The sequence below is a fragment of the Perca fluviatilis genome, chromosome 6, assembly GCF_010015445.1.
Source record: "Perca fluviatilis chromosome 6, GENO_Pfluv_1.0, whole genome shotgun sequence".
In the NCBI taxonomy this organism is placed as follows: Eukaryota; Metazoa; Chordata; class Actinopteri; order Perciformes; family Percidae; genus Perca; species Perca fluviatilis.
The window spans coordinates 34,836,474-34,908,562 of NC_053117.1; the positions used below are offsets into that span (position 1 = coordinate 34,836,474).

At 39.1% G+C, this 72,089-nt stretch overlaps 5 protein-coding genes across 6 annotated transcripts; 1 reads left to right on the forward strand and 4 right to left on the reverse strand.

Annotated features, from left to right (window-relative positions):
* Positions 1-2,716: 2,716 nt before the first annotated feature.
* Positions 2,717-7,829, reverse strand: ptrh1 (peptidyl-tRNA hydrolase 1 homolog). 2 transcript variants are annotated; one of them, XM_039804623.1, is made up of 6 exons: positions 7,617-7,828; positions 7,096-7,221; positions 5,578-5,797; positions 4,448-4,547; positions 3,882-3,927; positions 2,717-3,224 (listed from the first exon to the last, which is right to left on the reverse strand). In XM_039804623.1, the coding sequence occupies exons 2-6, from the start codon at positions 7,201-7,203 to the stop codon at positions 2,946-2,948; spliced, it is 753 nt and encodes a 250-aa protein (XP_039660557.1). In that variant the 5' UTR covers positions 7,204-7,221; positions 7,617-7,828; the 3' UTR covers positions 2,717-2,945. The 2 variants fall into 2 exon arrangements, with proteins under 2 accessions (XP_039660557.1, XP_039660555.1); XM_039804621.1 differs by having other exon boundaries at positions 7,096-7,829.
* An 823-nt stretch (positions 7,830-8,652) lies between these two features.
* LOC120560051 (natterin-3-like) lies at positions 8,653-11,710 on the reverse strand. Its single transcript, XM_039802157.1, has 3 exons — positions 11,641-11,710; positions 10,464-10,578; positions 8,653-9,836 (listed from the first exon to the last, which is right to left on the reverse strand). Exons 2-3 carry the CDS (start codon positions 10,576-10,578, stop codon positions 8,746-8,748), a joined length of 1,206 nt encoding a protein of 401 aa, XP_039658091.1. The 5' UTR covers positions 11,641-11,710; the 3' UTR covers positions 8,653-8,745.
* Positions 11,711-15,792: 4,082 nt separating this feature from the next.
* On the reverse strand, positions 15,793-19,360 carry LOC120561010 (natterin-3-like). The gene is made up of 3 exons (XM_039803961.1): positions 19,340-19,360; positions 17,266-17,359; positions 15,793-17,000 (listed from the first exon to the last, which is right to left on the reverse strand). Exons 2-3 carry the CDS (start codon positions 17,357-17,359, stop codon positions 15,916-15,918), a joined length of 1,179 nt encoding a protein of 392 aa, XP_039659895.1. The 5' UTR covers positions 19,340-19,360; the 3' UTR covers positions 15,793-15,915.
* A 10,116-nt stretch (positions 19,361-29,476) lies between these two features.
* LOC120561011 (natterin-3-like) lies at positions 29,477-34,563 on the reverse strand. Its single transcript, XM_039803963.1, is given in 3 exon segments — positions 29,477-30,828; positions 30,831-30,935; positions 34,489-34,563. Coding segments are annotated over 2 exon segments (987 nt in total). The 5' UTR covers positions 30,916-30,935; positions 34,489-34,563; the 3' UTR covers positions 29,477-29,926.
* Positions 34,564-49,064: 14,501 nt separating this feature from the next.
* On the forward strand, positions 49,065-59,156 carry LOC120561071 (natterin-3-like). Its single transcript, XM_039804035.1, has 3 exons — positions 49,065-49,100; positions 49,679-49,769; positions 57,720-59,156. Exons 1-3 carry the CDS (start codon positions 49,065-49,067, stop codon positions 58,868-58,870), a joined length of 1,278 nt encoding a protein of 425 aa, XP_039659969.1. The 3' UTR covers positions 58,871-59,156.
* The last annotated feature ends 12,933 nt before the right edge of the window (positions 59,157-72,089 follow it).

Below are 72,089 nucleotides of genomic sequence, written 5' to 3' on the forward strand. Positions count from 1 at the left end.
AGCGGAAAGTAACGGACATCTGGCCGAAAAGAGTAACATTCGGTGGAATTTCTGGCAGCACCTGAACAATCCAGATGTGGAACGTCGTGGATATAGACTGGGGGACCACTGATGTCTGCAGTAGAGCTACACTTCAAAGTCCTCAGTTGCAGGATAAGAGTCACTCTTGTCAACACTTCTGCCACCACATGCCTCTGCAACAGGTTGTCAAGGTAACAGGCCAGTAACTGTGGACAGGAATTGGTGTCAGGATGCAAGTGCCATATGGAACCATGAAACCAATGACATGAATGATGTACATAGTTTCAACAGACGAAAAGAGAAGAGTGGCCATTCAGACAGAAGGAGCTCCCATGTTATTGCATCACCACCAGATCGGGGAGTGCATTCTAAAGTTCACTTTCTCGTCTCTAACTCTGTCTGTCTGCTATTTGATGCTGGAGAGGTAGTATGCACTGGGGTTTGTTTGTTTAGTTGAAAACAGAAACAGACACTGGCTCACAGAGTTGTGCCGTAAAACCAAAAAACATGACAAAGTTGGTGGGAATTGTGTACCAATAAATGCTAACATTAGTTAATATAGCGTTAAACACAACAAACGTACAGCTGAAGCTAGTGCAGGTTATTTGGTCATAAACCAAAGTAGTGGACCAGTGGAGATTTTGACCTGATCATGGCGCTAAATGAAAGTTTCAGGGGATCAACGTTTTTACACTTCTTCCTCTCAGGATCATGAATGTTTGAACCAAATTTCATTGTAATCCATCCAATAGTTGTTGAGGAATTTCAGTCTGGATCAAAGTGGTCGACCGACTGTCATCGGCAACACTGGAGCCACACCGCCAGCATGGCCAACATATAGTGTCCCCAGTATCAGTGGAGTCAGTGGGCTCGCTTTGTGTTAATGCAGCGTTAGCACATCTGTGGGAAGACCCCCCAGCAGGCCACTGGTAGCCCAGCTACGCCTGGCCGTAGAGCATGGTGGAAGGTTGGGGGTCCCATTCCTGAATAAATTTAGGTTCTCCTCTAAAGACCCAGGTGTCCGGCCCCACTGCTGACCTCTGACCCCCGCAGAAGAAAAGTTATTGAAGCTGCTGGTAAAGCCTCCTAAAGCTGACCAGTGAGGAGGGGCTGGGAAAGTGGCCTGATGGAGGCAAAGGCTGGCTCAACGGGGTCACAGCAGAGAAAGACGGGCGGGTTTAAGGAGGGTGGGGGGTGTTCAGTGTGTGTGTTATAGCCCCCCCCCGTCCTCCATCCACAAGTGTGTCCCTGCAGCTATTGTGACTCTGAGCTACAGCAGGACAGAAGGCCTCAAACAAACCGGGTCTAAACAATGTTTGGCCCCTTTTGTTTCTCGCCTGCCTTTCTTCTTCAGCCCTCCATCGCAATCTACTGGCCTCCTTTGTATTGATTTCCCTCATTCAGCAGCTCGTCAGCCTCTTTCCGCTGTTTTATATGCTCTTTTCTGGCTTTTTTTGTCCGCAACCTCCCCCGCCGAACCCCTCCCTCTACCGGCATTCTCTGCAGTGTGAGAACGCAGTGCGCCTCTTGACTGGATGCAACTCATTAAAGACAACTAATTGATGAAGAGTGTAATTAGTGTGACAATCGGAAAAGGGGGGAAATCAATATGTTTTAAGCCAAAAGAGCCTCATCAAGGAGGACAAGATGGAAGAGAGCAGCGCGGGAGGAGAACCGTATGTTCGGCTGACAGCAGCGCGAGGAGGCTCGCTGTCACTTTTACGTACAAAAGAGGAGAAATTGAGCTTTAAGAAATGAGCTTTTAGGTTTTCTTCCAGTTCAATTCTTGACTCTCGACCTGTTAGAACTGCATCACTTGGGAGTCTATTAGCTTAAAATGCCCCCACAAAATATACACAGATGAGGCCTGATGCTGTTGCACTCCAGAGGAGCGTCTCATGACATTGGTTTGGCAGTGGTTTCCAACCTTTTTGGTCTGAGGAACCCCTACAGTCCTGTCAGATGAACACACGTACCTCTTCATCGATTCCCAATGTATGTTCTAAATGTTATTCCTTATCAAATATATAAAAGTGGATATTGTAATTTTTTCATACTTGTTGAACTGTCAATATTTAGGTTGGTTTGGTCATCATACTACTACTACTATTTCTTGGAGTGAAGCTGAATTTTTCAACAATTTATCCATTACTTTTAGCTATTGCAACTGATTAGTCAGTGCTTTTGGCTAACCATTTCAGTAGCTTGGTTAAGCTTTTGTGCTCGCTTGCTAACTAGTTTTCAATTAAGTTTTTTTCAAATCAGTTGAGCTGCTCCACAGTCTTTCCACATACCCCCTGGCAACAGCAGAAGTACCCCTTGGGGTACAAGTTCTCCACCAAGGATGCACAGTCCTCTCAATTTATTATTTTAAATCAGAATAAATGTTTAGAAATCATTTTTTCTGAGTTTGTGTGAGCTTTAAATGACACATGGGATAAATGTACCATTCATGTCCAGTATTTCATCAGAAAATCACAAAATGTTTAAAAAAAATTACACATCTTGCAATGTTAGAGATCCTTAATCGATTCTTGGCTCGAAAACATAACTTGTTGTTCTGCCTCTGTCAGATTGTTACACCACCTTTTGACTGAAATCTGTTGACAGGTTTTTGAGGTATTATTCGAACCCAAAAATCAGACAAACACAACCTCTTCTGTGGCAATAAGCAATACACATAATGAGTTACAGCTCTGCTTTAAGACGAGATCGTAGCATCCATTTATTTTGATCATTTGGACTATTTTTGTGGTCACACTCCTGTTGTAGGATAACCAAGAAGAAGGAGTCAATCGTTTTCAGTGGTGGTCCTGCTCTGTAGAAATATGTGTGTCCTTTAACTCACAGCAGAGAATAAATACATAAATAAAGATGCTCGCTCTGTAAATGTTCATGTTCATGTTTTTGAGGCACTTTGAGCTTCAGCATTTAGCAGCAGCAGAGATCTCAGCTGGGGAGGATGAGCGCTCCGTCTCCTTCCTCTTCTGTGCGGCTTGTCTGCCCCCTGCTGGCGAGGAGGGGGGCTGGGAGTCCTGTTGGGAGTCTTCCTGGGAGAGCTGGGAGAGGAGGAGGTCCACACTCTGGACCAGAACAGACTCCAGAACCTTCTTCTCCTCTGAGGAGAACCGGCCCAGAACGTGACGCTCCACCGGCGTTTTCCCCGTCGGCCGGCCGATGCCGACCCGAAGTCTGGGCATCACCTGCGAGAGAGACGAGAGGACGTGAGACAATCCTGCTGGTTTACACACTGCGCTTGAGTTTATACATTTAAAGACAAAAAGTTTTCTTTCTCTATTTTTTTTTTTTTAAGATTCATTTTTGGGTAATTTTGAGGTCTTTATTTTGACATGACAGCCTACACATGAAAGGGGAGAGAGGGTGAATGACATGCAGCAAAGGAACTGAACCCACGGCCGCAGCAACAAGGACTGAGCCTCTCTATATGGGCGCACGCTCTACCAGGTGAGCTACCCAGGCGCCCTTCTTTGTCTTACGTCTTTTTTAAATTTTTTTTCAGTGGCAAACGTTTCAGCATCACACGTAAAGTTTCTTCAGAAAGTTTGGCCCAATTTTTATTGTTCACGTTTGTTCACAGAGTGCATTTGTGATTGGCACCTCCACTTCTGCATGCATATATATACTTTTTCTAGTTGTAGTCTGCTATGAATGTGTTTTATTTTACAATGCATGTATACATAAATGTTGCTATGTATACTTAACGTCTTTGGCAAAAAGTTCCTTTTGGATAAATAAAGTTCTTGAAAGATGTTTTCTAATCAATAACCACTATTGGAAGAAGTGTCTGTGTTTCTCTTGTAAAACAATTCAAACCTGTATTGTTGTGAACAGTTACTTACATCAGTCTGAAGACAGTCCACACAGGAGCGGACTCCATTATGACCTCTGTGAACGAGAGGAATTTCAGTTGAAGTTCAATTTGTATTCTTACTGTAATTTTCAACACAGGTGAATTTTTTTTCCCCATACATCGACTCTTTTCCACAAAATATTACATCAAGTATCCTACAACTTTCTTATATTTGTAATCCCAATGTTTGTTTTTGCACAACTGAATCTTGTCAATTACTTCACATAATAAGAAAACAATACATTTAGGTAATTATTTCTTAGAGGGAAGGAGATCCACCAGCGTTCAGGTCCAGACCTTCAAACTGCAGCATGGAGAAGTATATAAAGATTATTTTTTGGGCATTTGTAGGCCTTTATTGACAGGACAGCTGAAGAAATGAAAGGGGAGAGAGAGGGGGGAATGACATACAGCAAAGGGCTGCAGGTCGGAGTCGAACCTGGGCCTGCTGCATCGAGGAGTAAACTTCTATATATGGGCGCCCGCTCTACCAACTGAGCTATCTGGGCACCCAGCATGGAGAAGTATTAAGTCAATGTGATGAATGAAACCCACCTGGCACTTCCTCCGTGTTTGATGACGATTTTCCCCAGAGGTTTGTCCAGTTCATCGTGGACCAGCACGATGTCTTCAGGCCTGATGCCGTATTTACCAGCTAGAGAGGACACACAGACACGTTCAACGATAATAAATATCCAAATATTAACTGTCTTTTTTCATTTGTTCATTTTGACAAAACACCAAAAAGTTCTTAGTTTTTAGAGCCTAAAATAAAGTTTTCTTCCAAAGTTGAGGAAAAGTTTCTCAAATAGACAAACACGAAACAGTCAAACAAAAGAAATTAAATTGACAGAGAAAAGCAGCTAGCGAAGACAATATTGGCCATTTCTGCTTGAGCACGGTGGCTCAGTGGTTAGCACTTCTGCCTCACAGCAAGAAGGTTCTGGGTTCAAACCCAGGTCGTCCCAGGCCTTTCTGTGTGGAGTTTGCATGTTCTCCCCGTGCTTGCGTGGGTTTCCTCCGGGTGCTCCGGTTTCTTCCCACCATAAAAACATGCATGCAACTAGGACTGCAGTTGAAAATTAGCCGTCTGGCTAACACTGGCGCATTTACAGAAATGTTGATTAATGTGCATTGTCCTAATATAAATAAATAAAATCTTCTTCCTTCACCTTTTTCAAAGTCAAATTCAAGCACGTTTTAAGCATTGTCAAGCTTTTCCAGCACGTAACAACTATGGTAAATGAAATATTTATATATAATACATACTGTACACTCAGTGGTCACTTTATTAGGTACACCTGTAAAATAAATGTAAATGCTATTACTGATTTCTTATTTAACACGTTTTCAGGAAACTCCTAATTCATTAGAAATCCCCCAGCCCCACACACTGATGCTGCATGTTGTAGATTTAATGAATTATTTATCCCACAGAGGCCATTTATTAAATGACAAAGAAAAGAGACGGACGGAGAGAGGAATCGGATTTGCTTATAGAGCACTTTGAACAAAACCAATTAGTGGCAGAGCTGCAGAGGGCATACAGCGAAGATAACGATGAGAGTCTGTTCCTGAGCTCACTTTCGTTCATAAATACTCACAATGTAAATAAAATAAACACACAAACATCACTACATATTGCATAACACGACAGAGACAGACAGACCGACAGACACACACACCTGCTTTGGCCACTGACACTCCGTTGACGTTCATCAGCAGCCTGGGACGGAGCAGCACCACATGTGTTTGTTGTACCTCGGACACGATGACCTCACCGGACACATGCTTGTCGCCACGCCAACGGTCCGCAACGCCGAGCCGGGCAGCGAGCGCGCCGAGCACTGCCATGCCGACGCTGTGTCTGGTACCTTCCATCCCTGGGTTACCCAGCCCCACCACCTGTCACACACACACAACATTGAAAGCTACCCTTTATGCTGTTTTTGTTATTTTGAAGATTTAAGTATGTTTTAACTAATACTAATCTAACTGATAATCTTTATATTGGGTTTGACATGGACAAAACATATGAATAGCAATAAAAAACAAGGTCTTCAGATACATATTAAGGTATTGCTTTAGATTTGGACTATCACATATCAAAAGGAAATGCCTAGAGAGCAGGCAAAACACTATTATTTCCTTCTGATGTTGTGTTTTCTGCCTGAATTTATTCATTTGTTTTATATTTTTATCTTCCCCATGATTGTCTCTCAATACAAAAGTATGGTTTATGTTTCCAAAGCCTGATATATCCTATTCCTCTGTGAGCTCCATTGTTAAATCAAGTTTAATCAGATGATTGACAATGACAAATGGAATATTGCTTCTACAATAACAATTCTTCCTCCGAAAAAAAGCCAAAGAAGGTTAAAGTCAGCTGACATAAACACACAACACATATACAGTCGCTGCCTTGTACTGATGGTACTGATCCACTGGCAGCAGCAGCAGCTCTGTTAACAGAAACACTATAGACTACATTGTATTAGACGCTTTGGCTGCTGACACACTGCTAACATTGTGTTCTGCCTCTACACACTGTGCTTGTATTTATTTTCCTTTGAACAGGACACAGTGGAAAAAGGCTAGGAGAGGTTAACACATTGGAGGTCAAATGACAAAGTACATTATAGATGATGAATATGACTAGTCATTAAAAATAAAACAGAAATGCCAGATGATTGTCCTTATGGTGCCACGATGACAATTTAACTTGGCTGTTTTGTGTTTGCTCTGTCTCTATCAAATCCATTTTTGTGGCTAAACTTGGACAAAATGTCATTAGACCAATCAGTCGAATTACACTGGTAGTACAACAAAAACAGGTAACAAGCCAAACTCCATTCTAAAATCTAGCAATTTAACGCAGCCTTGAAGCAGCGAGCTCAATATTTAATTTGATATCTAGCCTAGAATGCAGCACTTAGTTTGAATGAAATGTATACCGAATTTAAATGTCTTGTAAAATGTATATGAAAAAGTATATTACAGGAGGCATACTATGTCCAATAAGCAAGACAGTAGACCTACTACATGGTCAGATTTTTGAATGGTGTTTGGTGGGATTTACCAATCCAGTCAAATTGATTTGCGATTATTGGCTTAGTAAATCTATGGTAGTCAAAGTTAAACAACTATACACGTATCTACAGTGTAGTCGACAAAATGTAGATGATGGGAGGTTAAACACTTACTAGCTTTCGGCGGCCTTGAGTGTGTATTTCTGCTTCAATTCCCATCAATGGTGTAAAGAGCTCACTCAGCAACACTCGGTTTAGGACTCTTGTTAAAAGTCGTCGCATCGTGACAAAGTTCAACAGCTTCATAAAAAAGAAGTACAAATTACCACAAAATCTACTTAAAACGGTGACTTTTTTCATTCGGCCCATAAAAAAAGTCTGTCAGCACTTATCATTACGTCAAATTTCAGACGTTTTCACACTGATTTACCCATAGACAGTATATAGGATTTACCGCGAGGAAACGACATTTCCTATGAGAATACCCTGTATGTTCACTGTGATTTCTCAATGGGATTTAATATATCCTAACTTAATCTTTAGCTATATTTTTCTTTTACCTTGACTTCATTGGCTAAGTTATATACGTAACTCAAGAGAGAAATGCAAATCTAAGTTTTGACATTAATATCTCAACTGTGTGAACTTTAAGTTATCTTGCAGGTAAGGTTAATGTTAGCTTAACGTTACTGTACCTTGTTGGCTAACTCAATACAGCACAACACCAACAGACGCACTTAAGAACAACCACGAAATAGGTTCAAAACCCGTGAGGTTAACATATAAGCTAATAACATATATATCGAGAATGTATGCATTATTTTTTAAATATTCTCATGTCTTATTTGAGGTTACATAGCTGTCGGTCATGCCATGTCTCTTTCACAAAAGTCAACGAGTGTCAGAAAGACAACCGAGTGAACAGGGTTTTCCTTCTCTGATAGGCGACAGCGCCATCTAACTTGGTTACTGAAAATTACATATTAGAGTTATTCTCGATCAACAAATGTTATGTTTTCAGATGCTGTATTAACCAGAAAATACAGCGGTTGTGTATCAAATAGTGACACACTGGTGGTGGTCGGTGTCCTACCCATCACCATACACCTTCAACTAATTGGGAGTTCATTAGTGACAATGACATCACCTGCTGATTTTGAATCAGAAGAATGTAAAAATGATATCATCATCATGTTTTCATTAAAACCAACATTGTTTCAGTTTTTGCTCTTCTACGTTTATTTAATAACTTAAGTTTCTAGCTAATTGTCAGATTCATATAAAATATAAAAAATTCAATCAACAAATAAATTAGATATTATTCGCTTTCCAACGTTATAGTAACTTTGTGACCTAAACCATATCAATATAACCCACTTTTACCTCCACTACGACACTCTAAAGGTTTGCATGCTTTCTGAAATCTAAAGAACTTTGAGTGACCCAATAAAAAAAAAAAAAATGAGAATAATGAAAAAAAAAAAAACATGGATTTAACCAATGCTTTTTAATTATTTCTACAATAGTTTGGTTTACAATTCCCTGGCATATTTGTTATATTTTGTGATATTTTATTTCAATATGATTTATGAAATATTGATGCCCTATCTTTGTAACTGGACAAGAGGTAAGTGGAATAAATAATCTGAAAATTACTTTCAAAAGTCGAGTCAGTGACAATCGGTGGCCCACATATTTCATAGTTAAAGGAAAACACAAAAAAAACTCGTCAAAAGATTTGTCATTATATTTATTTGGAAAACAGAGTTTTTCTCAACTTTCTCAACATTTGCCTTTTGAGCTGTAGGTCCAACCGACTGGTAATCAGCCTTGGGTTGGGGAGCAGGGAACAGCGTCTGTCACCGGTTGACATCTCTCCACCACAGCGCTGATCTCGCCCACGCTCACGCCGTCGTACGTGCCTGTGATGTACGTCCAGTGGGTTTCTCCGTTGTGATTGGTCCTGCTCAGCCTGCCAGTGTAGGGGATGTCTGCCGTCATCTTCCTGCCGTCCATCCTCACGGTGCAGGAGTGGTTGGGTGGGACAACCAGCTCCACGGAGACGGAGTGACTGATGGACTCCACTATGCTGGTTCCCTCTGAGAAGGTCACCGTCTGCTCCTTGGTATAGTCCACGGTCCCCGGGCCAAGGATGGGCACTTTGGCCTTCATGGTGGAGATGGTGCCGTTGCGCGTCTCTCTGCCAATGTCCCAGGTCTTCGCTACCGAACTGGTCTTCTCCAGGCTCACAGTCTTTTCCACAGTTCTGCACTCCAGGTTGGTGACTTTGGTGAGCTTCAGGGCCTCCGGAGGATGGTGGAACAGCTCCATCTGGTCGATGAGATACTCCACGTGAGAGATGTGCTGGCTGTAGCTGTCTCTGTTGATAGCGAGAACCTGGTATTTCTTGTACCAGTACTCATCGCCCTCCCAGGGAAGGAAGAAGGCCTCGTGCTGGGTCACCACTTTGCCAAGACCGTACTTGTTTTTGCCCACATATATTTCTGAGTTGGGACAGGTTTTGATGGCGTAACTGGGGACTGACCCGTACGAATCTTCAACCCATTGCAGGAACTCAAAGTGGTCAACGTTGACCAGCATTTCAAACTTGGAGGACGCGTACTCTTTGTCAGCGTACGGGTACTGGCAGAAGCTCCCTTTGCTGGGAGTGTAGAAGCCGGCCTCGCAGTTGACTTTGCACACGTAGTCGGTGCGTTCGGTGTAGCCGTTGAAGATGGCCACGGCGCCGTTTGGGAGGGAGCCGTTCCATGTCACCCACTTGAGGTTGGCGTGCTCACCAAACATGGGTAAGGAATGTGAGGACGTCCCAGTTTCTGGGATCTCTCTGATTTGAGGAGGCTTGATGACTTCACGGGAGGGGACAACATCTTCCAGTGTAGGGTTAAGCCATGGCTCTGGAAAGACATATAGAAACTGGCACTAGGTTTTGATATAAAACTTTTTTTCAGGAGAGACTGAGAGAACTCAGAACATTTAGAGAAAACAGGATCAAAACAATTTTGACAATTAAAGTGAAAATCACCCTAATAAAATCTCGTCTTGATTAAAACCTGATACACTTGCTGTAAACCAACTCATACAGCTGTAACACAAGCAACATTGTTCACATACTGTACTTCCCTGTGCACTTTGTATCTAGGGGCAGATAAGGTTCAATCATTCCTGCCCATCACCATAATATCTTCTGTGAAAACTTCAGAATGTGCAATATTGATATACCGCTTTCATGCACTTTATTGCTTCTTGCAGGATGCACACAGCTGACAGATTGAGGCTATGCAAGATGTAAATAAAAGCAGATGTATCATGAGTCTAATTATGTTTTGGATCAACCATCATCTGATGGATATCGATCATAAATTGGCTTGTTGGTTCCGTAATATTATGTTTTTCATTTATGCTGATGGTCATTTTTAAGGACCAGACATCGGTGTTGTGAAAAGGTGCATAGCATATATTGCAGCTCTCTATTTGATGGTCTGCCCAGGTAAAACTATAGTATCATGGCGAAGGTGACTCACTGCTGGCTTGTTCTTGCCCATCCTGCAGCTGGGAGACATAGAGCAGCGGGTCAGACAGCATCGCTGGGCTGCAGAGCTGCAGCAGTGCCAAGACAACAGCGACACACCACCTCATCTGGACACATAGGGGAAACACAAGCCGCGTGTCAGCATCACTGGAAATTTAGCAGAAACTCATTAATCCTACAAAAGTACAAACTCTAGGTTATGGTTGAGGCTGGTCATGACCTCCTTTAGAAGCTGATCGACTCATTTCTCATTAATTAACCAACACGAATATTGGGGAAATGAATTAACAAAGGGAGCCAAGTTAAATAAAGATGGTTTCATGATTCTTTTAATCTGTTTCTTAATAATTTCTGGTTTGTAATGAAATGAAAAATGTACCCAAACTGTCAGAGTTTTCAGACACAAATCAGTCCATCTTGTACTTTACATGTTGTTATGCTGTCTGAATAGATGAAGGCTCAGTTAGAACAAGTATTGCAATGCAACAATTAATGAAGTTATTAGTTACAAGTGTTTAACTTTGGGAACCACACCTTGACCTGGAAATAATGAGCAACTTGTAGAGGATTGAGATGGCTCTTCTAACTTAATAATAAAACATGTCAGTCTGCATTTATGATTGGGGGGTGTCTTCCAATGTTGCATGCAATTTAGCCCCAATAATATTCAGGAATATTGTTAAAATGAGGATCATCTCAGTTACCAAAATGCTAAAACATTAAAGGAAATTAGTGAAAAGAAACAGTTCTAATAATGTACAACTTTGTAATACTATTAAACAAATGGTAGAAAGATTAAATGTTCTCACATACAGCATGAAAATAAAATGTATTGCTTCATGTAACTGAATAAAAAGCTGCCAGGTTTGGTGCCAACACAGATTTATAACTAAGGCAGCAGTATTATTAATTGGATGCCCCTTCATGTATTATTACTTCAAGAGAAGCCTTAATAAATTATTTCTGGATACCCTTTCTAGTAAAAAAAAAAGAAAAGAAATAGTAACAAAAACAGGAAAACAAATAACCACAGTGTTCTAAATTATTTAAAATTCAAATATTTGAGATCCATTTATTGATTGTCAATCAATGCCATGCACCGTAGGAGAATAATCAGACAGAATGCTGTTAATCAGCACTTCATTCAGATACAGAGAAGCAGCTTTTACCTCGACAGGTTCCTCGTGCAGTGACGCTGCCTGCAATATGTGCTGAGTTTTAAAACCTCCCTGCAGACTTATTGCCCGCAATAAACCGAAAGAGAGAGAGAGAAAGAGAAAGAGAGAGAGAGAGAGAGAGAGAGAGAGCTACAGCAAGTCCTTGCCCATTGACCCAGCGTTTGTTTTTTCTCTCCTGCTGCTCAGTTTGTGTTAGAGTCAAAGGAAAGACTCAGAGCAGAACCGAGAAATGAAATATTCCTCCAATATTTTAAAACTCTTATAAGGGAGATAAAAAGGCATGTTTGTTTTTTCACTGGGAGCTGACCAGTACAACCTCTGTCCTCTCTGTTTCACTGCCTTGCTCAAGGACACTGTAGAAACAAAGACAGCGAGAAGAAGACAAGCTTTCCCTGGAAGGTCTGGATTCAAAACAGAGACCTTCATGGCCTAATTCTTTATTCAGGTTTCATAATTTATTATGTCATTAGACCACTGAAGGGCTTAACATTAACATTTGAATATGTTTAATAGCATATCATTTGAATAAAACAATTCTACTGCAATAGCTACAGTTTATACAGTTTTTACATGCTTATGCTTTGAGTTGCTAGCCAGTGAAAACCATTTATGTCCAAATAATGATTTCCATGCTTTCAGATCATTTTAATAATCTAGCCTATGTTCCTTCATGGGTTAATAGAATTCTCCGTTTTCTTAGGCTCATTATAAAAACTTAAAGATTAAGTTAAAAAAAAAAAACATTAAAATGACTTCTAACTTCTAAAAATAATATTTTGGAAACAACACAAAAAAAACAGTTACAAGTTTGCACCTCGTGGCAGGAACTCTTACACATCTTTAGTGTTTCTGTTGTTTTTGTTAAGTCTAGCCTGTACGGTGTGTGTGGACTGTCTAGTACAAATAACCCTTATAATTTATAGGTTATTGCCTCTCTGAACACTTTTAGCTATGGAAATTGTTAATTTTGAGGCAACAAATTGAGGAGTCAGACTCCAGGTTCTACCTGTCAACCTGTCGGCCATGTGCGATTTATTTAAAGTCCCCATCCAGACACTTTTTAAAGTATTTAAAAATACTCTGCTATGCTTAATATTTTATTTAACATGGTCTTCCTACACAAAAAGTAAATGAAGCTGCACTTTCATATGGCTCTTTGTAGTTTTGCTTATTTAAAGCTAATGTACTTGCACTTACTACTTGTTGTCTGGAATTTGCACCTTCAGGGTTGAAAGGACTTAATTGGAAGTCACTTTGGATAAAAGCTTCAACTAAATGACATGTAATGTAAAAACAAAAAAACTCTGAAAAGGGACTGGATCTGGCCTCACGCCCTGCACACCATTGCTGCTTGCGCGAGGTTGAACGGTGAAAGAGCAGTTTGCATCAAGATGGCGAGAAACATCGTATTCAACCATGTTTGAGCCTCACGCTGGATGCAGACAGGAGGCACCGGCGCCTCGAGCGGGGATTCAACGTTACATCGCGTTTTCGCTCTCTTTACTGACAGTCCTGCACAGGAGTTTTATTTTGTTGCTTTGGCATATTAGAAAAGACAGCGATTGGCTTTTGAATTTGTGAGGTACAAACTGTAGCTTACATGGTATATGTTTAAACGTCCGATTTTAGGGAAGTGCACAGATATCTCCCCCTTCAGGAGAGGAATGTAAAAACACCTCTCTAGTGACAAACTTTGCACAGATACGAGTCAGTAAAGTCAAGGTCAGACATTGGTCTTATTTTTGTTGTGATACCGGGTTGTCTTGTTTCCCTGCACAACCAGAACGAGCAACAGATAGGTTAGGTCAAGGCCATCATTCTGACCTACTTTGTCCTCGGCTAGAAACATCTATCGGCAGCCATCAAGGAGTGTAAAAAGACAATTCATGCTGATAATGATAACAGGGTTCTTTATTGATCTGAAACAGCCCTCTCCCCTCCTCCTGCTATGAATTTACTGTTTGATTAGACTGTTAAAAGTGCTTCATAAATAAATTTGCCCGGGTTTAACGCCCGTATCTATGGGGCGATAGAGGATTGCATGATGTCCAAAGTGCTATGGCGCCATTTCTACATTGATGACAAGATACATTATGTTTAGATAAGCTTAGGATGGGAACATAGTGATTAGATCCCCTGTCATAGTGGTTCATTGATTAAGAAGGTCCTTGTTACGTAATGGCTCCAGCTGCCAAGATTAAACCAGACGATAAGTCGCTCAACCCGAACATTGTTCCGCACGTACAGCCCTATCATTGAGAATCGCTGATGTCATGGCCATCTCTGTGCGTCCTTGAGACAGAAAGTTATTATCAATTTATTTATTTGAGTCTGAATGAGGACTCTGTGTGAAGAAAGGCGGTGTAAAAGTCATTTACATACACAAAAATGCACTGTCACGGCCTTCAGCTGCTTCAGCATTCAGCTGACTGTGAACGTGTTTAATGCAACTTTATATTACGTTATTCAGATTCAGTGTATTATTCAGATGCATATTGTGCGTGACGAGCAGTGATGATGTTATTCTTCCTGACCATCGTATTTTGAGCTGATTGTATGGGAAACAAGGCAGGCTTTTCTCATATAGGAAAGTCTTTGTTTAATTTGCAGAGTCAAAGGTTTATAATTACTGTATTCAGTGTCAGAGCTGAACGTTTTATAATCCAAATTTGTGAATGGGAAGATAAACTTTTACTTCTTTATTAATTCACATGCAGAAGCATTGTGTCCAACCTGAAGTGAACCACAGAGACAAGCTGTAGAATACTATTAGTGCTGTACAAAATGAACTAGGGTCTACAGTCATGCAAGCAGTTCTGTGAAGCTGTGCTTTGAGCTTGCATGCTAACATCAGCATGCAAAAATGCTCATGACAATATGCTAACATAGGGATGTTAAGCAGGTTTAATGTCTACCAGAAAAAAAGCGGAGAAACTGCTTTCAGGTAATACGCTCCAAGACTGTGGAACACCAGCTGCATTAGAAATGCAAGGTCTGATGACACTTTTCAAACTCAACTGAATATCTACTTAATCAGGCTGGCCTTTAGTGTAGTTTGCTTTTAGCTTTTTCTACTGCCACTGTTACTACTTTAAGCTCTGTGTGGTGATGGCGCAGTAGATATGACACATGCCTTTGGTGTGGGAGACCTGGGTTTGATCCCCACAGCGATACATCAACCAATGTGTCCCTGAGCAAGACACTTAACCCATAGTTGCTCCAGAGGTGTGCAACCTATGACATATATAGCAATTGTAAGTCGCTTTGGATAAAAGCATCAGCTGAATGACATGTAATATATTTCTATAGTCCTTTATTCTATTGCTATGCACTTATAAGAGCAGAATAAATATGGCTATGTAATATGAACAGTGCATGAACAACATGTACAGATATGTGCAATGTAGTAGCAGTGACATTATAATAGTAGTAAGAATAATATAGATATATGTAGTGTATTAGCAGAATATATAATAAGAAAAACACAATAAATATGGATATTCTGTATGAACTATATTACAGATATCTACAGTATGTACAGCTATGTGCAGTGTGGTAACATTATAAGAGTAGTAAGAATAAGTGTATGTGCAGGATGAATAGTATAAAGGGCAGTAGAATATGGCTATTTATAGGTGTAATTACAGTATGTACATTTGTAAATAAATATATTTATTCTGCTCTTCTAACACTGCAATATATTTCTTGTCCTGCCTATGCACCACCTGTCTATACTTGAATATCACATTGCACTTTTCTGCTTTTTTGCACTTCTGGTTGGAAGCAAACTGCATTTCTTCATCTTTGTACTTGTACACTGCAAAATGACAATAAAGTTGAATCTAAATCTAAATCTAAAATGTGTCTTATGTATGTTGTTTTTTATAAATATGTATTAGGCCTTTTTAATGAATTACTACCACTGTACATTGTCACTAACAACTTTGACCTACTGTGAATCAATCCACCTTTTATTTCTTATTTCTTATGCATTTATTTGTTTACCATTTTCTTGTTTTAACGTTTTTGCTTAATCAACAACTAAAACTATGCAATGCTACTGGCAGATTCTTTTATTTTAAAAAGTATTTTCAACATGTAAAGTTTTCTTCTAGACACAGAAAGACACAAAATACATTTTCCATTTACCACACAGCATGTGCATGGCATATTTCTTTTTATTTTGACACATCATTTGCTTTCAATATCACAAATATCAGATGTTGTTTAAAAATATATCTTTTGTTTGAGTTTTCCATCAGTCTTTTAAGGACATGGCTTGGCGTCAGCTACCGGTTCACAGCGGTCCACCACGGCTCGGACTTCTCCGATCTGGACTCCGTCATATGTCCCCGAGATGGACGTCCACTGGGTCTCTCCATTGCGGTAGGTGCGGCTGAGGCGGGCTGTGTAGGGGATGTCGGCTTTGAGCTTGCGTCCCTCCATACGGACTCTGCAGGAGTGGTTTGGCGGGATGCTGAGCTCCACAGACACGGAGTGGCTGAGCGACTCCACCACTGTGGTTCCCCTGGAGAACTGCAGCGTCTTCTCTGCGCCTATCTCAATGCCCCCGGAGCCGATGAAGGGGATTTTAGCTGTGATGCTGCCAGTGACACCCAACATGGTGGATCGGCCGATGTTCCAGGTGGTCTCCACCTCTGTGGTCTTTGAGATGGTGACTGTCTTCACCACCGTCTGGCAGTCGTTGTTGGTGACACCGGAGATGCGCATGGTCTCAGGAGGATACTGGAAGATGGCGACATCATCGATGGCATACTTGACGTCAGTGATCTGCTGGCTGTAGGCATCTCTGTTGATGGCCAGGACCTGGTAACTTTTGTACCAATACTCATCGCCTTCCCAAGGCAGAAAGAAGGCCTTGAACTGAGGAACAACCTTCCCGAGGCCGTACTTGTTCTTCCCAACGTAGATGCCAACACCCGGGCAGGTCCCGACTGAATGCTGGGCCACTGAACCGTAGGAGCCGTCCTTCCACTCCAGGAACTCAAAGTTGTCCTTGTTGGCCAGGATCTCAAACTCGGGGGCGTAGTACTCTCTGTTTCCGTAGGGGTAGCGGCAGTAGGGGCCCAGGCTGGGGTTGTAGAAGCCGGCCTCACACTTGTACTTGCAGACATAGTCGGTGCGCTCGGTGTAGCCGTTGTAGATCGCAACGGCTCCGTTGGGCAAAGAGCCGCTCCAGGTCAGCCACTCCAAGTTGACGTTATCACCGAACATGTAGGAGGAAGGGAGATCCTGCTGCTGCTCCAGGTCAGCAGGATTTAGAGGACCCAACACCACATTGCCAGCTGGTTCAGGCACCACACCCTCCAGCTCTGGGTTCAGTAAGGAAACTGTGTAAAAAAAAGACAGATAGACAGACAGTTTACACATTGACCACACACACATGCTATAATAAGGAAAACTAATTAAACTGAAAATTAGCTTAGCAAGAGTCAGAGGACCCGACACCAGGGACCAGACCGTCTGGATCATTGGGAAAACATCTGCTTCAGAATTAATTTAGCCTGCTTGGTTAGGTATACAACAGCTGCAACCCAAAGCTACCATCTGCGTCTGTTTATGTCACAAGAAATATAGAATATATGAAATGTTTACCTTTCCTGTGCTGTGTACTCTTCTTCACAATGTCCTTCAGACTGGCTGAGGACAGAGCCAGCAGGGCCAGCAGCAAGAACACTGACTGCTTCATCTGGAGATGAAACACAAAAGGCTTTCAGTCATAAAGTTTTCAACTCAACATGTGAAATACATTTCTAAGTCATAATACATTAATACATTTCTGCTCAGAACATGTTGCCCTTTTAAAAAATGCCTTTGTCTTTCACAATGTTACACATTATCTACAACCTCTGACTTATCATCAGTACACATTGGTGTTAAACAACACAACAATCTAAAATAATAACTGTATCCCAAAAGGTTTAAAGGAGTTTTCGTGTGTGTGTGTTCATTTGGATTTTTTGTTCGAAATCCACCATGGACATTTATTTTGTAAGAAAAGCTGTCGGGAGGAATTACAACTTCAAGTAAGTATTGACACTTTTGACGCATGTACATTTTACTTATCTATATATATGTATAATTTTTATCTTGATTTGTTTTTATTATGTATATGTCTTTATTCTCATTTTAACTTTAACCCTTTTTAAGCAAAACCTTAGGAGCACGCTAAATTTTATTTCACTACATACTTTTATATGTGAAAGATAAACTTAGAATTATGTATGATAATAATAAAAATAAATAAATCATTTCAATAACTTAGTAGGAGTACCGTGTCGGTTTTTCCCCATGAAATGTTTACACTGTATTCATCATCAACTTATATTTTGATTACAATTTATTATTAATAATTAGATTTATACTGTAGTTTCAGTTCAATATAATTAAAACAATAACTTTATTTATTCATAGTGGGTCAATTAGGAAGTATGTAGATGGGTAAATATATATCTAGAGATTTTTTTTCTTTACTCAGAGATGGCAAAAGTACTCACTTCCTGTAGTCAGGTAGAAGTACAGATACGTGTGTTAAAAAATACTCTGGCAAAAGTAGAAGTACTGATTTAACTTCTTTACTCAAGTAAAAGTAACAGGCTTGGAAGTAAAAGTAGCCTTGCGAATGACAACCATTTTTTATACTAAGCTACCTGGACCACACAAATGTTATTAGAGTGCAAGCTGAGAAATGTCAGTGGACATGGAAAAAGGCTCTTTTTATGCCATTGCCTATATTTTAAATGGATGTCTGCCAATAGGCCTAAAACATAACATATATGATTATTGTGACAGAGACTGGGACTCCAGGTTAATAAGATTCTGACTGAGTAGTAAGATATGAATTCAATTGTGATTCAGTGAGAATTCACAGATCCAGTTTCTCTTTTTTAATCTTCCCTTTAACATTTAAAGGAATCTACATGTATGTGTGTGTGCTCAAATATGGCTTCTGGAAAGAAAATAAAGGATAAAATATGAATTACTAAACAGACATTAATTAAGAAGTTCCCCATACAGTTACGCAGCACATTCACCAGGAGTCATTCTTGATGCCTACTATCTCAAACATCTCTCAGAGATAAGGCCAAGGATGATTGGGAAAGTCTTGCTGCTTGTCTGCCAAATCTCTGGGATCTCCGTTTTCTTCATTTTCAACCATGTCGCCATCCATACTACTATGTGCTAACGTTACCGCCACAATGATTTGCCGCGAATGAATGCCGCCGAATCTGTCGAACCGTCTTGTAGTTGTGCGTCAAGTGCAACGTATATTCCCATTCAATTAGATTGAATTCGGTATTGATGACGCAAAACTGAAAACACTGAAACTATTTGAAACTAAAGTAGGCCTAACGAGCCAATTTCTTAAAATGTAAGAGATTCGTGTTAAAATGTAAGGAGTAAGTAAAAAGTCGGCACAAAAATAAATAGTAAAGTAAAAATATGTGAAAAATCTGAGTACAGTAACAAAGTATTTGTACTTCGTTACTTCCCATCTCTGTATTTACTTGACAAATCATTGCAACAATTAATTAACAAAAAATATTATATCATAAAAGAAAAGCGCTATAACCAATTTATACATGGATTAGTGGAGATTATTGCCACTTGATCATGATCATCAGTGATTGTCCTGAGTCTGATTGATAAGAAACTGAACAGCACTCACCCTTACAGTTGATCCCTACTGAGTCCACAGCCACTCGCCTCCAGGTTTATATGTGCTGGTTTATGGCTGAACTATAAAGCAGACTGTGCACTTTCACTCTGTCTGACCAATTAACTGAAACTGGCGCAGTGAGTTTGTGAACAGCTGTCAGTGTCTTTCTTAACTTAGATGGAATTTATTTTCTCTAAAAAGTTATTTTTTCCTGCCTGTTAGTTAGTCTATTGCTTTCTCTGCAAAAATTTTTTTATGGATTTCCATAAAATGTTCTGCATGTGTTAGATTTTGGCCCACCATGACTGGCTGAGTCTAATGACTAAGCTTACAGACTCGATACCATTCCATTATGTTAATCTAGCGCTTTGGATGCTTTGGTCCAAATAGACTTACAATAAGTACATTTAACCATTACATTACATGTCATTTAGCTGACGCATTTATCCAAAGTGACTTACAATATGTCAGAGGTCGCACACCTCTGGAGCAACTAACCTTAACCTTAGTAGGAACAAGAGCAAGGTGTCATCAAAAATGTAAGAGCCTCCCCTCCAATCACCTCCGCCAAGAAATCATGTTTTTGGTTTGGTTTCTTGGTTTGTTTGTCAGCAGGATTACGGAAAACTACAAGCCTGATTTTCATGGAAGTTGTTGGAAGGGTGTAGCATGGGCCAAGGAAGAATCTATTGAATTGTGGAGCCGACCCGAATCACAGGGCGGATACATAAATAATTTGTCAGGTTCATTAACATTGCGAGAAAGGGCGTGGCTTTGGCGGAGGTCTGTGCTCTCCGATTGCACTTCTAATTATCTATAGTGATGGACAAGTCTCAGTGGGGCATCCCTTCTCCTGAAGGAATATGAGCCCAGTCTGGTCTAAGCTGAATTTTAGGTTGAGCCTTGACATCCATTACAAGATATAGTGATGCATACCTAGTGTCAAATGGGAGACTGACAAGAATAGCTGGGTGTCATCAGCAGAGGAGGGAGAAGTCTAAAGTTATGGTGACATGTTTCTGCAGTCAAGAAACCCTTTTAAATTCAAATTTAAAATGAAAGAATGATGTCCTTAGCCAGGGTTCGAAATGACTTAGGACTCTTGGGGGGTCCCCTAAAATGTAATTATAAAAAATACTGAAGACTACCTTGCTACACTATATACTGCAGGCAAAATTATATTGACATATTTTGAAGGTGGGATAATGGTCTTGGGATGTTTTTCATGGTTTGGGCTAGTCCCAGTATTGTAGTGGTGTCTGGAGAAGTGGATTGGCTATAATCTAACAGGTAACCCTCTAATTCTGGAGCAACAAAGTTACAGCACTTTATATAAATCCCTGACATGACAAAGTGGATAACAGGTCATTCTTTCCTTGAGCAAGGAAGTTAACTAAGTTACCTAAATCCACCAGGTGTACTCATTATGGCAGCACCATGCACCTTCAAAGGGTTTGATCAAATACAAATGGCATTTCTCATCCCTTATGTTAATGGAATTTGTAAAACAACTAGCCGCTGGATTGAATAATAATGATGTCTATAAAGACTGTACCTACATTAGATGGTTTACTTTGTTTTAATGGCTTTCAGTCATGTTAGAATATCTTCCTTTTTTTTTTTTAAACGTGTCCCTAAAGATTTTAGTTCAGGTTATAGATTGACTAGTTTAATGCAACTTTTGATATAGGAACACCAACTCCAAATATTCTACTAAAATAAGCAATTATTATGGAGATATAAACATAATCGAAGCACTTACAGGATTTTCATTAGGGATTTCACTCTTTGTGAGGCTTCGTTTTTGCCGCGTACAACAATAACATACGTGTCTGCGCCATAGACTGTACTGTATGCGCCGGAGGACCACAACAACAATCTGTGATGCTATTAGCTGCCCTGATTGCTGCCCAATCGCGCTAGGAAATAAATAAATTATTGTTATAAATATAAAACGTCACTAAAGACCTATAATTTTCACAATCATTTTTAATGTTAAAAATATTTGTCGGGGACCCCCCAAAATCTAAAAATAAATTCTTATAGGGGGTCCCTAATGACTTATGGGGGGTCCGGGACCCCCCCAGACCCCCCTCATTTCGAACCCTGTCCTTAGCTGTTACATTAAGTTGGACAACAAATGTTAGACTATTCTTTGTGGAGTGTAAAATATGTTTATATATTAGAAAGAAATACTCTCTTCATATATGTATAAAACAAAAACTAACAATCTAGTTGTCAGTTTTTGATTAAATTCATGATGATTAATTGTTTTGTTGGTTTATAGCACATGTGTCAAACTCAAGGCCCGCGGGCCAAATCTGGCCCCTTGCAGATTTAGATCCGGCCCGTATATCAATTTGGGTTCACAATCAATTTTGGCCTACCTAGTTGTGCGCCAAACCAAAAACCCAGGAAAGTGTTTTCTGAAACATTCGGAATAACCCGTTTACATGCGTGAGCAGAGAGAGTTACTCCTGTATACATGGCATTTGTAATCAATTGGCAATATCCCGACGTAAACGGCGACGCACGGTTAGCGTCTGGACGTAGCCTACGGACAACCTTAAGACGCAATAACTTTTCGGTCACCTTCTTATAAATCTCACTATCTCGGTACTTTCTGCCGTCAACAAAAGACATTATATTCATGGTTTTCACCAAACTAATAAAGAAATTGGTTTCCTCCTCGCTCCAAAAGTGTGGTGCTGTGCTGCGTCTCGCCATGTTTACCTCTACTTCTTGTTTACTTCCGGTATACTACTAAACTATATTATTATAATATATAATTATTATTATAACTATGTTTTCTGGCGCATACAAGAAGTTCCTCTACTCAAAAGACTAAGATTCCTTGCGAATAGAACATGCGCAGAACACAAATCAATGTTCCCTTTGATGGGGATACCGATACGCGTTTACATGACCAAATTTCGGGTTAGAAAAGAGGTAACCCAGGTAGCATATTCGGGTTTTTAAAAACCGTAATATGAGCATATTCGGGTTTTTGCCGGTGTTTACATGGCCGTGCGCGACCGGGTTATTGCTAATATTCCGGTTTTGAACGGGTTATTGGCTGTATGTAAACATAGTCACTATTTTGCTAGATTTGCTAAATTCTATGATGGCTAAGGAACTCTTTTGATGACTTTTGAAGGGCTTCATGTCAACAAAAATGCGACAAAAAGCGTACAAAAATGTCAGAAAAAGCAACAAATTTACAAAAAGGTGAGAAAAAGGTCTGAGAAAGCCACAAAAAAGTCTGAACAAAATCAAATAAACTCTACATGTCTGGCCCTTGGTGTGATTCTCTTTTTCCGTATTTTCATAGTGAAAATAGGTTGACACCCCTGGTTTATAGGATCCCCATTAGCTCCTGCATTGCAGCAGCTATTCTTCCTGAGCTCCTTAAACAACAGTATTTTGGAAAACGATGATCATTAAAGTTTACATAATATAAAATTGAATTATCACATACCCTGGTAGTCATCAAATTAAGTGATCTAATGTTGAGATAATGAAGAAAACTTTTTAAGAAATAAACATAGATTTGAACCATACATGGACATATTGAACAGTAGGTATGAAAGTGTAAGGCAATATGTTTTCAATATGTTTTCTGTGTTAATATACACCTGTGGAACAATACAAAACAAGAGACAGTGTTTACAGAATGTGTTTAACGTTGACCTTACACTGTATCAATGGGAAGAAGTAAACTAATATTTTAGGAGCAATTTCCACCTGCAAACCAAAATAATCTTTCTAACTGGTTCCATTAGTTTCTACTTTTTAAACAATACCTCCCTGAGTTATCTCCAAGGCCAACATCCTAAATGATAAGAAGTATTTGGACTGAATTCACATCGAATCCCAAAGAGTGGAAAACTGCTGTTGACCATGTCTTTAGGAAACATTCAAGCATTTGGCAGGTTCTCTGATTAGCAGCTGATAGGAAAAAGCTGTTGTGACATCACTGATTAGGGAGTAGCCAAGCCAAATAGGATCCGGTGTAGATTTTATTTTAAAAAGAAAATAAAATAATAATAAATAAACTGTGACATTATTTTAAAAGTGCTTTTGGTTATTAAATAAGGTAGGCTACTTGTGGTGTTTCTGATTTGAATTCCCAAACCCAGCTTCCAGGTGGGAATGTTTGTAGTTTAATAAATGTGGAGCTTAACAAGATAAAGGCAATGGAAGTCTTTTTGAACTCTTCTCTATAATATCCAACAACCGTGCAGTTGTGTTCATGCTGACTTCACGACCCGTTATAAAGAAAAATGCAGGATAAGATTCAGGATTATTAACGAGTGAGATAAATCACTCTGATAAACAGAGTGATAAGGAGGTAACTTATCGCTGTCCTCCAAACTATCATATCAGTGACCTTCAATGTATATCAGGAACTTATATCATAACAGTTCTTGTCAAAATATCATCTGAGAAAACTTTCAGAAATCCAAATCGCTCAGTATCACCCTGAAGTGTTGAAACGCGGCTCTTTGTGATTCTTCTTCATGGAGGATTTCAACTGTAGTCAGCAACTTCAATACTGACTGTTTTGACTGGAGCCTTCAGCTGGTTATGTAATGTGTAATACTATGTAATTTATAGGATCATGTTGGGTCGATGGGATAATGAGCTGTGGACTGGCTATATTTACAATGCGTGGTGAGAAAATAGTAATCTTTTAGTGCCACCTGCTGGTTATCTTAGATATTCAGCTCAGGCCTTATTTCAATAAACTTCATAATATATTGGACTTTTAAGTGGAAGGTTGTCTTTTTGAACTTTCTCTATAGGACTGTTTCTTCTGTAGAAATAACTTGTAACTAAAACTGTACATATGAAGTCCATGGGCTATCCCGACTAACAGGAAGAGTAAATGTTGGATTTACTTTAAATGTCATTTTTCAATGCTGTGAGCACAACAAACCCAATTCTTTTAAACTCCAATTACTGGGGTGAATATCCTAAAACCTGCGTAAATAAAAAACAACTACATGATGCCAGTGTGAATAAATACTACCATGCTGATGTTAAACAGGTATAATCTTTATATTAATGTTCAGGTATGATGAAGAAATAAGGGAATTAATATCAGGACTAATTGATGAAAAACATCAGAAAGACATCATGGAAAGTATGCTAATCTTCTGAATTACTTAAGAGTAACAGGAATAATATGCCCCTTAAATAACAGAAGTAACCACCGAAACAGCTTTCTACTGTATACTAACCATATGTTGTAAGAGTAGCGTTTTACAAAAACAGTATTATATAATAAAAGATGTATATATATACATCTTTTTTTATGTTGGCAATAGTTCCCATTCACAAAAGTAAATTCTGTAACAGAAAAAATGTATTCAAAGTTTTTGTAAATTAAATGGAACATTGGGCTAAATACAATCTATTCTCACAGTATGTACATGTTTTAATTGTCTAAACTGCTGAATCCTTTTTAAGATAGGCTATAATTTATTTACCACTTAAACCCTGGTATTGTTATTTGTCATTGTATCAGCATTGCATTTTTAGCAGGTCAACCCTTGTTTAAAAAAAGAAATAATAGGATAGGCTACACGCTAATTTTGATGGGAAAAGTGTAATAGACATAGACAGTAAAATAGTGGAGTTTGTTTTATTGCCAGCGTACTCCAGTCCAGTTGGTGGCGGTAATGCCCCTTTAAGTTGGTTTCCCAACCGCCAATAAACCATAAAGAAGAAGAAGATGCTGAAGAAGAAGAAGAAGAAGAAGAAGAAGAAGAAGCATAGAAGAAGAAGCAAAGGCAACAACAATGGCTGAGGAACAACCATTGAAAAAACTGCCCATCCCTCGTTTACCAACAACAGCTTACACGGCAAAGACATGCAAACGGAATCTGACCAGTGCCGAAAAGCTAGCTAAAAGGAACGAGAGCCGAGCCCGCGATAGAACCCGAGTAAACATCGGAGAGGCCTACCCGACGTGGAGACAGCTACGGGACCGGAAAGGATTCAAAAGCGATGCAGAGTTAGCCATATTCCTGATTGAGAGGTTAAATTCAGTTTATTTGAGAAGTGGACACTGCAAATTAATAAAACGCATGATTTTACATGGGTTTAAAGTGACAGAATTAGCCAAAAGGCTATTATAAATCCGTAGTCCCCTGGCCTCGATGTAAAAAAAACCCCAAAACAAATCAATATACAACGCAGAGGCAAAATGATTAACAACAAAACAAAGCACACATCAGTTTGTAAGAACTAAGAGGAAACAACAAGTAAAATACATATGTTGACATTACAAACTAACAGAATAAATGCATGATAGTTTTAGTGCTGGCATGTATTGACCTTCTGTTGTTTTAGGTGCTGAGTAAAAGACTTGTATGTGTTTAATTTTCTGTATGTCTATATGGTGTCGGATTGAATTCCACTCTCCTGACCTTACCTTGTAAAATTACCTTTGCTTGATTAGATTTGTGAAAAATAAAACTCACTTTATGGAGTGGAAGAGTCAGATGTCTGAAGATACACTACAGCACCGCTGTCTAACGTTAATGGTTCGGAGTTTAAAGAAGACAAAATGAACCACTCTCTGTTATGCATCTTTGCATGGGAACTATTTATTACAACTGTATAGTGCTTTTCAGAATCCATACAGTATAAAAAAAAACATATCACAATACTATAAGTATTGATATTTTCTTACACCACTAAAAATCACAAGCCTTTTTGCTTGCAGCTTCTTAAAAAATCTGTGTAAGCCTGCTGTTTATAAACTGATATTAACAACCAGCTTACATATGTTTGGACAATATAAACCCCGTCTATTTATTATCATTATTATATTACAGTACGGACACACTACTAAAGAACAGACTGAGAAATGATGTTGTCTATGTTATCTTGCAGATATCATGCAGATTCTTCGGCTACAGCATCAACACCAGCCAAACATTGGTTCTTAGACTACGACACATCTGCTTCCCAACCCTATCCAGTATTACTGGCGTGTCACTCTCAGATGGGTAAGTACATGGTTGTACTTGCTAGTTTTTTAGAAAATGGATGATGTTTTAGCATAGTTTTATTAAATATCAATATCTATTCATATGATTAAATATAATTTAAAATATATATCCTTTGTATTGGACTTAGTGAATAAAATGATATATTGAGGAACACAGGTTTTATTTGGCTTATATGTAAAATGGCAAGCATACGCAATTACTTATAATTCTTCAATTGTTTCACATTTTAGAGTGTGACCCCCATGACACACTGAGTACCTGAATACCATGGTGCCCATCATTCATCAGCATTTGGAGGATGAGGTTGACCTGCGCCCCATCCTGCGTCCTTCTTGTCTGTCCATTGCGGCCTTAAAGCCTCTGAACACCCACACAGTGAATTTCAGGTATTGTGGCTGATTAGACCTCTGCTCAGGTTAAAGTGGGCCGGAGCTTAGATGGGAATTTACTAGGTCACAAATCTTTTCTATCAATCAGAATGATACATGTGTCATTTGTCCTATACTATCAGGTGCAACAGTCCATCAATCTGTCCACACATACCCACACAGGCCTGGAAGATGAACTCAAAACAACTGTGTGGGATTTCAGGGACTTTAACTTCTGCTCTTGAGTTTGATGTGTTGGCTGGACTAAGGACATTTGAAGTACTGGTGTTTGTCTACTGGCTAGCTCATGCTGCTTCATAAAGAGTTGCATCGATGGCCTTTGATATTCCAAGGGCCACAATCCATGACATTGTGCACAGAAATTGCAGAGCAGTCATCAGGATACTGGGGCGAACTGTCAACTTTCAAAAGATGACCAGCTGCCTTTGTTCACAACATCTGTCTGGACGATGGCGACTTGGTCGATGAGGATATGATGGAGCCTGCTGATGAAGACAAGGGACAATGGAGTACTTGGGTTAAGGGGGTTAGGGTTAGTCAAATCTGCGCTGAAATAGCATCAGACACACAGTGTTTGCAACTGTTTCAGCTCCAGAGGTTGCTACAAGTGGATGACTATTTCTAAATAGGTGCAAATACTATTTGTAGCAAAGTCTATCCTCCCTTAAAGGCCCCAATCTTTTTCTTGTAAATAGTTACATGCATTTCTTTTGCAAACTGTGTTAGAAAATTGCATGACATAGTTGTAGTATTGTCTTGAATATTGTAAAATAAATTTGCCCAGGTGTAGCTGGTCCAACGGTGACCCTGTGGCTAAGAGCCGAAATGTTGGATGGAGCAGTGAGGATTTTCGGTAGCAGAAAAAATGTAAAAAAGGAGCAGACCAAGAGAACAGCTGCATAACAGAATGTGAAGATCAGTGCAATAATGGGGATGCTTCAGTATTTTAGATGGAAATGGATTTAATTTCTTGTTATGTAAAAAAAGATGGAGAATTCTCATGAAATGTTCAGAAACCTTTGACCTCAGTGTGACAAAAACAAAAGCACAGTAAAAATTACAAATTGAAAAACTGTAGTCATATGCTTATTTTTCTCCGATCAAACAGCTTTGTCATGGAGAATGTGATGCTTTTTCTTCATGAAAAATATGTTTATGTTGATGTAAAACTAAATGTAAAAGTACCCACAAGAGGGCACTCTTTCCCCACATGATAATACACCCAATGGATTTGCTAGACTCACTTCCATATAAGCCTGATTACTGTACTCCAGTACCATACAATACAAAACACCATCTATAACACATGTCAAATGGTAATTGCTGAGTCAGTGTTTGCTGTGTGACTGGGTTCAGTGCTTATCTTATCCAACCTATCAATGAAGTGCAGCTCCTCTTCACATCTGTTTCACATTTGTTGGTTAAAACAAAACAAAAACTATTTGGTATATGACCTGTACAGTACAAAAACGGCGCTCACCACTGATCTTTAAGATGAACTAAACAAAAAGTAAACTGTGTTCTAATTGACTCTTTTTGTTGTTAGTGAATTGTCTGGGGAACTATTAGATGAGTGCCATGAAATGTGGTACGGACATACACAGGTCACAAATTTGATGCTTGCCTGGTCTTGGATCTCCAATAGAGCATGTCCACATATGTCACACATTCAGCCAGTCTACCATCAGATACAAATATTTCTTTGTCCAAATACTTTGGTTTATGACTAAATACCTGCAGAACTAATGGTATTTTCATCAGCTTTAGCCTTAGCTGTGTGATTACTGCTAACTGTCACATCTTAGCATGCTAGCACAGTATAATTGTGGACATTGAAAACATACCTGCTTAACATCAGCATGTTAGCATTGTCATTGTGTGCATGTTATCATTAGTTAGCATTTACATCTTAGCACAGCTGTGCATAAGTAAAGCCTCACAGATTCACTGACTGTAGTCTCTTTTTGTGAAGCTGCCACCTTTTTTTATTTCAACTAAAAAAGCGCCCTAGTCAACTTTTGCTTGTCAAAAAAGACGCCAAGTGTGAGCGCACGCCCATGTAGGCTATAGAGGTTTACTCCTCGGTGCAGAAGGTTCGACTCCGACCTGCGGCCCTTTGCTACATGTCATTCCCCTTCTCTCTCCCCTTTCATGTCTTCAGCTGTCCTGTCAAAATAAAGGCCTAAAATGCCCCAAAAAAATCTTTAAAAAAAACGCCGCCAAGTGTAAACGGCCTCAGATGGTCAAAACAGAACAAATTATAATGATCTCTGTGTTAACCAAGACATCCTTCAGATGAAAGCAGAAGTGAGACATGAACAAAAGCTTAGAGGCTGATTAATAAACCTGTTTAATAAAGGGGGTGAACTGGCTTCAAAACTGAATCTGCCTACCAAAGGTGGTGTCCACTATTTATTTATTCCTGTTACGTCCTCTGATTACTTTGATAAGTTAACAATTCCTAATGTTTATTCTACCTGGCCTAATTTAATCAAAGAAGGATATGTTTTTATTCATTATCATTTTGAAGTTGTGGTTCTTGTAAAGTACAGAACTTATTTACATTTTGATTTAAACCTTTATGACACTGAACAAAAACAAACAATAACACAACGTGCCAACAGCATAGTAAAACATAAAAAATGCATAAAAGGATATATGTATATATAGTTACTGTGTATATGGAAAATAAATACAAAGAAGAAAAAGCTATGTATATTAAATACATATATTTAAACAATTAAAAATGATTACAAGATTAATAAGGCACTTTTGTGGTTTTTATGGCAAAATAGTGCAGGAGAAATTTGACTTCTGAAAGCAAAAAGAAATAAGGTAGGCTGTATATAACAATACATTATAATGTAAGATGAATTAAATGAATGCAACCTGGACACAGATAAGTGCCAGGTTGCGCACATTTCTTTTTACTTTTCTTTTATCTTTTGCATTCTTCTTTTTTACTAGCAGTTTTGAATGGCTGAACCATTTCCGAATGGAAACAAACATACATTTCATTTGTTGCTCGGAAAACAATTGCTTGAAAAACTGAAGAAATAGTTAAATGCCAAGCAGTTTAATTTTATTATGAAATATGTTAAGGAATTTGGAAAATAAAGGCAGGTTTATTTTTTAGCTTTTCATTACAATGTTAAGGCTATCCACGATATTACAGGTGTCTTATCTCATTTATCTCTTTTTTCTTTTTTTTTAATGGGACAGGGCCTGGCGTTAGGTACAGGTGTACAGCGATCCACCACAGCCTGGACTTCTCCCATTTGGACACTTTTGTAGGTCCCAGAGATGGACGTCCATGAGGTCTTCCCATTTCTGTAGGTGCGCTTGAGGCGTGCAGTGTATGGGATGTCTGCCCCGTACTTATATCCCACCAAACTGACACGGCAGGAGTGGTTTGGTGGTATTTCAGCCTCAACAGAAACAGTGTGGGTGGTCGACTCGGTATGAGTGGTCCCCGTGGAGAACTGGAGAGTCGTTTCAGCGCTAACCTCGATATTTCCGGAGGAGATTAAAGGGATTCCGGCAGTGATGGTACTCTTGACGGCCATTGTAAACGAAAAGCTGAAGTCCCACCTTTTCTCCTTTTGGGTTGTCTCTGAGAGTGTAGTTGTCTGTTTCACTGAACGACAATCATTGTTGGTGAGGACAGATGTTTGCATGGTCTCTGGAGGATACTTAACGACTTTAACCCCATCAGTCTTATACTTGACATCAGATATGTCCTCGCTGATTACATCTTTGTTAACGGTCAAGACCTGGTAGCTCTTGTACCAATATTCAGAACCTTCCCACGGAATGAAGAGGGCCTCGTGTTGAACAACCACCTTCCCAAGACCATACTCATTCTTCCCAACATAAACATTGCTGCCGGGCCAGGTCTCGACTGCATTCTCAGGCACTGAACCCCTGGAGCCATCCTTCCATTCTAAAAACTCAAAGTTGTCTTTGTTTACCAGGATCTCAAATGGGGAGCGACGGAGCTCTTTGTCTCCATAGGGGTAGAGGCAGTAAGGACCCTTGTAAGGGTTGTAGAAGCCGGCCGAGCTACTGTATTTGCTAACATAGTCGTGCGTTTCGCCTTTTCATTGTAGATTGAAACTGCTCCGTTGGGGAGAGAGCCATTAAAGGTCTGCCATTCCAGTTTGGTTTGATCCATGGCCACGTTGTGCTCACTACCTTTGAGAAGGAACAAATAGGAACACTATTTAAACCAAATGACATAAATAATCAATCAATATATTCCTAATCCTTTTTAAATATCCAGCTATTTATTTTCATATCTTTTATTCCTTTTCCCCCTCTTCCTCTAAAACACACACACACACACACACACACACTTCTAGTTGTTATTTGTTATACAGTTTATTCAATAAAAAAAAAATCACATTATGAAAAAAGAACAAGAATCAAAATAAAAAATAAAAACTGTTAATGTTAATTTGAAGTTTACATTTCTTCACCATTGATCCAGTGAAGGACTAGCCTGGTTGACACCAGACCCTTCTCAGTTGTAGCTGAGAAGGGTCTGGGGAAGGTTCATTCACAGCCCATTTCCAACAGTCGCTGCTCAAATGCCTCTGGGCGCAACTGGATAGACCTAAAACCAATCAGAGCGATGAAGGAGATGACGTCATCAACGTCACTGCGCTATCGTCATCGTGTAAAGCCCGCCTCCACGGTTGTGATTGTTGCCTCGAGTTGGAAAAAATTGGAAATGGGCTTGAATGGGCTCGTGGCCAGACGGACTTGCAGAGCAAACCTCAAATGTGCCGGAAGTTCGTCAGGGTTTTCCCAGGCTGGTATTTTCTGATGTTTTTCTTCTCTTTCTTTAGTTGTAGATTTTAACTAAAGTGTTACTGTTTATTTGCATAATTGTAATGCTTACTGCTTTTTAAAAAAGAAAAAAGAAAAAAAAACAGCGGCCTCCTGTACTTTGTATACTATGTCCTCTCACAGCGCCACAGTCGAAGCCTTGTGCGTCTCATACAGACGCTAAATTGGGCCTTGAGCATTCGTATGAGACGCTGAGGGACACTGACCAAGCTGCTGTAATTTACGAGTTGGGAGTGGGAATAGTCATGTTAGCAGGTCCTTGAGCCTGTACAGTTTAGACATTGTGGTGCTTTAAGCTAAATTCATCAGTATTCTAATATACACAATGATAATGTGTGTATGTTGATGTTGAGCAGGCATGTTTGCCATCCTTTTTTTTTTTTTTTTTACTGTGTTAGCATTCTAATACTTGCTGATTCATCATTAGTTGTACACGTTTGGTATTATTAGTATAAGTATTGGATACACAGAAATGTTGACCTGATCATTAGGAGTCAATGTCCATGAACCATGAGTATTTTAATGGCAATCCATCCAATAGTTGTTGAGACATTTCAGGCTTCTAGGTGGGAATGTTTGTAGTTTTATAAATGTGGAGCTTAACAAGATAAAGTCAATGAAAGACAAATCTGATAAAGTTTAAAGTTTCAAATCTAACGTTTGCAGTTGAGTATTATTGATGCAATTCTGCATAATAAGCTGGAGACTCATGAAGACATCTCATCACTTCATTCAGTGCCATCTACTGGATTTATTAGATATTTCAGCTGCTTCATCAGCATCTACATTGTTTACACTTTACTATACATACTGTGGTATTGTTTTTGCTGTAATTAGTTATTTTGTATTTATATGATGTATTGCCTATTGAATAATGCAACAGCAGAAAACTGGTTACATATGTTAAATCTGTTCTTTCGTCATCTCAAATTATTTTACTCACATTTCAACCTTATATTATTTTTATTATATTATTTAACGCCAAGGAAAAATGAACTGCATTCATTGATATATCTTTCTTTTTATTATTTGATTTTCATTATTTTTTGCATGCTGATTTAATATTTGAGTGATTGTGATATAGTTTGCATGTAAGTATATTTTATTTGAAACAATTAACTATTAAATGCATTTTTATGTGTTGCTTCAAATGCTAATTAGTTTTATTGTCTCAATAAATATGTTAAGACATATAAAGCGGGTTTAATTTTAGCTTGTCATTACATAACAGCCATGAAAAGGGGAGTAGGCTAGTTGAATGAAAGAAGCACGGACACAAACTTTCCTCAGATGACAGAATATAGAACAATACAACATATATAATACATGCAATTCTTCTGCTGCATATCTACATAACTGAAATACACCAATCAAACAAATACGGCAATACACAAGAGATACAAAATAAAGTTTAGTGTCCCAAATTCCCTACGGAAGATTCTACGGGCAACCATACAATGTCCTTAATTATGAACCTGCTAAACCACCTGTGCTGTTTAACAGGTGTTTTGTAGTAATTCATGTGCGTGTGACAAGTTTGCCGCTCAAAAAGTCATTTATTAAGTCATTTTGTTGCAAATGTGCATTATTTACAAGCTAAAAAATGGCAGGGCGACCCCGTTCTTCGGAAACGATTGTGGGAAATTGCGAGGTCCTCAATGAGGACCAAATGAAGAGGGAGGGGTGGAATTTAATGAGGCTAATTCCCGAACTCACCACACCTACAGCGACTTTGGAGTGGCTGGCGAGACGTTGCCTAATTGCGAATGCGATGGAGTGCACCGCTGGGCATCACCAAGCGCAACTGGTGCGTCTGGAACGTGGGATAGACGGCTTCAGGTGGCGCTGCCGTGACCACGGCTTCACAAGGTCTGTTCGACGGTCGTTCTTCACGGGAAGTCACATAAGCCTGAAACATCTGGGTATGTGGAGTCGAGACTTCCAACAGGACCAAATTATGAGGGAGTTGGGGATGGCGAGCAGCAGGCACACGGTCGTGGACTGGTGCAATTTTCTAAAATCAAGATAGGCCTACTTGCCTAACCCCCACCCCTCAGAACTCGTTTTATAAACACTTTCCGGCCGCACCCCGACCCAGTCACGAACGGCTCTGCTCACCCGGACCCGAGCTACTCCAGACCAACCGATCGCACTTAGGCGCATGGGTATCGCTACGTCTGGGAGGGATTCGGACTTAGGGGCGTTCAGTCCCACAGATGGCTTTATGGTAGCTTTTGGGACACTCAGTTTTTGGAAAATAATAAACATGTCTCAAATAAGACCCTCATCATTTGGGACATTCCCTTATCATTTGGGGACACTACGTTTTTGGAAAATAATTTGGGACACTAAACTGCACTGCCTATGTGCAGATCAAATTATGATAACCTATAATGAGCACTCTCACACACCCTTTAACAGTAGGCCTACTCAGTACATTTACAGAAACGTATACAGAACATACTACAACACGTACAATGTCTCTGCATGGCTACGGGCAGCGATATTACGAATCCCACTATGGCCACGCCAAGACCCGCCCTTCAATAGCATTCACACACTACAATTGGCCAGGCGTCCATGCTTACATGTGGTCCTATCCCCTGACCAATCCCCCAAAATCTAATTATGCTGATAACCTATAGCACTCACAATTACACCCTTTAACAGTACTCAGTACATTACAGAAACATATACAGAACATACTACGGTACGTACAATGTCTCTGCATGGCTACGCCGGGCAAGGCTAATGTGGCTAGCTTACTCTTCGTCATGTAATTAACTTCATTACTTCACAATGTGCGAGCATACTGTGTTAAAAACACTCTCCTCAGCACATATACACATTCACATAACACTGTTAACCAATAAAACACATTATAGGAGACTCATACCTGAAAAGGGGAGTAGTTGAATAAAAGATGCACGGACACAAACTTCCTCAGATCATACTGTATGTGTAATGTCTGAAAGGAGGAAGGAGGAGGCGACGTGCAGCGCAACATAGCTCAACAGTTTTACGTCCCCCCTGCTGGAGCCCTCTCTATTAACTACAACGCTCTTGTTCACATATCTGCTGCTGGTGTTGGAATGACATTTTGCACATGAAAAATAAGAAATCACAAACGTACTGTCCTACTGTACCTCCTGCAACTGACAATAACAACTTTAAACATAAACTGTGATATACCATTAAAATATGAAAATGCCAAAATTACTCAATATGAACCCTCAACTGCTGTTACTCAACTGCTTGCTCTGACTTACTGGTAGGCTAATACACATTACTTTTACTTTTGGCTGTGACTTACTGGTAATACACATTATTCCATCTGTCGCATACTTCCCCTCAAAATTAGATGTTGTCCTCAACATCATTACCTCTAACCATGAGTTCAAACGTGTTCAAAACACTTTTTACAGACTGGAACCCTTTTGATACATTCTGTCTGTCTCAACATATTTATATCAGATTTGCGGATCAGATTACTTCAAGACAAAACAGCCTATCACTAAAACCTAGCAAACAGACAGAGATTCCCCCAGCATCTGATGCCGACTAACTCAGAACCCTCCCTTTTTATCTACTATCTCTGGATAGTCCAGATCTTCTGGCTCCAGCCGGCTAACAATATGTAACACACTGTATGAAAACATGACCTCGACTCCTTCCATTCTCAGCTCAAAAGGACAAGCCACTATTGTTCGATTTGACCACCTGTATATTTTAATCTCCTGCAAACTTAAGGAGTTTTCATGAGAGCCAGGTCATTTTCCATACTCTGTGTCACAAATCACGCGCTTGCAAACCACTGACCATTGTTCTCTCACCCTGTTCATCTGGGAAAGGAATCCCCTTTTGGTCCAAGTTTTAATTATCTTTTTCGAGCAATTGCTGCATCTTCAATTTTAACAATGTCTTATCCCTTCCCAAGACTAGATGGCCTCCTCATGGCCCAGAAGAACAGAGAGAGAGAATGTCAGGTCATGAAATCTGAGGTCTTACATTATGTTCTTAACAAAATAATCCTACAATAGTTACATGCATTTTTTTGCAAACTGTGTTGGAAAATCGCATGACATAGTTGTAGTATTATCTTGTATATTGTAAAATAAATTTGCCCAGGTTTATCAGCCTATGTAACTTGTACACAGGCTCTTCTTTGCATTCAGTATGACTCCATAGCTCTGCTGTGATACAGCAGATGTTGAGCTGGTCCAACGGTGACACTGTGGCTAAGAGCCGAAATGTTGGATGGAGCAGTGAGGACTTCCAGAAGCAGAGGAAATGTAAAAAAAGGAGCAGACCAAGACAACAGCTGCACAACAATGTGAAGATCAATACAATAATGGGGGTGCTTCAGTATTTTAGATGGAAATGGATTTAATTTCTTGTTATGTAAAAAAAGATGGAGAATTCTCATGAAATGTTCAGAAACCTTTGACCTCAGTGTGACAAAAACAAAAGCACAGTAAACATTGCAAATTGAAAAACTGTTTTCTCCGATGGAACAGCTTTATCATGGAGAATGTGATGCTTTTTCTTCATGAAAAATATGTTTATGTTGATGTAGAAGTACCCACAAGAGGGCACTCTTTCCCCACATGATAATACACCCAATGGATTTGCTAGACTCACTTCCATATAAGCCTGATTACTGTACTCCAGTACCATACAATACATAACACCATCTATAACACATGTCAAATGGTAATTGTTGAGTCAGTGTTTGCTGTGTGACTGGGTTTAGTGCTTATCTTATCCAACCTATCAATGAAGTGCAGCTCCTCTTCACATCAGTTTCACATTTGACTCAGCTGACCTAATATGCATTCTCAAATACAAGACCCACTAAATAATATAAGGAAATATAATATTAGACTTATCTTTGGTAGGAAAAAACTGTTAAGGTTTAGGTATCATCATGATTTTAACAGCAGTAAAATATTAATACAAAATAACCACTGATCTTAAACATGAACTAAAGAAAAGTAAGCCGTGTTCTGATTGACTCTTTTTGTTGTTAGTGAAATGTCTGGGGAACTATTAGATGGATTGCCATGACATGTGGTACAGACACACAGAATACTGTAATATTTCACCGGTAATAAGACCAACATAATATTATTAAAATAAAGAAATGAATACCATGATAACATCTAAATAAATATTGATAGATGTAGCGTTATAGTTTTAAAAATATAAATAAACAAAAAAGCAACCCAGCTTCCCTGGCCCAAATAGACTGAAATAATAACATTAAGAGAAATACATATAAACCATGATAAGATCTTGTGAATAAATGTTGATTAAAACAGCTGTTATTGGGCTAAAAATACCAATAATAAAACTGCATGTTTTTTCTTTCGTCTATATCCGATGGTGAGGGATAACATGAATGTCTATCTGACGGACCCCCTAGTCGAAAAATAACGTAATGGGTACCCCCCTGTTGTTGAAATTTAACGCCAGAGGTCCTTGACCATACATCAGACATTTGACGAGTAGGGAGTGAGACTGTGTTGGTTTTTTGATGCTAAAATGTACTGTCACTGTTCTAGTGCCATAGTTTTCTTCTGTTTCCCTCTATTGTGTACATTTTATTTAAGTGATGCATAAATGAGTACACTTGGAAAATAAACAGCAGAATGGGAAATAGTTCTTGTAATCACACTTTCAGTTTACCTAGTTTGTCGTTCTTCTCGCTGGCTGAGGACAGACCCGGCAAGGCCATCAGCAGCAATACTCACAGCTTCAGCTTCAGATGAAACACACAACAAAATAACTGTTAATTGCCATGATAACCTAACCTAAAATGTAACCCTGGTGAAAATATCAGAACATCAAATGTTGAGGTACTCCTGTTGGGACACCATTTTGCCATTTTGACACAGACTCACAAGTAAAGGAAACATTTTAGTTGAAAGTTTTTGAGAGGAAATCTGTTTTCACTGATGATGGGTGCTATTGTATGTGAACCAACAAGGAAAGGACCCAAACACAGAGAAAAGCAGGCAGGCATGATCAGTTCAGTGGATTTATGGGGAAGTTGCAAAAACTTACAGTGACACCGGTCAAAGGATCAGGCGGAGGGTCAGGCAGGCGGGCAGGAAGACAGGCGACAGGGTTCCACATAACAGATGCTAGAAAGCAAAGGCCAAAACGGCCAAACTTTGCCGAACTGTTAAAGAGTGGGGAAAAGAAGCTGGTATAAATATAGCAGAGCTGATAAGGAAATGGCTTGGCAGGTGGGGAGATGTGCGGGGAAGCTCAAGTGAGGCAACTTTTTTACTTTATCTTAAATCTTGTTTCTCCAGTTTTCTGAGTTCTACCTGTGAGTGGCATTCATGTTTTCTGATAGTGGACTCATTTAAGATCTCTGGAGAATAGTCAAACATTTTAGACAAAGGGACACTAGGAAGAATCAAAATAAAGTTAGGTGGAAAAGCAACCATTTCTCTCCCGTCAGTTGGTTGCCTGTCATTCAGTATTAAGCAGTTGCAAAGTTGCAAAGGTGGTTGGGGCTTCTAGTAAGAATGCCCCCTAGGGGCCTCCCTAGTCCAGCTAGGAGGAGGCCTCGGGATGACCTGGGACTAGGTTGAGAGATTATATTTCAATTAGGAGAGACTTCATTTGCAGATATGCAAAAATGTTTATTGTACAACTGTATAATATTGAATGTACAAAGTCTTTTGGAGATTAGACTCCATTGAATTAATAATATTTTAAAGGGGTAGAGAACAGGAACATAACCCCCTGATGGAGTCTAGATACTGGTGGCGGAGAAAGGGACCGGAGACCAGACCGAAGAGGCAACGGAGCGGTCAGCCGGGAGAAACACGATGACCGGAGGCGGCAGGGGAGGTGGAGGGTCGAGCGCTTTGCCCGAAACGACAGCTGACAGCACAGGGACAGAACAGATATAAAGAGATTGAGTTGTAATGCTGTGATTGGCCCTTGAATTTCGTGGCCAAGTCTGATTGGTTTAACTGAAAGCGTCACTTCTAAACAGCTGATTTGATTTAAGAAGAAAGAGTAGTGATTGGGTTAATGACGTCTTCCTGAAAGAATTTGCGCTGAGCTTCATATCCAACCAAGGGGGTAAGCTTCGCTTCAGAACTCGAACCTCCGATGGCGCCATTTTATTGCTACAAAGGTATCACCTCTTGTTAGCATTCCACAGACTTTTTTTTACGTCACTTGACTGCGAATAACTTTACATCTGAAGCGTTTAAAGACTCTATTTGTCCATTGTTTATTTCTAAAGAAACACAACAATGTATAAAAGGCTCCATTACCTTGTACCTCGCGTTATAGCTCTGTAGCAGACGTTTTTGTAAAAATAGGCTAACGATTGTGTCATAACCACGTGAATTACTGTTGCATAGTAGAGGAATTACCGTATAGTACAGGAGAAGCTCGCAGGCAGTTTTGACTTACATTAGCTGTTTAGGTTTAATTACTAATGTTAACTAGCATGTTAGTTAGCAATAATTAGCCTGTGCCCATGTTATCTCCTTACATATACCTACGCTCTCCTACTCTGTAAGATTGGGAATGATTGAGATTTCTCTTGGCACAGCTACCAGAACACTTACAACTTTCAGACACGTTGCTCACGTCACATTTACGTTGTCTCTCTCAGTTGGAGGCTGCGCAGTAAAGCAAGAGATCACCGGAAAAGTGCTTCTAATATCCTTCACTGGTCTCCGTCCAGAGCAAAGGGGTCTATTGGTCCATTATATATATGTCAATGTATCCAACCTGTCCTGCGAACGCCTCGGGATCCCCCAGTCAGAGCTGTTAAATGTGGCTCAGAAAAGGGAAGTTTGGGGTCCCCTCCTGGAGCTGCTGCCCCACAATTGACCCCGGATAAGCCGATGATGATGGATGGAACCCTTAAACATATAGCCCTTTTCCCCTTCTTATAAGATGTCACCGTGAAACTGAAACTGATTTCAGCCTCCATCTTGTCAGCTGTCTGAACAGAAAAAGATCAAGATGTACAACAAATCACAAAGTGATTCGGGATCAGCTTTTCATCAGAATTTGATATGCCTCATAAGCATATTTTGTGGATTACCAATTAAAATGATCACTTATTTAAGTTCACTTTTACCAAACCTCCCTCAAAATAATTTTTTGCAGTTCTGACTTCTACAACTGATGAGAACACTTTACTGGACCCTGCGTGTTTGTGTGTTGTGTGGGCGTCTTGTTTGTTTTTTTCCAACACTCCTGCCAAGTCCTGCCAAGAATATTGTTATTCACTACACTTCTACAGAAGTGCCCCGCCTACATGCACACATGCTCCCCACTTCATAAAAACAACTGACATAAAAAGGTTATGTTAGGGATTTACCAACAATTACACGCTTTACTGATTCCTACTTAACCCCACTGTTTATAGGTCAAAATAAGATTATGGTTTGCCAAAACTTTAGAGGCCAATCTTTACAGGTATCTTCCGGCTCTCTGTGTACAGCACTGTCAAATATATTTTGCCAATGTTGGAGAGCTTTTTTTGGCTCTTTACACTCCACTTACTGTAACATGCTGTTATGTGGAATTAAAGGAAACAGAAATAGGGGCAGACACACAACAGGGTTTCCGCTATGTACATGTAGGCTAGTATATAAAGTCATAATTACACGACTCTACAGAGCCGTGTGCTCTACTGAAACAAAGCCGGTCTACGGAAAGCTGTTCCACTCCCTATTCAGCCAGCACCATTGTACCGAATTTGGTTGCAGTTCCACCAGAGTTCCACTGGGGGTGATCACGGTCCAGTGCAGAATGAATGGGACTCTATGGAGCTAGACGGCTAAATGTGTCTCTTTCGCCCGATTGTTTCATGAGAAACCTCAGATTTGATTGCAGTTTTTGCAAGTTCAACATGGGTTATAGGTCGAAAGTTGAATGAACGAGTACTTATGTCCTTTTGATTTCTTACAGGGTGAGTTGTTGTAGCCCAAAACATGCTAGCATTCTGCTAATGAATGCTGATTGGTCAGTGAAGGACCAATTACGATCGGAGATCCCGCTTGACGGCATCCGAAGCAGAGCCTGAATGTCAGAGAGAATATTTCGGCGTGGTCTTTAAAACATTAGCAAACCTCTTTCTAGCACGTGTGTTGACAGAGACAGACCTGTTAGCTGTGTTGTCAATGCCTCGAGAGAAAAAAGGAAGCAACTCAGAGCTTGTCGTACGTATCTCTGGCCGTATATGTGTATGATGTCATTGACATTTTAAAATTCTTTTTAGAACAAAAAAAAAAGTTTAAAAAAATCGAAACACCCAGCAGTGTGTATTTTCTTAGCATCCCTTTCGAATGCAATATTAAAATTACTAGACAAAAAATGATATCCTGAGAAAAGTGGATTTTGAGGGGTATAGCTCCGTAGAGTCCCATTCATTCTGCACTGGCCTGTGAGCGCCCCCTATATGGAACTCTGGTGGAACTGCAACCAGTTCAGAAGCCGGAAGTAACCTTTTATATATGTCAATGGAAGTAACGAGGGAGTGGAACTGCTTCCCTGACTGAACTCAGGCCAACTGTCATCCGCTCTCACTCCCCTTAACTGGAACAGTGACAGGACGTCATCACTCGCGAAGTCATGGCAACCAGATAAACAACAGGGCAACTGGCAAGTACAATTGTCACTCACTCTCAGGCAAAGTCACAAACAGCGACGAAGGCCGCAACTTGAAATCCGCACTCACTCAGCTGTAGCGTGGCAGGCACTAGCGGCACCAGGAGCAACTTGCGTTATCCTGGTAATTTCTCTGCGTGAGAAATACAAGGTGTGGCGTGTGAGCGTGTGAACGGGTTGAAATGCGTGTGTCTCACGCCCAATGCGTGAGACTTGAGAGCCTTGTCAATGGGATTTAGAGGTTCACATAGTGCCACATAGTGATTCGGGATCAGCTTTTCATCAGAATTTGATATGCCTCATAAGCATATTTTGTGGATTACCAATTAAAATAATCACTTATTTAAGTTCACTTTTACCAAACCTCACTCAAAATAATTTTTTGCAGTTCTGACTTCTACAACTGATGAGAACACTTTACCGGAACCTGCGTGTTTGTGTGTTGTGTGGGCGTCTTGTTTTTTTTTTTTTTTCCAACACTCCTGCCAAGAATACTGTTATTCACTACACTTCTACAGAAATGCCCCGCCTAAATGCCCACATGCTCCCCACTTCATAAAAACAACTGACATTAAAAGGTTATGTTAGGGATTTACTAACAATTACACGCACAAACACTTTTTTTTACTGATTCCTACCTAACCCCACTGTTTATAGGTCAAAATAAGCCATCAAATTGCCATGATGACACACACAGACTCACAAGTAAAGGAAACATTTTAGTTGAAAGTTTTTGAGAGGAAATCTGTTTTCACTGATGATGGGTGCTATTGTATGTGAACCAACAAGCAAAGGACCCAAACACATAGAAAAGCAGGCAAACATGATCAGTTAAAGGTACAATATGTAACATTTCTGCTTTAAAATGTCTAAAAACGACCATACCTATGTTATATATTTTTATGAGTTGTGTTCTTACACTATCCCAAATGTTTCTACCAAATGTCTAACCCAGAAAAATCTGTTATTTTATTTTCAGACACGGCACGTTTCCTTTAGTCGCCCGTCAGTGGCGTCATATAACCTTTCACTGTGTAGTTACTCTAACTTCCGTCAGAACACTGGCACCAAGATGATACGTTCAGGAGTAATTGTAAACCATACAATCTCACAGAAAAAAAATACTTGTAACCGTAATACTGCTTTTTATTTGCCATACAGCATCATTTTGTGATTAATTACATCCCACTTTTTATCACAGTAATACAAGAGAGATCTTATTTATTTTGAAAGTTCAATATCGAGAAGTAGCTAACGTTGATGCTAATGCTTTGTGGGTAACATTATGAGGTTACAACATCGTTCAACACGCTAATAAAGTTATTTTTAGTATGACTGTTTCGACCACAGTTAACAGGACTGGGCTAACCCACGAATAACTTCACTAGTAACGTTAGCTGTATAGATAGACGATTAATCTAATGCTAATTTAGCCAGCTAGCACACCCCGGTCTGTCTGCCTCACTCCCCCGGCGCAGAGAGACTCAGTCGGGATGACAGGTGACAACAGCCCCGAGACATAAAGCTAGCTAGTTATCGTTAGCCCCCAGTCAGCTATCAGCCAGCTACTTTTATTAGAGCAACCCCCTGCCAGAACTTATCTCCAGTGCCTGGTGCTTACGACGCTAACGGCAGTTTAATTAAACGTCGGGAAACGGACCATATCAGACCCAGCACCGAGTCACAACAGCGGCCATCCATAGCGTTAGCTACATCTACGTAGCGCTACCGGTGTATGTGCCGAAAATCTCCTCCCTGCCGAATTTCTCCCCCCTTCGCGTTCAGCTGTCTTTACGGTTAGCTAAATTAACCCGACAAAAGGTGGGTTAAGCACCAAAACGAAAAGTTAAGATTAGTGAAAAGTGAAGGGTAGTTGGGAGATGTTCTGCTGCTGCACAACAGGCATCGAACGTCCTCACTGTCGCGGAGATTCCCCCGACAATCCACACCCACACCCGTCTCTCAGCCTCGTTTAGTAGCTTGCTAGCGTTACAACAAACCCCGTCCGCCCCGGTGTTGAAACCATCCAAAAGGTGACATTGATATGTGAAATATTTTGTGTTTTAGCTGCTGGCTACTGTTAGCTTGCTGGCTCACGAGCCATCTGGTCAGCTACAAATAAAAATCTAATCAAGAAAAACGTAATTATGTTGGGGAAACTGCAGCTATTTTATTAGAATAACGTGAATAAACTTGAATGGGTAAACTCGTCCGTGAACTGATGCATTCTAACCGTCAGCGAAGGTGTTTAACACTAAAAACTCCCAGAATTCCACGCAACTTCCCAACGTCATCAAAAGTCCAGTTTTACCGTCCATTGTTTTGGTTGAGAGACCCCTAGCGGCAGAAAGTTACATATTGTACATTTAAGTGGAGTTATGGGGAAGTTGCAAAAACTTACAGTGACACCGGTCAAAATTCCAGGGATCAGGCAGCTGGGCAGGAAGACAGGTGACAGGGTTCCACATAACAGATGCTAGAAAGCAAAGGCATGAGGGAACTTTGCCGAACTGTTAGAGAGTGGGGAAAAGAAGCTGGTATAAATATAGCAGAGCTGATAAGGAAATGGCTTGGCAGGTGGGGAGATGTGCGGGGAAGCTCAAGTCAGGCAACTTTTTTACTTTATCTTAAATCTTGTTTCTCCAGTTTTCTGAGTTCTACCTGTGAGTGGCATTCATGTTTTCTGATAGTGGACTCATTTAAGATCTCTGGAGAATAGTCAAACATTTTAGACAAAGGGACACTAGGAAGAATCAAAATAAAGTTAGGTTGAAAAGCAACCATTTCTCTCCCGTCAGTTGGTTGCCTGTCATTCAGTATTAAGCAGTTGCAAAGTTGCAAAGGTAGTTGGGGCTTCTAGTAAGAATGCCCCCTAGGGGCCTCCCTAGTCCAGCTAGGAGGAGGCCTCGGGGATGACCTGGGACTAGGTTGAGAGATTATATTTCAATCAAGAGAGACATCGTTTGCAGATATGCAAAAATATTTATTGTACAACTGTATAATATTGAATGTACAAAGTCTTTTGGAGATTAGACTCCATTGAATTAATAATATTTTTAAAGGGGTAGAGAACAGGAACATAACCCCCTGATGGAGTCTAGATACTGGTGGCGGAGAAAGGGACCGGAGACCAGACCGAAGAGGCAACGGAGCGGTCAGCCGGGAGAAACACGATGACCGGAGGCGGCAGGGTAGGTGGAGGGTCGAGCACTTTGCCTGAAACGACAGCTGACAGCACAGGGACAGAACAGATATAAAGAGATTGAGTTGTAATGCTGTGATTGGCCCTTCAATTTCGTGGCCAAGTCTGATTGGTTTAACTGAAAGCGTCACTTCTAAACAGCTGATTTGATTTAAGAAGAAAGAGTAGTGATTGGGTTAATGACGTCTTCCTGAAAGAATTTGCGCTGAGCTTCATATCCAGCCTGTCCTGCGAACGCCTCGGGATCCCCCAGTCAGAGCTGTTAAATGTGGCTCAGAAAAGGGAAGTTTGGGGTCCCCTACTGGAGCTGCTGCCCCACAATTGACCCCAGATAAGCCGATGATGATGGATGGAACCCTTAAACATATAGCCCTTTTCCCCTTCTTATAAGATTTCACCGTGAAACTGAAACTGATTTCAGCCTCCATCTTGTCAGCTGTCTGAACAGAAAAAGATCAAGATGTACAACAAATCACATAGTGCCACATAGTGATTCGGGATCAGCTTTTCATCAGAATTTGATATGCCTCATTAGCATATTTTGTGGATTACCAATTAAAATGATCACTTATTTAAGTTCATATGTCTAAAATCTTCACTTGCCCATTATGATGATATGAGCTTCATAGTTAGTGTAGCAAGCAGTAGTGTTGCAGGTCTGATGATGCTCTCTGAAACTTCTTCTGTCACGCTTCTAAAAACCTCTGCTCTACCACACACACTGGTGTTCTGCAATGAAATACCAGAGTAAAAAAAGGGGACCAATATATAAAAAAGTTTCAAATATTTGTAAAATAAACTCAAAATATTTTTTTGCAGTTCTGACTTCTAGAATTTATGAGAACACTTTACTGGACCCTGCGTGTTTGTGTGTTGCCAAGTCCTGCCAAGAAAACTGTTATTAACTACACTTCTACAGAACTGCCCCACCTATGCCCACATGCTCCCCACTTTATAAAAACAACTGACATAAAAAGGTTATTTTAGGGATTTACCAACAATTACACGCTTTACTGATTCCTACTTAACCCCACTGTTCTTTTAGGTCAAAATAAGATTATGGTTTGCCAAAACCTAAGAGGCCAATCTTTATAGGTATTTTCCGGCTCTCTGTGTACAGTACTGTCAAATATATTTTGCCAATGTTGGAGAGCTTTTTTTTGGCTCTTTACACTCCACTTACTGTAACATGCTGTTATGTGGAATTAAAAGAAACATACAAGCCATTCATCTACACACACTGCCAGAACAGAGATCTGGTTCAAAATCAGCAAAGTATCTCTTTAAAGGTAGTGTATATCCATAACGTTCCACTTCCGGGATTGCTCCTGTTGAAGGAGATGATAAGTACATTTTTTAGCTGAAAACAGCACAAGACTGAGGGTGCATGACAGTCTAATTATCATGGCCTTAAGGCCTATATTCCAAAGAATTATGATGGGATACTAATAATAATGATGTTAATGATAAAAACATAACAGAAATATATGAAGAACAAGCAAGCAAAGTGCTGACAATATGACTATAGCTTTTAATCACATAGTAGTGTCTTAAGTTTTGATGTTGTTCTTCCTAAACTGCCCTCCTAAAGTTTTTTGTTTGTTTATAATCAATAATATTCTTATGCTTCTGTTAGCTTGCTATGAAAAAACAAAGGATGATTGAGGCTCTATAATTGCTTTTATCTACTAAATATTCAGTTGAATTGTGACATGTTTTCAATATAAAGTGGCATTAATACTCTAAGTACCCATTGAATCTGTAGAGTGTACAACTTGAGCTTTAAAATAGCCTATTTACCAGGATATGTGTCTAGTTACTTATTTTTGTACTTCATGTTTACTGAACTTCATGAAATTTCTCTAGAAAGACATGGTTTCTAAAGAAACAGGCCTTGCAGTCATGAGATTGTCAATGTTTGATTTACTTACTTGGATTACTGACAAGGAGGAAGGGGTACGGGCCCAATTGGCTCGCTTCTGCGCAGGTACCAAGCAAGGACCATGATTGAGTGCAGAGGGACAGGGGAGGTACTGTAAGATGACACTCTCTCTATTTCCTTTTTCGAGGACTAGAGTCCCAACTAAACTGGTATAAAGGGCTCTGTACACTCTTTGTAAGGAGCTTTTTTGTTTTTCCTCCTCTGCTCAAACCAGAGAGGGTGACCTGACGAGCAAGCAACATCTTTTTCCCTAAGAATACAGTAAGTTTAGGTCTGAAATAATTTGGTGCGCTTTAGTACTCAAACAAAAACTGGTGAACGTTGGTTTGAACGGGTCTTTGGTAGGTATGACTGGATGATTACGCTGTTCTTCCTCTCATGAAAGATTCACGACGGGACGTTCATGCTGCGACAGCCTTTTCTTCCTCTTGTGAAGTGACATCGGGGCAATGGGACAACTGAAGTAAACCAGTTTACTTAATTCAGAACAAAAATACTAAAAGCTTGAAAGGAAAATTCTGAGCGACTGAATTAAAAAAGTCACATCTCCAAATTAAGATTTTTCTTTTTCCCCAAGCATAAACCAGGCATGTGAAAACAGAAAGTTTGTCATTTTCTGATTTATTGGTATAGGAAATTGGCCTTTGATTGTTAAATAAACACCACGCAAAACGTCAGGACGTGCATATCTCTGCTCTATTTCTCCGAGCAGTACGGCAAAGTTTTGAAACAGAGTTTTTTCTTCAAAGAGACTGCCAGCCCCTGGGGTAAGCCTGACCTGCAATGGCAAGATTATGGATAACCTTTACATTACACAATCATATTAAACATTTATTATTATTATTACTTTTTGATACTCAAGAGGAAAGAGGATTTGTTTAGGAAGAATAACGACTTCTCCCCCCCTGCCCAGAGAGCTGCAGCATGGGGCCACAATGGAGGCATTACAGTGAAAACACACCAGCCGCGTGTAGCCCGCGAAGGGTAGATACGTGCCTGATAGTCTCCTTCCAGGAATACATGCTTGAGGAAACACAAAAGTAACCTTTTAGGGAAGTCTTTAGTCTTTTAGTTGGATATAATAATCATTCATGCCAAACTAGTGGTCTTTAAAGCTCAATCCTCACCAATGATAAAAAACTGGCAAGTAACTTTTTCCAAATCCAGTGGTCTCTACTAAAACACTTTTAAAGCAGAGCAAAGTACAGTGTTTGTTTAATGATTCAGCCATAAAGCAGCTACAGTATATAGAAAGGAGGAAAGACTACATTCAGTGAAGGACAGTGCAATAGTTGGTTCATATTGTGTTTTTACCTCAAGTTCAGTGATAAAGTGTTAAAATGTATGAAAACGGTTATGACATAATTACAAAAAATGAGTGGTGACCAGGGCAGGGACTCAAGAAAAAAAAAAGGCCTAATAGTTAATAAATAATTATTTATTTAAAATTTAAACAAAACATTAAATATTAACACAACTATACCTTACCAATTAATTTTATTTCCCTTACACAATTGTTTAATACTGATAACAAAATAATTAGTTCACACAGAGACTTCTCAGGATTCACCAGGCAACAGCAAAGAAAACTATGTCACAATGTGCATGTTTTCTATTATCTGATATCTAAGAAATCAACTTTGCGAGCAGAGTTTACCTGCGAGAGCGTGTATGCCCTCCTCCTCTCGCACAGCAGACACTTTGCGGGCACGTGGTGGCTGCTCTGTGTGCATGCTGGTTAGTTTTATATGTGCAGGTGCCGTTCTTTCCCTCTCCCTATGTTAAGATTCACACTCACAGCTTCCAGTTCACTCTTGATTGTGGAATTAGTGTGCAAAGAGTGATATCTTCGCGTGTGAAACGATATAATTTGCTCGTGGAGCATGTTTTACTACTCTCGCGAGATATGACATAAATCTGACGCCATACTGCCTGCCTCTGTGTGCGTGTCTGTCTGCGTGTGTGTCTGGGCGCACACTGCTGCCAAGGAGACTCATAGCAGAGAGAGAGAGATAGAGAGAGCGAGAGAGAGATAGAGATAGAGAGAGAGAGAGACAGGGCTCGACAAAGTTTTATCTCCCGACCTGATATTTTTATTTTGTTATTCAAAAAATATCCTAGTTTTACTGGGAAGCTGTGTGCAAACAGGAATATAGGCTATATTCATCTACACTACAGGCCAAAAGTTTGGGCACACCTTCTCATTCAATGCGTTTTCTTTATTTTCATGACTATTTACATTGTAGATTCCCACTGAAGGCATCAAAACTATGAATGAACACATAAAGAATTATGTACTTAACAAAAAAGTGTGAAATAACTGAAAACATGTCTTATATTTTAGATTCTTCAAAGTAGCCATCCTTTGCTTTTTTGATAGCGCTGCAAACCCTTGGTGTTCTCTCAATGAGCTTCATGAGGTAGTCACCTGAAATGGTTTTCACTTCACAGGTGTGCCTTGTCAGGGTTAATTAGTGGAATTTGTTCCCTTATTAATGGGGTTGGGACCATCAGTTGTGTTGTGCAGAAGTCAGGTTGATACACAGCCGACAGCCCTATTGGACAACTGTTAGAATTCATATTATGGCAAGAACCAATCAGCTAAGTAAAGAGAAACGAGTGGCCATCATTACTTTAACAAATGAAGGTCAGTCAGTCCGGAAAATTGACGATGACCAGAGGTGGAAGGGGAGGAGGAGGGTTGCATGTTTGCCTGAAAAGATAGCTGATAGCAAGGAGAGAGACATTTAAAGCAGGATGTCATGCTGTGATTGGATCATGAATTTCGTGGCCAATTCTGGTTGATTTACTGAAAAGTGAACGCCTCTTAACAGCTGAATAGTTTAAGGAAGAGATAGTGGTGATTACAATTATTTAGAAGTCTTCCTGAAAGAATTTGCGCTGAGCTTTATTTGCTTTCTACCATGAACAAATAAAAATTTCACTGAACTTTTGCTGTGTAATTGTAACAATGAACACTCAAACACACCAAACCAACAATTACTAAAAACACACACAAAAACAGATTTTGCACGGCCACTGCACTAGTTCATTTAAAAAAACAACATACAATTTAATATCACTCAAAATGCAAGCATTTATTATTTTTATTTATTTAGATCTTTTCTGCATTTTCAAGATCTATTTTAATCTATTCTTCTTCTTTACAGATTTACCATGTACAGACAGTCCAGACTAAATGTCTTGATGGCTTAACACTGAGGTGCTGGTTTAATGATGTTTTATGAACTAACACTGATTTTGTTCTGTGTTCCGTCTCTCCAGATGGAGCTGTCAGTGTTGGTGCTGTTGGCCCTGCTGGCTCTGTCCTCAGCCAGTCCTGTGGACGTCTGGAACAACACAGAGCAGAGAAATGGTAAAAACAAACTGGCTTCATACATTTTGGGGATGGAATAAAACTTTAATGGAAATGTTTACCATACAATGCCTTATAGAGCGAAAAAGAATATGAAGACAAAACCTCTGTAGTGTGTTGGTAATGAAGCTCTGTCCTTGGTTTTTAAAGGAGCAATTAACCTAAGTCACAAGCTAAACTTGTTTACTCCTGTTTGTTCTATCTATTGATGTTTAGATACTTGAGCTTTATTGTGCAAATACGTGTTCACAGAGACCACAACCTTAAAATGAAATAAAAGAATAACTAAAAATATAAAATAAAAAAACACATATGGAAATATAGCTGCAAGCAGCAATGAGGGGGGCAAGCAGTACACAAGCAGGAATGGCGTTGCCATGGAATGAGCAAGCATCCAAGCCCCCAGAAGAAGAGCGCCATGTCTAAAAGCCACCATGGGGTTAGCGGATAATTGTGGTACTGCACCCCATGGCCCAGACAGACTTTTCACATAGACTTTGCATGGCGAAAGAACCTTCTATATTTCAGTTGATAATTTTTTGGGGGGTTACATCAACTTACCAGCCCGAACAATTAAAGGGTCCTTGTTTAAAACGTCAGGTTTTTCACATTTTTAACATTCACTAGTAGCCAAATCCAGAGTTATTAAACTAGGTATGACGAACGCCCATAATGGACGCAAACAGACCCGCGGGACTGCGCCCGCCCGCTCACATGACTGTAATAATGGATATAGCTAATGGTTGTAATTCCCCATGTGTTCTATTAATACGTCCATGGTATTATCTTATGATACACCCGAGGGATGTATGTATGCTGTAAAGCCTGTAACGTGGATGGATCGTCATGTATGAAGCGTTTCCCAAGCTGGCGGGGCTATCGGCTAGTAGCTATTATCGGTAGCTAGCATGGATGTATTAAGAGAACGGTAATACTATACATGGCTATATGCCTACATAACGTTACTCAGGCATAGTGATAACATGGCCTTGGTTCTCTCTAATGATACATCCGAGGGCTGTATGCTGTACTTGTAACATGGATAAGGGATGAAGCCATGGATGAGCTCTGTTCACGAAACTGAAGGCTAACCTTAATAGCTAGCGCTAGCTCGTAGCTAGTAGCACGACATAATGATTAAATCTCCTTGGTTGTCTAACCAAGGAGAATTAATAAATCAAAATAACGTGACTATTACACAACCTGGCGTGAGACCGGTTTGGTTAAACAATAACTTAACCAAAAACATAATACTTATGTGACAAGTTTTGTCATAATGTAACTCAAAACTATCCAAGGCATTGAGTGAGGAAAGAGGGTGAGAGAGAATGGCCTACCTAACGATTAATTAGGCTGTGCCAAGTTTTGTAAAAATCTAATTTTTGAGCCTCCTCCTAATTGGGTGATGAGTCCAATTATTGATATTCGACAATGTTTGCCCGTCACAGCTAATCGAAATCGACGGCAAAGCTGCCAAAACAGGAAGTGAACTCATATCTCAGGAAGGCTTTCACGTATCAAAGCCCACATTTTTAAGTTTATCAACATAAATTTGATATCGATACGTTCACAAAGGCCTTGTGGTGGTCGCGATTATGTCATTTGACTGATACCCCTTATCGTTTTTGCAGTCTGAGCCTTTATTTGAGAGCTCGCTCTCAGTGTCTCTGAATAGCTGCAGTGTGCCACAGGTGACATATTAACAGCAGGTGCTACGATCATTAGCTGATTAAAGATCAAAGGAATCTCAATACATAGATCAAAGCTTGCCATTAGTAACCTTGACAGACTTAACTATAGACAGTTTAATATGAGCATAACAGAACATCTCGCACACACACGGACACACACACAGACCCACACTCACATACACAGACACACATGCATGCACACACAGAAAGTTTAATATGAGCATAACAGAACATCTCACACACAGAGGTGGGTAGAGTAGCCAAAAATTGTACTCAAGTAAAAGTACTGTTACTTCAGAATAATATGACTCAAGTAAAAGTAACAAGTAGTCATCCAAATAATTACCTGAGTAAGAGTAAAAAATTGCATGGTGAAAAAACTACTCAAGTACTGAGTAACTGTTGAGTAACGTCTGATTTATTTTTTAACACAAGCATTCAATCAGATGGACAAAAATACAAAATAATCATCTTTAGGCAAATTATAGTTCATCCAATCAATAAAATAAATTAAAATTAATTAATTAATTACAAAATAGCTTAAATTAAAATAATCCAGGTAAATTCAAGTACTTAAAAAATAAAATAATAATACATAAAAAATAAATAGGCACAAATAACACAAATTTCCAAACCTTTATACTTTTTTACCAGGCTCTGCAGGCAGAACTAGAACAAGGTAATGGAGCTGATGTTTGGCACTTTTACTAAGGTAAACATGCTTTCATTATGAGGCCAGAGGCCTGTACTATGAATCAAGATTTGGGGTTAACGAGGTAACTTCAGGTTCAACCCAGGGTTTTCTGTATCACGAAGGTGGATCACTTGATACCGGGTTCAATCGCCATGGTAACTTATGCTGGACGAACCTAGTCGGGAGCAGGTTATGTTGGAGATCAGAGATGAACCGGTGTAAAACAACCGCCTACTGACCAATCAATACTCAATTGATAACGGCGTCTAAGTTCTTATAGAAGATCAGGCGGAGCTCAGTGCAGAGAGAGAGAGAGGGATGTGCTCATACAAAAAACATTTAGAGACAGACAACCCCGTTAACATTCCCTGATGGATATATTTATGAAATATATAGATTTTAATGGGAGGGAATTACATATCGGCTATTTCTTGGCTTCTTGAGCTGTGTGTCGCCAATGCGCACAGCGGTTTGAATTATGTTTTTTTATATATTTTTTATTTCCTCTCATGATCGCTTCCACTGCCAGGGTTGCAACTGCAAATAGGCTAAAGCAACGACAGTTTATGGAAAGTACAAGTGTAATTATGGTCAGATCTTGTGCCTGACTGATGGGGAAGTGATACTGATAAGAGTTGTGATTTACACATTTACAGTGTCGCCTGTTTTTTTTTGCCAGCTGTCCTGTTTTACGAAGCAGCGACTGTATCGCGTTTTGCCTGTAAAACCGTGTCTGTGTTCTTCATATTTATGTAGAATTATAGTTTGCTCTTCTTATGTAAAATATGTGGCTATTGGTCATGTTGTGCAAACATCGCCTCTTTTATGTGAACGTGCGCGTCTCTAGATTGGGAAACCCTGGGTTGATTGAACTACGACTTTGCTACGACTGTAAAGCTGACCCGTCCGTTCTCTTAATACATCCATGGTCCGGTCCCGCCGCTGAGATTGAGTACGGTCACGTGACGAGACTGCACAACTACGTTTGATTGGTGAAACGCAGTCACGTGGTAGAGCCTTTAGCGGAAGTCTCTCTCTCTGTCAAAATAAAACATTAAAATGAGGCGTACGCGGGGGGATAAAAACAATGACGCGTAGAATACCAAAGAGGTAAAAAGAAAAGTAACGAGCTCATTGTAGCCTAATGTAGCAGAGTAAGAGTACAGTTTCTTCTTCACAAATCTACTCAAGTAAAAGTAAAAAGTATAGTGATTTAAAACTACTCCTAGAAGTATAATATTTTCAAAAACTTACTCAAGTAAATGTAATGGAGTAAATGTAACTCGTTACTACCCACCTCTGCTCACACACACACACGGACACACACACACAGACCCACAGTCACACACAGACACACACACACACACCCAAACACACATGCACACACACATATATATGCAGACACACACAGAGATATTGATTAATGTTCATATTACTGCCTGTAGTATTCAATTTGACCATGTGACCAGCAGTGTTGGGCAAGTTACTTCCAAAATGTAATACATTATAGATTACTAGTCACTGTCATTTGAGTGTAATTAGTTATATTACAATATTACTGTCTCTGAATTGCAATGTGTTACACTACCTTGTATTACTTTTGAGCTACTTTCACCAAAATAACAGCGGAAGTTTGACATGGCAGGTAGTTTGTGAATTTCACCACCAGATCAATAGTCTCCTCTTTATAATAATAATAATAATAATAAATTGAATTTATATAGCGCTTTTCATGGACTCAAAGTCGCTTTACAGGGCAGGGTAGATTATAAAAACATAACAAAACAAAGAACGAGCAAAACAAAAAGTAGAACAAAACAAGATACAGATGAAAAAGGGAGGGGGCAGGTGGACTATGGGTAGGCTGAGGTGAAGAGATGGGTCTTGGGCGGGACTGGAAGATGGTGAGGGACTCAGAGGGCGGATCTCTTGGGGGAGGGAGTTCCAGAGCCTGGGAGCTGCTCTGGAGAAGGCTCTGTCCCCAAAACAGCGCAGGTTGGACTTTTGGATGGAGAGGAGACCGGCTGAGGTGGATCTGAGGGACCGTGAGGGTTGGTAAGGGGAGAGGAGGTCAGTGAGGTATGAGGGGGCCACTTTAATACATCATAGATTATTCATATAATTTCGTATAATTAATATGAACTAGTGCAGTGCCCGTTGAAAATGTGCCTGTTTGGAATGGGCCGATTGCTTGGCCTGTGGTATTGCTGCTCGTAGAATTCATCAAACCAAATTCCTACCCCAAAATTACTTACAGAAGGACCCCAAACCCCCCCATATGCAACTCCACCCTACTACTAACTTACTGATTTACCTGACACAGAACGTTGCAGATTCATAATGTAATCACAAAATATCACAATGAAAATGTGGAGTAATCAGACATTAGCGTCATGGACTCATGGGAGTGCGCTAACTACCCGGCCCGTTATGAGCGCTAAACAGCACATCTGCGTTCCTCAACCACCAGAACTGGACTGTGTGTGTGTGTGTGTGTGTGTGTGTGTGTGTGCATGTGCAGAGAGAGAGAGAGAGAGAGAGAGAGAGAGAGAGAGAGAGAGAGAGAGAGAGAGAGAGAGAGAGAGAGAGAGAGAGAGATGTCTCTTGTCGTATGATCGTTAACGAATTTAATACTTCAGCAGTGGTGTTAGTTTCCATACAGGCTTAGTGGCTTGACAGTTAACGGTGAAGTAGGGGATTTGATTTGCGGGGATATTTTGGCGAGAGTACGTTATATACTGCCTCTGGTTAGAAGTGGTGAATAGGCTACAGCTCACAGCAACTTAATAATATATAGTGTCTGGCTTTTGTTTGATTTTTAGTGTTGGCAAATGTTTTTTTGTTGAGTTTCCTCTTAGTGAAAAAATTGACACACTTATTCCACACAACAGTCGCAATGTTTCTTTCAGCGTTCTGCTCGTGCTCCAGGAAAGTGAAGAAAAGTAAGTTTGGTATATCCAGCAATCATGTAGCTAACATTGGAAGCAGGAAAAGAGTCAAAGGTGGTAACACCCCTTATTTTCCTGTGAAGAAATGTTTCAGTGAATTCTTTAAAAATGTAATTAGTAATGCGTTATATTACTGCGTTACAGTAAAAAGGAATACATTACTGTAATTGCGTTACTTTTGTAACGTGTTACTCCCAACACTGGTGACCAGTGAGAGAGAGAGAAAAGAGAAAGAGAGATAAGAGAGAGAGAAAAGAAAGAGAGAAAGAAAACTTCTTTGATGTTTCATCAACACACCTGTTAATGATAAACATTGAAACCCAGTGTGAGAACTGTTGAAGATGCCTTCAAAGAAGCCTTAATAAATCCAAAGCAGTACATGCTATCGATACAGTGACTTCACCGTTAGAGACAAGAGGCCTTTGCGAACATATCGGTATATAATGTTTGTAGATAGAAGTAAAAAATTACTCTGAAATCGCAGTTTTAAAATAATCTCCGTTCGCATTTGGCTCACAAGCGAAAGAGGATAAATAACATTATGGTGAAAGAGAGATTTTTAGACCGTCTTGTCGCTCTGAGGCAGATAATTCAAAAACTATAAGTAGCTACATAGTAATAAAAAAAAAAAATGCTTAAAGGCGAATTCCCGTCGATTTCAATACATACTCTGTTTTTTTGGAAATTTGGAGTGCTGTCAGTAGCAAGAAAAACTACAACAATCGGTGCTGCCTACACCGTGTTATCCTTTCAACAGGCTTAAACAGGGCAAGTTTTAAAAGTGTTTTTAGCCTCTAAACATGCTCGAAATGTCATTACAAGTGCCTATCACAGCAAATCTGACTGCAATATTGGATTGTATGAGTTCGACAATCGACTAGTGTGGACTTGACCGGAAAACAGGAAATAAACAGAGGTATGTGCACTGGCTGGATTAACACAAGTTTTATGCCTTTCTGTCACAGCTACTGCAGTCAGATTTGCTGTGTTCCCTCGGAAGGAATCACTATACATGGGTAGGCACTTGTAATGACATTTCAAGTATGTTTGGAGGCTAAAAACAAGTTTAAAACTTGGCCTGTTTAAGCCTGTTGGGTGCTAATGCTAGTAGGGTGCTAACATGGTGTAGGCAACACCGATTGTTTTTGTTTTTTTGCTACTTGCCAGCACTCCAAATTAGGGTTGGGCGATGTCCCCTAAATTGCCAGTTGACGATGGTTACAGTAAAACATCGTGATGGCGGTAGCTTTACTATGGGCCAACAGTTAACATAGAAACGATTAGAGATACATTTAAATGCTCTCTGTAAATGGTGCCCTGCTGGTAGGTTTTACAACTTGACCTACTTTCACTTAAGTACGTAGCAGTAAAGTCAATCAGATGTCCTGATCTGCGTAACGACAGTACAGTGGGACGCTTGCCTTCAACACAGCGACAGTAATAACCTAACATACCATCATTACTGAGATTAAACTACATTCACGGTTATGTTTGCACTGAATAACGCATTCAATAAACAGAAACATAACTCTTGCAGCGCACATGAACAGATGCGCAATATTAGCTCACACAAAAAAAAAATAGCACCGTCGTGAATTAGCCTGTTGCTAACGTACATTCATAAATCCTGCATAACATCGTCCCGTACCTACAGGACATCAGACTTACTTATTGATGCACGCACAGAGTAGTGTCGACAAACTTAGTCCAATGAGGGGATAGCGTTCCACTTTTAACGCTTTTTTCTCTCTCACTCGAGACCGCTGTGTCCAACGTTACTAGAAGGTAGAGCGAGCTACAGCTGACAGGGAGAGAGAGAGAGAATGTATCACTACAGCCAATCCAGTCTGCTCAAAGTGATGGTTTTTTTCACAAATAGGTTGCACGTAAAGGGGGAAAAAGTAGCTTCCACTTAAGGAGCCCTATGTCCTGTCTTTGCTAGTTTAAGACAGACGCACTTGTCAATTTCCCGTCCAGCGCCCGCAACTAGGATTAGTGTGTTTGATCGGAGGGGGGGTGGCTCTCCAGCCATCACGATGGACGCACAACCCTACTAGGGACAGAACCCATGATATATGATTTCAAACCAGTACCTGACTGAAACCCACCGGCCCTCACGACCAAAAAAACAGACCAGCCCATAATTCCCGGTGTTCCCGATTAACCAATCCATACCTGTTTCCAAGTGTCCTCGTTTATGCATCCCTTAAATGAAATGTACACAATAGAGGGAAAAAGAGGAAATCTATAGAGATAGAACAATGACAGTAAAGTTTAGGCGAGGGCTTTATGTCAGTTTGGCTTTTCCTAAAATTCATGAGAGCAGTACGCTGCACACTGTTTGTCACTGACCTCAAAACAGCACTTATTTATTCACAAGGGAGAAAGATAAGTGATTTAAAAACAATTTTAAGGTAACCATTATGCTTTTCGCTCTACATTGGCTAGTTTTTCTTTTGCCCTGTAGCATTTATTACAAATGTAGCTAAAAACATTAGGAATGCATTGATTGATTACTGGTGTCATTTGGTTTATATTACAATATATAGCCTAATAATACTTCATATCTGTCTTTTTCTTTTCTTTTATACAGTCCTACTGAACCCAAGTCTGGGGTAAAGAGTTCCTAAGATCACAGCTAACCAATCGACAAATCATGCTATTAAGGCAAAGAGACATGTTATTTTCAAAGGGATTGGGAAAAACGTGGACTGGTCCTCCTCACTCAAGGTTGGTCAAACCAACCTGGAATGGCAGACCTTTGATGACTCTCTCCCCAACGGAGCAGTTTCAATCTACAACGAATATGTTGGACGCACCGACTACGTTTGCAAATATAGGCGTGCGGCCGGCTTTTATAACCCTTACAAGGGTCCTTACTGCTTCTACCCCTATGGAGAGAAAGAGTTCCATGAATCCCCATTTGAGATCCTGGTAAACAAAGACAACTTTGAGTTTATAGAATGGAAGGATGACTCTGACGGATCAGTGCCTCAGAATGCAGTCGAGACCAGGCCCGGCAGCAACATATATGTTGGAAAGAACAAGTATGGTCTTGGGAAGGTAGATGTTAAAAATCCGGCCTTCTACCTTCCGTGGAAAGGTTCTGAGTATAAGTACAAGAGCTACCAGGTCCTGACCGTTAACAAAGATGTAATCAGCGAGGCCATATCTGATGTCACGTATAAGACTGAGGGGGTTAATGTCGTTAAGTATCCTCCAGAGACCTTGGAAACACATGTCCTGACCAACAATGATCGCCAGGAACTGACACAGACCATTACCCTCTCAAAGACAACCCAAAAGGAGCAAAGGTGGGACGTCAGCTTTTCGTTAACAACAGGCGCTAAGACTACCATCACTGCTGGAATCCCCTTTGTCGTCGAAGGAAAAATCGACGTTAGCGTTGAAATTACCCTCCAGTACACCCAGAGGGCCACTTTTACCGAGTCGATCACCCACACTGTTTCTGTTTTGGACAAAATACCACCAAACCACTCCTGCCGTGCCAGTATGGTGGGATATAAGTACAGGACAGACATCCCATACACTGCACGCCTTAGCCGCACCTACAGAAATGGGGAGGCCAGATGGACATCCATCTCTGGGACCTACAGCAGCGTCCAAATGGGAGAACTCCAGGTTCTGGTGAATAGCTGTAAACCTGTATCTGATCCCACACTACTTCTGAATCGTCCGGCATGTTTTTTAATGGCTTCAGCAACTGCATGGAGGAGTGGGGACAAAACTGTCGACACATCCACATGATAAGAGCCTTCCGTGGTCGGCCATGACAGTTTTGTTCTCATTACTTAGAATTCCTCACGGGGGCGACAAACTACGCACTATAGCTTTAAAGAGAATAATTAAAGATGCTCTTGAGATAACATATTGAATGTCCTTCACATTGTAATGAAAAGCTAAAAATAAACTATATGCTTTAACATATTTAGTACTTGGCATTTACCTTTTTCAAAGCAAAGAATGAAATGTATGAAAAAGTTGATTTAATATTTCATTGTTTCAAATAAAATAAACGTGCATGCAAACCAAATCTGTCACAATCACTCACTTATTCATCAGCATGCAGGTAAGCCAGGGACAGCAGCATGACAATGGTATAACACAACTACAGATAAAAGACCAGGGTATAAAACTGTCTTTATTACTTAGATTTGTCTTTTTATTTGGGGAATATCTGGCCAAAGTTGCGTCGTTAGTTGCCAGTCACAGCTATTCATTTCAATGCTAAATGCAGCCTGAGTTTAATGTTGTGTAGTTATGTATCTCCATGTACAGTGCACATCTCTACTGGCCGAGTATCATTTTGTTCTTACAAGAAATCACCAGGAAAAGAAAATAAATGTAGTCTGATCACTGAAGTGTGAAACGTTAACAATTGCAAAAACTATATTACGTTTAGTAAACCGTAAACAATGTAGATGCTGAAATTTTCAGAAAATCAAGCATAGTAGAAGCAATAGTAGCAATCATTTAAGATTAACATTAAGTGTTGAGCAGCCTAATAGCCAACCCAGTCTCACGGCAGCTTGTGAAATAGTAAGGTCATTTGATTATTTGATTCATGTACAAGGACACGTTTTCCCAATTTTTTTTCGTCAGCATGTTTATTAAACTTATGTATTTCAATTGGAACAATCTTTTGTGTTCAAAGCACATTTATTTCTGTCAGTCTAAATTGCAGCTGAGAAGCTGTATCGCTTTGGTATTGTTGGTATTTATAGGACTATAACCGCTGTTTTAATCAATATTTATTAACAAGTTGTCACGGTTTATATTTATTTCTTTTAATGTTATTTCGGTCTTATTATCAGGGAAAGGGGATTGCGTTGTTGTTTATTGATATTTTTAAGGCTAAAACGCTACATTAATCAACATTTATTTAGATTTTATCATGGTTTTCATTTCTTTATTTTAATTATATTATTTTGGTCTCAGTACCAGTTAAATATGCTGTAAGACAAACACTATGGTACAATGGCGCATTCAAAGCCCATATCCCACAATGCCATGCGGACATTCATGTCAGAGGATCTGTCAGCGAAGCGTTATTTTTTATTTATTTTTCTTGATTTAGAATACAGATATACAAACAAACAAGGCTTTTTACAAATCCACTTTAAAAATGGAGCTTTTGCCTAGGGTCGAGCATATAAACAAAACCTAGGAGCTTATACATAGCAAATCAACATAAAGAAGAAAATAAAATAAGAGAAAAGAAATAAAAAGGGCTATTTCAAATGAACTTAAGAGTTTCAAGTAAATAAATCAATTTAAGGGTTTTTTGTCTTTATCCCGTTTCAATGACATACACAAAAAATTGAACTTATTCTTCCAATGGATAAAGGAGGGTTTTGTCTTAAAATATCTACATTTATGTATAAAATGTTTTTCTAATAGCACCAAATTATTGAGAACAAAATCTACATTATCTTCAACAAAAACACCAGACTTACTCTAAATAAACCTGCTTTTATGTTTTATATGAGACAATCAAACTAGTTGGCATTTACATTTTTCAAAGCAACAAATGAAATGTATCAAAAAATTAATTTAATATTTAATTGTTTCAAATAATCTTTAAGTTATTTAGGATTCAAAGGAGTATAGACCTTGTTTCATAGATGACATCAGTTCTTTCCATTAACGCTTTGAATAGTAAACTTCTCACATCATTCCAAAAGACCTGATAGGAATTTGTTGTGAGCCCGTCCATCCCTGGAGATTTCTTTTCATTTTGACAATAACTGAATGAAACTCCTCAATTCTCAGATCTGACTAGCAACTATCCTTAAAGGGATCATCAATGCATGGGATAGCATTCTTGATTTTATACTTTGTATAAAGTACAATTTGGAGTAAAATAAGAACACTTCCTTATCTACACTTCTAAAATATTTGCTTTCTACCCCATTTATCATTAAACTAGTAATTGAGTTTCACTGCTGTCTATTTTTTTCCAAACTACTAAAATATGAGGGGTTATTTTCTCCTACCTCGATCCATTTCACTCTTGAACTTATAAAAGCCCCCTGTGCTCTTTCAAGATAAAGCTCATTGAACCGGACTTGTAACTCCATTAACTTGTTTTTTTCTTTAGGTCCAATTTACTACAATACTGATTAATTTCCCGCAGCAAATTACTTTCATCTTGTCTTTTTTTCCAATTTAATTCCTTGCAAGAATTTATTTTGATTATTTTAATCTTAAATTTAGTAAATTCCCATTTACCAATTTAACGTTCAATTGAATCATCCTTTTCATTATCTCTTATAATTTCCCTAACCTTAATGCAATACTCCCCATGTTGTAACATCCTAGAATTAAACTTCCAATATCCTTTGTTTCTGGTTTCCCTCACTGTGGGTTCTAAAATTAGATCTATGAAACAATGATCAGATAGTGGCGCTTTAGAAATTTAGTTTAACATATGTCAAAAAATGATCGCTTACCGACCAGTAATCAATCCTAGATTTACTTTCTCCACTAGGCTTAAACCATTAAAATGTTTTAACCCATGCAAGATTACAGCTTCTCCATGCATCAATACAATTCTTTTCTGTTATAACACTTTCTACAATGTCATTATGCTTTCCTTAGTCTATGAAGCATTCTATCATCCCATTCATCTGGTGCCACATTCCTGTCACCTCCTGCTAAGATGTAATCGGTAGGGTACAGTACTTTTAGCTCTGAAATCACATTTTTAATATTTTCAATCACTAGTTTGAATTTGACCATCATTATTATAACCATAAACATTGGTTATTATAATGAATAAACTTTCAACCTTCATTACCACCGTCTCCATCAAGAGTCAGTATTTCTCCAGGGAACTTGTTGAAGCATATCGCCACACCTCCAGATCGTTTAGAACCATGACTAAATAAAATGTAGTCTCCCCATTGATTAGTCCAAAAAGCTGCATCAGCTTCGGAAGAATGCCTTTTTCCAAACATAAAAAGCGCTTTTCTTTAACAATGTCTTTCAAGCCGCTTACATTCATGTACCGTAAACACTCAACACGTTCTCACTCCCAAGTCGTAACATGTGGACGCTTGGTCAGGACCCTTTGGCGTAACGATTCAACGTAATGGGCATCTCTCGGAGTAATATTGAAACGTGAAGGGTAGTCCGATAGACTTTAATGGAGCACCGTCCTCGTAAAATATAGACGACAGGGGACCATGACGATTCAAGCTGATCTCGGTGATGACTGGCCCACAATAGGAATAAAAAATAACATAATAAATTGTATGTGTATAACGTTTAAACATAGAGATAGGCAAAATAACAGCTCCTCCTTTTTTCACAGATGTTTATTTTTTTATCATTGACTGTATAAATAAGGTTTTGCCAGATATTGCATCACACTGACAAGACATAGAATATTATTTGTAAATAAATGATATATAGGCTTTATACACTGTGCTACCATATTCGATTCATTAATCATACAACCACTTGTAACATTGCATAGTTTCATTTAACTCTGGTGTAAATGTTTAAATGTTTCAGAAACGCATATGCCGTTATTTCATGTAAAGATTGCGTGTAAACCCACTGCGGTAAAACCGCTCTGCTCAGGCCTTTTCATTGTGTTCCTATGGATAGCGGTGCCGCCCAACTAGACATAGAGCGCTATCCTTGGCGTCGCGCAGGTCGCACACCACTCGGAATTTCCGCCGAGCACGGCGCTCAAAGTTCATATTTCAACTTTGACCTTTCAAGGTGCAATATGGGCGCAACCAATGACAGAGCGTAACAAGAAGCAATGATGACGTACCTGCGCTGCTCTTGCTTCGCGCGCCTCTCGACGCTTCTGCACGCATTTCAACTCGGTAAGTAAAATAAATAGAAACAATTATCACCACAGCGATCTATTCAGGTCAATAAGTTGTTGTTCAAACCTTTCAAAAGAGATACAACAAAAATGTTTATTAATTTAATGATTAAATAAGGTAATGTCTCCAAACTTACCTCAATTATAACTTGTCTCCTGCTAGTTATACTACAGCACTTACTTTAAAAAAAAAGTTAAATTAATAAATATTTTTGTTGTATCTCTTTTCGGTGTTGTAATTTGTAGACGGCCCTAAGCATTCGTCTTACTGCCAGGTAGTAGCAGCAGCAGCAGAGACAAGAAGCCAACAAGGCAAGTGTTATTTACATACACTTCTGGTGTACTTACAAACTTTCCAATCCATCGTTTTTTGAGTGCATAACCTATTTGTACTAGTGTAGAAGTTTGGTATCATTTCGGGCATTATTAGTGGGGTACAAACGTGGGTCCATTAGCCCCCTACGCTAAGCTATTCAGCTGATAACGCTAACTCTCCCAATGTTCAACCCAGGTGAAAAAAGCTTCTGGGGGGGTGTTTGGCTCGAGGTTGTGGTGCAAAGGACCCTAGGGTGAAATTACTCCGAACCATCACTTTAATGTAACTATTACATACTTACTAATAATATACAACCTATAAAATAAGATGATAAAAGTTAGCTTCATTGTGCCGGCTGGAACAATATTGTTTAGAAATCTTTTTATGGATGGACAGTAAAATCTCTAACAAGATGTCAACTTTGGTAAGGCTTAGCTTGAAATGGTTTGTTATTTATTAGTTTTTAATAGCTCGCTTATTTTTAAATCTACAACGAGCATTTGTATTTGCTGCCATTGTCTATATATCGCTGAATAGGCAGATAACCAACAGTAATTGGATTTTCCAACTAAATGAACTTGTGCAATTTCCGGTTTTGAACCAGCCTAGGCACTAGCCATGGTGCAAGTATGAAATATTAATGTTATCAGTGTTGTTGTTTTTTGTGGTACAGTTGGTCATGATCATACTCCTAATCCTCCCTGCAACACTGCTGATCATGGCATTAACTCTGAGGTGGCCTTTGCTCCAGAGACTGCTTCAAAGACCATCTCTGCTGGTATGCAATTAATTATATAACATTCAACATGAACTGTTTGAATAAAAAAGTCTCCAAAAAAGTTTTTTAATAATATGTTTATCCCTGAATTAATCATTTTAATTTTGTATGGCTAGTTTTTAGGCAAATTATCAAACAGACAAACCATTGTGGCACCTCTTATAGCCCAACCATATGTATTTTTTTATTCTTATGTACTTTTACAATTGTAATGTCTTCTGCAAGATCTGCAGCATTCCTTGAGTGTCTCTGACGATGAGATAGAGGAAGCTGCAGTAGACCAGGGAGCTCCTCTGGCTTCCTTGGATTGGAGCACTCATAATGCTCATAATGCTTTTTTGAGAGATGGAGAGCAAAGAGACCTTGCCTTGTAAATAGCATGCTGGCATAGGGGAACGTGGCAACACAAATATGTAGTCAATGTGGGAACAACTGTGTAACTGTCAGATGTAGAGACTGCTTACCATGTTCATTCCTCTGTGCTGAATGCGACATCAGCCGGCACAACAAAACCTACAGCCTTCACAACCGGGATGCCATGTGTGCTGGTTTCTTCCAGCCATTACCTCCAACCAGTTGCGTTGTGGATAATGCTGTTACACACTGTGGTAAGTTATGGACTTCTTTGTGTGAGTGGGTATACTGTATGTCTAACTGTCGCTAATGATGAATTATCCAAACTCATTTGTGTAATGTCTTTTAGTGTGGCTTTTTCCTATTGAGATGCCTGTCCAAATCTGTGGCTGTCCACCAGAGGCACAAATCTGGTCACATCTTCATCATTAGCAATGAAGACACCAAGGAAAGTCAGTTGCTTTGGTAACAATAAATGGTAATTATGTGAAAGATTTTCTTTTGTCCAGTTAAAAAAAAAAGATTAATATTCAACAGCCACAACAATGTAATATCTGAAAGAAATGTGCACATCAGGGTTGTCATGCAAACTTGTTTGTAAGGACTGAACAGTTAGCACATACTTACTCATACCATTTACAAATGACTTATTAATGATGGTGCCCGCCAAGTCAGCGGGCTTTACTGAATCACTGAGATATATATGATTATGATATGTTATGATGATAGATATATATATATATAGATATACCCTCAATTTTGCAACAATTTATGAGGAAGACTTATTTTTTACTTTTGAGAACGTGAAGATGGCATCGCCAGGAATGTCGTGTCAGGCATTTCTATGAATGCTTGAGAAGCGGACTGTTTGCTTTGGCTGTGTCAGTATTTCTTTCTTTATTTTGCAGCATCCTACATTTTTTATGTTTTGATATCTTTTTTAATTGTTTTGTGCTGTTGTTTTTTAATTTTTTTAATAGACTGGAAAGCTCTCATCTGACAGCTTTCAAAAAAGCTTTTTTGAATGGGCTGCTTTTCGATATGAAGTTGATGCAATTTGCAAGGAGAACCAGTTTAGCTGTCCTGCCTGCACTCCAGCAATGCTTGCCGTCTCGGTTGACGGAAACTGCAAGCTTTATCGTTTCAAGAGTACAGCAAGGTATTCAAGAATTTACTCATTCGCACATGTGTATCAATGTATATATACCAGTATACCAGTATGTCAATTTTATACCAGTAAAATTGAGATTTATGTATTGTACAACCTTTCACTGCACTATATCCTAAACTGTTAAATCTGTTGTTGTTTTTTTAGATCTGAGGAGCGGCCAATCTTTGATGGTGTCTTCATTGCTAATGATGAAGATGTGACCAGATTTGTGGACCAAGTGCACAGTAAAACCAAACATGTAATTGCACTTATATCTGAATATTTAAAGTCAATCACATTATAATTCATAGTCTGTCGATATTGTCATGTGTTGTGATATCTACCTGTATACTTAATTACAAAAAAAATGAGTAATGCGTAATTTGTTTCTTGCCCTCAAAAAGTTATTTAGAATTGTTCTCTACAATGACTGTTGACAAGATCATTTGTCAATTGTGATTTTCTACAATGTATGTCACTGGAAGGGGCATTTGTGGTGGGGAGTGGTTGGCAGCCGAGAGACTTCCTACAGATCCAAGAGTAAGGTGGATGAGGAGGGACTAGAGCTGGCAGTTTGCAGGCACGGTGTCTTGCTGGCTGCCCTTAATATGTTTAGGGGTGAAATATATGCGTACCCAATGTTCTTACAGAACCAGCTTGCGCCCAAGCACGACATCACCTTCTTCTGTATGGATGTTGCATGTAAATACTGGCCCTACCTACAGAAAGTTTGTTCGGACTGTCCAGAGCGCCAGTCTCTTCAAAACATGGTTTTGCATGATAAAGCCTACGACTTCAAATGTGAGGTTGGTAATAACGTAAAATCCAAAAATGGGGGTGGTTCGACATTAGAGGAGGAAGTGAAGCAGTGTAATGCGTTTCTCTCCAGAATAGCGGTCACTACGAAGCACATGTCAAAAGCAGGTACAATATAATTGTACCTTTTATTCATAGAATGAATGACTTTTAATTAAAAGGATATTTTATTTTATTAACATACTTTCTGAGGTGTTCGCACGTAATGTTTGTGGAGATAGCAACGACTGATGTCAGATTAATTTGTGACACAACTTTGACAACCCGCTGATTGTGTTTTATATTGAATTCTACGGACATGCATCATTCTCATCAGGTAGTCTGCACTACTCATTCATCACATTTGGACAGGACTGTCAAACTCCCATTTTATAGCGATTTGGATATTAGGCGCAGGTGTCGAAAGGTGAAATATCAAGTTTGTGCTGGTGTCTTTGTTGTTAGCTTGTTTGTTATCTATAATAGGCCTACCTATAGCTTGGACACAGTTTTATAACTAACTAAAGCTTGAATGTCACTAGATAATCTAAACAAGTGGTGTGTCCGTGGTTTACAGTCAGAGACCGTGGTAGAGACACACAACGTTACACTCGCCAGACAACGAGTAATATTTTCGTAACAAAAACAGTTCATTTGTTCATGTATATCTGTCAGGTCCAAAACTACTGTCCCAGCAACCCGTTCCTACCGTAATGTTTCACAAGACCCCGACGAATGTGAAAAAGAGGCGAATTGATCAGAATTGTTTACTGCAGTGGTGCAGCCCTGCCTGCAACACATATCACCAGTTAATTCAAAAACCAGTAACACCTGGTCTTGGATCTCCAATAGATATGTCACACATTCAGCCAGTCTACCATCAGATACAAATAATCTTTTGTCCAAATACTTTGGTTTATGACCAAATACCTGCAGAACTAATGGTATTTTCATCAGCTTTAGCCTTAGCTGTGTGATTACTGCTAACTATCACATCTTAGCATGCTAGAACACTATAATTGTGGACATGGAAAACATACCTGCTTAACATCGGCATGTTAGCATTGTCATTGTGTGCACGTTATCATTAGTTAGCATTTACATCTTAGCACAGCTGTGCATAAGTACAGCCTCACAGATTCACTGACTGTAGACTCTTTTTGTGAAGCTGCCACCTTTTTTTATTTTAACTAAAAAAGTGCCCTAGTCAACTTTTGCTGTGGTCGTCTATCATGTCTGTTTTTATTCATTATCATTTTGAAGCTGTGGTTCTTGGAAAGTACAGAACGTATTTGCATCTTGATTTAATCCTTTACGATCTTATATTGTTTTTATACTTACATTGTTTTTATTCTAATACTTGATTTTCTTAACCTTCTTATATTTAGAGAATGTGTGAAATGCACCCACAATGTGCCAATAGCATAAGACAAAAAAACACAATAAAGGATATATGTATATATAGTTACTATGTATATGGAAAATTAATACAAAGAAGAAAAAATGATGTAGGCTATATTAAATACATACATTTAAACAATACAAAAAATATTATATTACAAAATTAAGAAGGCACTTTTTGTGGTTTTTATGGCAAAATAGTGCAGCAGATATTTGACTTCTGAAAGCAAAAATGAATTAGGTAGGCTGTATATAACAATAAATTATGATGTAAGATTAATTACATGAATGCAACCTGGACACAGATAAGTGCCAGGTTGCTCACATTTCTTTTAACTTTTCTTTTATCTTTTGCATTCTTCTTTTTTACTAGCAGTTTTGAATGGCGGAACCATGTCTCTTTTAACTTTTGTCCTTGATAGGAGAATCATGCACTTAAGGTTGACATATACTGATCCCAATCAAGGGATTATTAAACTTTCTCATCTCTGATTATTTCATTAACAACACTGAAGTAATAAATGAAGTGATGGCTCATTTATTTGTAGATGTGTTATACCATTGCCATGCTGCTGTTCCCAACTGATTGAATATGAAGTTTACTTTATTTTTGAAAGAATGATTAAATGCAATTTTTTCATACATTTCATTTGTTGCTCCAAAAACAATTGCTTGAAAAACTGAAGAAATAGTTAAATGCCAAGCAGTTTCATTATCTTATAAAATATGTTATGGAATATGAAAAATAAAGGCAGGTTTATTTTTAGCTTTTCATTACAATGTTAAGGCTATCCCCAATATTACAGGTGTCTTATCTCATTGAGACTCTTTCATTCTTTTTTTTTTTTTTAAATGGGACAGGGCCTGGTGTTAGGTAGGTTCAGAGCGATCCACCACACCCCGGACTTCTCCCATTTGGACGCTTTTGTAGGTCCCAGAGATTTTTTTATTTTATTTGAAAAAATGAATTATTAAATACATTTTTCATACATTTCATTTGTTGCTTGAAAAAATGTAAATTTAATTAGTTTTACTGTCTCATAAACTATTTTAAGGCACATAAAACAAAAGCAGATTTATTTTTAGCTTTTCATTATAATGGTATGGACATACAATACACTGTAAAAAAAAAAGTTATTTCACTGGAATTCACTGTATAATTTTACGGATTTTTTCCGTTTTTTCCACATTAAGTGTTAATGCCATACAAATACAGAAAAATACTTTTATTTTAAATAAAACCCATTAAATTATGGTTTTAGTCTGTAAATTGATATAATGAGATAATATAGTTGTTTAACAGGATAATTCCATTGCTTTATGGTCTTGAAAGTTAAATTACATTGGAATTTTATGTAAAAGAACAAAACCATAATTTATTCAGTGTGTTAAAATTGAGGGCATCTTTCTGTTTTTTTACAGTTAAACCTTAAATTTAATGTAAAAAAACGTTAAAAAACAATCGTTAAAAAACTGTAAAAAATCTGGCAGCAAAAGTTGCCAAACACTTACCGTGAAATGACAGTAAAAAACCTTATGTTATTCTACAAGGAATTTCTTTTTAAAATACAGATATTTACTGTACATTTTCTGTATTTTCACAGTCCAACTACTGTAGAATTAAAAAAAGAATTTTAATCAACAAACATATTTAGAATGTCAAACAAATGTATAAATCTGTACAAACACTGAAAAATATTGCAAAATACCTTAAAATTACATAATTTAAATGAAAACTGCTGTTTTCATACGGTTTTCTTTGGTAAATTCACAAGATTATCCAATCCATCCACAAGAACTCCCTGTTAAAGTACAGATTTCTGGATGTAAAACACACAAAAATCATGTCAAATTAATGTAAAATTACCCTATTTGACAGCCCATTAATAGTATCTTAAAAGCTTTAGGCATTTATTTTACATGATTATCCAATCAATTTACAGTAAATTCCTGTTTAATACTGGTTTTCTACTGTACAAAAAACAATATGTGATAATAACTTGCAGAACCATTATTTTATAGTCATTACTTTATATAAATTATTTATCAGCAATTACAATCAACTCTTCAATATGTCTATAGGCTTTTCCCCGTAAATGTATAAGGGTTTACTTTATAAACAATATTGTATAGTGTTAAAAAGAAACTATCTAATATACTGTACTTTAATCATTAATATATTAGGTTTACTTTAAACAAACAATACTTTATAGTGATTAAAAGCAACTATTCAATATATCTACAGACTTATCCCATTAATTTACTGTGTGTGTATATATATATATATATATAATATTTACAATTAACTATCCAATATATGCATCAGAGACTCTTCAGAGGGTAAATATTGGTATAATGTAGGATCCATTTTAGCTTATGCAATGTGGTCTCATACATACTGTGTGTTAGTGTTTTAATCGCTGTCAAACATCATGTCCAGTATCTCTTAATGCAAGTCTACTAAATTCTGCCATAGAGTAGGACTTGTATTTAGCTTTGCAGTTATTTGAAGAGGGGTTAACAGAGGTACTGAGACAAGTAGGACCAGCCATACCCGTTTAATGCATTGAATGAGGCTGACATGAACCCTCACTGCATGGCCTCAACAACTCCACAGCAAAAACCTACAAGCAATTGTTCTCAATTATAGTTGGACCAATGTAATTATATTAGAAACTACACTACTGTAATATTTTGCAAGCATATTTATGGTAATACAAACACTAAAACAACTTGGCAGCACACAAGCTTAAAAAGCTGTACTGTACCAAATCACCACTGGGGCCAATGCGGACAAAGATGCTGTATTTAGATCTTTGTAAAAATAAACATTCTTTCACCTAAATATTTGTGGAAACAAAGCCATAGCTTCAGTTATGGGAATGCATAAGAGACAAGAGTCAACCTAAACTACAAGCTTTGGATGTACATGATGTCTATTTTAGTCCAAGTCGGTGATATGCTCATCACTATATAATCATGTTTTGGTCTGGCGAATTAGTTGACAAAAGAATCGTGCAGCCACAGTTCACATCACATAGGCTCACAACCCTATAGGCCTACAGGATGACGATACAGTACACAGAGAGCCAGGCAGCCTGCAGCATGGGTAAGCCTACATCTTCACCATCCTAATATTTTAGGGGGCATCTGATGATGACATGGGCCTATTTCAGATTCATGGCCCAACATCTGTTTCCATTGACTGCTTACTAAGGGGTGATAAATCAATATTAATGCACACCAATACCTCAAATATGTACCTGCTTGCCTAACTTGCACACCACCTAAACTAACTTGTTCCGCTAGTTCCAACCCTCATACAGTTTAATTCAACCCTGCGTTTATACGCCACAACAGACACAACAGAGCCATTCGTGTAATGTCAGATGTTGCTTGATATGGTCCTATACCTGTAATTTAATGTAACAATAAAGGAACCTCGAATTGTGTGTGGCTGCCCATTTAAAGTGTGTCCCCTCTTATGAAAGTCATGCCTACCGACAAACCGTATGGACATCTGCAACATTATGCTTATTTGAGAAATTATCTGTGATTTCATTTCAAAACTGAAGGAGTAGGCTTTTCATAAAAGGCTGTTATGAATGTCATGAAAATAAGCAATTCAGAAATTTTGGGAAGTTTTTACTGTTTTTCCCAATTTCCCACAGTCAGAAACTAATATGCAGACCTCTTTTTTCAACACAGTCTCACTCCTGGACTGCAGAAGCCTCCTCAGCCCTGCAGGACTGTTTTTCTTTGAACATACAGACATTGAGCACCACACATTCACAGTCCTCTCCTACATCAACTTCTGCAAAGCGGAAATACAAAGAACGCATTGAGGACAACTTCAATGACAACAACCCCCGTGCAATGTGGCAGGGTGTAAAGAACATTACTGGATATAAACAGAGCAACAGTAACACCAACTCCATCAACCCAGACAAATTGACTAACAAACTAAAAAAACACTGGGTCTGGGAGACCTTCTCTGCCAGTGGATCAAAGACTTCCTCACCAATAGACCCCGGCGTGTCAGGATCAGCCATCATACCTCCTCTAGCATTATTCTCAACAAGCCCTCTATTCACTCTTCACCCACGACTGCACCTCCTCCCACAACTCCAACACACAGTGACTAATTGTAATGGCACAACAGTATTTACCAGTGAAATGCAATACAACAGTGTCACCTAGTGGCCATCTGAATTAACATCAGACTGCACACAAGGGATCTGGAATTTCTTTTTGGCCACTAATCTAATTACTACGGAGCTATATAACTATCTCGTGGCCTCAAGATAGTATCTCGTGACATCCAAAACA

Excerpts from the sequence above, each read along its gene's own strand:
- ptrh1 (XM_039804621.1), bottom strand. The coding sequence starts at position 7,290 with ATGGGCCGAATGAAAAAAGTCACCGTTTTAAGTAGATTTTGTGGTAAT. Across the intron at positions 4,548-5,577 it reads AGTGTCAGTGGCCAAAGCAG|CTGGTAAATACGGCATCAGG; the intron begins GTGTGTGTGTCT and ends TGTCCTCTCTAG. Across the intron at positions 3,928-4,447 it reads AAACACGGAGGAAGTGCCAG|AGGTCATAATGGAGTCCGCT; the intron begins GTGGGTTTCATT and ends TCTCGTTCACAG.
- LOC120560051 (XM_039802157.1), bottom strand. The coding sequence starts at position 10,578 with ATGAGGTGGTGTGTCGCTGTTGTCTTGGCACTGCTGCAGCTCTGCAGC. Across the intron at positions 9,837-10,463 it reads TGGGCAAGAACAAGCCAGCA|AGCCATGGCTTAACCCTACA; the intron begins GTGAGTCACCTT and ends ATGTCTTTCCAG.
- LOC120561010 (XM_039803961.1), bottom strand. The coding sequence starts at position 17,359 with ATGAAGCAGTCAGTGTTCTTGCTGCTGGCCCTGCTGGCTCTGTCCTCA. Across the intron at positions 17,001-17,265 it reads GAGTACACAGCACAGGAAAG|TTTCCTTACTGAACCCAGAG; the intron begins GTAAACATTTCA and ends TTTTTTACACAG.
- LOC120561071 (XM_039804035.1), top strand. The coding sequence starts at position 49,065 with ATGACCAGAGGTGGAAGGGGAGGAGGAGGGTTGCAT. Across the intron at positions 49,101-49,678 it reads GGGGAGGAGGAGGGTTGCAT|ATGGAGCTGTCAGTGTTGGT; the intron begins GTTTGCCTGAAA and ends CCGTCTCTCCAG. Across the intron at positions 49,770-57,719 it reads CAACACAGAGCAGAGAAATG|AAAGAGTTCCTAAGATCACA; the intron begins GTAAAAACAAAC and ends CAAGTCTGGGGT.